The 70730-nt window shown below is 50.3% G+C and overlaps 1 protein-coding gene across 2 annotated transcripts; it reads right to left on the reverse strand.

Moving 5' to 3' along the window:
- Nucleotides 1-19421: 19421 nt before the first annotated feature.
- TBC1D21 (TBC1 domain family member 21) lies at nt 19422-30369 on the reverse strand. Of its 2 annotated transcripts, XM_046010269.1 has the most exons (11): nt 30310-30369; nt 25433-25540; nt 25205-25308; nt 23909-24003; nt 23261-23371; nt 23046-23146; nt 22007-22103; nt 21570-21670; nt 20523-20639; nt 19840-19923; nt 19422-19454 (listed from the first exon to the last, which is right to left on the reverse strand). In XM_046010269.1, the coding sequence occupies exons 1-11, from the start codon at nt 30367-30369 to the stop codon at nt 19422-19424; spliced, it is 1011 nt and encodes a 336-aa protein (XP_045866225.1). The 2 variants fall into 2 exon arrangements, with proteins under 2 accessions (XP_045866225.1, XP_045866226.1); XM_046010270.1 differs by lacking the exon at nt 25433-25540.
- Between the last annotated feature and the right edge of the window lie 40361 nt (nt 30370-70730).

Below are 70730 nucleotides of genomic sequence, written 5' to 3' on the forward strand. Positions count from 1 at the left end.
GGGTGGGCTGCTGCTTCTCCCTGAAGCCACAGGGAATTCTGAGTAAGGCAGACCAGCACAGTCATAGCCCAGGTGGGTGACTGTGGACTCTGGGAGCCCCCTCTGAACCGTCTGAGCAGGGAAAGGGCAACAGGAGACAGACGGCAGGTGGAGAGAGCCGTGTGTGCTGGCTGAGCTCACGCCCACGCGTGCACACACGCTGCTGCCCAGCCCAGGGGGACCTTGGGCAGGGCTTCAGAGGATGCCTTCACGGGTCCTCCAGAGGGAGCCGGCTTTTTGGACAGAGAGTGAGTCGGAGGAACGATGGAAGCCCTGATGATCTACCCAAGAGAGGACAGTCTTGGGAGATTTGCTTCCACATCCCTCTCCTAGAACCCCAGTCCCAGGGGTCCCCAGAAGAGGGAGCAAGAGGATGGGTGTAGCCAGATTCCGCTTGCTCAGGCTATGCCACTGGGGCTTGGCGCTGTCTGAGAAGAAGTGGGGATGTCTGAAGGAGGTGAGCAGGAGCCCGTCTCCATTCTGGTTTTGGAAGCTGGAGTGTTCCCAGAGATGAAGAGGGCAGGGAGTTGCGCCCTGCAGTCGTCACCAAGAGTCCTCCCGCCCAGCAGGAAAGGAGATTTCAGCGGGGCCGAAGGTGGTGAGGAGGGTGGCTGTTAGAAAGCAATTCTAGGGGTGCCTGGGTGGCTCAGTGGGTTAAAGCCTCTGCCTTCGGCTCAGGTCATGATCTCAGGGTCCTGGGATCAAGCTCTGTGTCGGGCTCTCTGCTCAGCAGGGAGACTGCTTCCCTTCCTCTCTCTCTGCCGGCCTCTCTGCCTACTTGTGATCTCTGTCTGTCAAATGAATAAATAAAAAATCATTAAAAAAAAAAGGCGATTCTATACCTCAGCACATGGAGACTCAAAGGAATGTGCTACACTTGAACAAAATCCGTCTTTAAAAGCAAAAGGGGAACAGCCCAGCTTGGGAACGTTTTAGGGTAGGGGAGGTACAGAACCGTGGGATGGGAGCATCTGTGAGTGAGGAGGGAGATAGGCAGCCATGAGCAGGGGACTGAGGGGCTGGAGGAGCATGTCCTTGCCCCTTGCCCTTTTCCTTGCAAGTGACAGAAGCCCCGTTCACCCCAGCTTCTGCAGAAAGTGGAATTTAATGGAAGGTTCCCAGAGCATCTCACAGAATGTAAGTAAGAGTCCAAGAGTTGAGCGGGAGGAGGGGCTGGGCTGTTGGTGGTCATGAACAACATCAAGAACCGGGGGTCTGTGAGCCCCAGGGCCTTTGCACACCCTTCTGTTTTACTTGCCATACTGTCCCCTCATGCAGACTCATCTTCCCACAGGACAGAAAACGCGACCACTGACAGCTTCCAAGGATTCGCCACAAGACAGAACTGCCTCTCAGTGGGCTCAGAGGAGGCCTGGACCATCAACCTGGCCCAGCAAGGGCCACTCTGCAGACAAGCAGTGAAGGACCATCCTGGGGAAAGAGGGTTGGTGTCCATCATGTGGTAGCTACTGGTGTTTCTGGCGGGAATCTGCCGGTCTGACACGGCCTCCTGCAAAGACGAGTTTCCATGGTGGAGGTTCTGATGACCCTGTGCCCTCAGCCCTCAGGACCCAGGGCAAGGGAAATGACCACAGTGACAATAGCTCACATTTATTGTGTGCCTACTATGTGCCAGGCCCTGGGCTGTGCTCTGTGTGAAATTTCACTTAATCCTCACAGAAACTGTATTATCTCCACCCATTTCGGGGATGAAGATGCAGCAGCTTGGAAAGGGTAGGGGCCAAGGTCACAGGGGCAGCGAGGGGCCGTTCTGGCGCCTGGTCTGTATCTATCTGGCTGCCAAGCTCAGCTTCTGCACCGTCAAGTTCTCCTGCCTCCAAGATTGAGCGCCTGGGCCCTGGCACTGGCAGAGAAGGAAGAAGAGTCTTTCTGGTCCGTGCTGTAGTTCTGTCGTGTGGACTTGCAGCCTGGGACACTCCCTGGAGCCTGGCTGTGTCACCGTGAGCTCTCAGAGGGTCATTTTGCACATCTGAATTGATTCTACCATAAGGCCCTGCTGTGGTCGGGGGCGGGGGTGGTGGAGTGGCTTCGTAGCCCATCCTCCGTCCTGGCATCTTTCAGGACAGAAAGGTCCCCGGCTTCTGGTTTTCCTTCCTCCTACTCTAGATGGAGGGGAGTCCTTGTCTCTAAACCCGCCCCCCTCCCCAGGGTTTGCTACTCAGGCTCCAACTTGGTTCCGTGTGGACTGCAGGTAGCGCGATCCCCGGCAGAGGGCGCCAGAGCCTCTTCACAAGCCCAGGGCCGAGAGACGGGAGAGCAGAGAGGCAGGTAAGCAGGATGGGGCCGCATGCTCCGTGCCCATTCCTCAGGCCTCAGCGGGTTTGCGGTCCGTGCACCTGCGCCCCAAGCTGACAGACACATGTACGCATGTGTGTGTGTGTGTGTGTGTGTGTGTGTGTGTGTGTGTGTTTGTGCGTGTCAAACGCAGTTAGTGGGGCAGTTAGTGGGGGTGGGGGTGGGGGGTGGATTCTTCCAGGAACCACATGTGGCAGCCCCTGCTGTGTCAAAGAAGGTCAGAGTCAGGGCATAGGGACAGATACTGATTTTAATCACTGATTGTACAGATCCTAGGAAATCCCCATTTTCTGGGCAGGCATTTCAGTCCCAGTTTCTGTCCTACTGTGGGGCAGGCAAAGAATGACTTTGCATGAAGGGAGGTTACCACCCCTCCAGGTCTCAGCCCCGTAGATCTTGGCTATCAACTCACATCTGTCATCCTGGCTGACCATCCCAATGGCCCCGTGAGCCAGAGCAATATTAGCCTCTCTGTACAGCTGAGGGTGATGAAAGCTCAGAGAGGTTAAGTAACTTGTCTGAGGTCACCCAGCCCAGAAGCGGTAAAGCTAAGATTCAAACCCTAGCCACTCTGATTCCAAAGTACGTGCTGGTTTCATATCTTTGAAACTGGATTTCTCAAACTCATGTTTTCCCCACATGCAGACCTCACCAAAAATGGGCTTGAGGGCAGCCCAGTCAAGTTTCAGGAGCTGTAGCTAGCTCATGGCTGGAATGACTGAGCAGAGGAATGAAAGCTGATGGACAGTTTGCGGCCTGTTTTTAGGAGTCAAGGAATAGAGAACTATAGTTAGCTGTTTGCTGTGGACTAGTCAGCTGAGTGAGGGCCCAGGTGGGGAAGGAGGAGGGAGAAGCAGAGACAGTGAGATAGAAATGAGAGAGACAGAAGGAAAGAGAGAGTGAGAGAGACAGAGACATAGAAAGAGACAGAGAGAGAGAAAGAGAAAGAGGGAAAATGAATGCGAGGCAGCCAGCTGCCTGGCCAACATCTCACCTTCAAGATGGGTCTCTGTTGCTCGCTTTCCAAGGAAGTGTGCTGGCTGGTTGGGGTCTCTTTATGACAGGAAGCCTGACACTATCACCAGGCTTGTGGGACAGAGTACAGGGCTTGTCAAAGAGAATCTTCTAGGCTCGAGTGTCTTCTGCACATACGTGACAATGTTGTATGAGCCATCCCCGCTTGGGGTACTGGGGCTCTGGAGACCAGCACGGGGCACAGCTCAGATCCCAAGAAGAGTGTCTCAGCACTGCAGATGTGTTCTGGAAGCTTTCAGGGGTTAGATGTGTCCCTTTCACTCACCCGACCTAGGTTGCGCCTCCCTGCGCCCCGAGGCATCTCTCTTCTTCCTCACAGGAGGAAATGCTGGATCTCGCTCCAGCCCTCCTTGGACTTGGCTCTCTCCAAAGCAGTCTGCTTCTGGAGAACAGAGAGAGGACCTCTGGCCTTCTCACACAGAGGTCCGTGATTCTGCCCCCGCCTGCCCCTCAAGCAACACTTGGCATGCTTTTTGGGTATTTCTCCCCGGCCCCCGTCTCCACTCTTCTCCCCACGTAATTCTCCCATTTCCCCAACTACCCCCCAATCCCTCAAGGTGGGGAGCTCAAGGCCGCCGGTCCATAGGACTCAGCTTCCCTAGAAGCCAGTGGAGCTATAAATAACGACAAAACTGCCCTAGATATACCTTCCGGGACTCTCTCAGACGCGCAGAGAGGCCCGTAGGCTGGAGCCCAGGAGACCAACAGCCTGGTCCATCCCATCTGTGTCCCTGCTGACCTAGAGCTGGCCACTTCCCTTGCCCGGCCTGGGTAACCCTGACTGACACGTAGAATTCTCAGAGGCGGCCTGTCATTCAGGTCAGTGCTCTTCCCTCCAGACCACCCTGCCTCGAGCGGAGGCATGAGGATCCAGCGCGCCCACCTACTCCCTGTGCTGCCACGTGACCTCCCCCAAAGGCTTTCTGCTCTCTGCCCCTTGAGGGCGGCTCACAGCTGGGGCCTGAGCAAATGCTGGGCTTCAGCACACATGGGAGCCAGAGATTGGTGGGGTGGGGGAAGTGCATGAGAGAAGGCACCTGAAGGAAAAAAAAAGGACCAGTTTGTAGCTGCTGCCAATTTTCCTGGTGTAAATACTTCCCCTATGACCGATCTCAGGCTACCAACGCACTGTCCCTGCATGCAGAACTGGGAGACGGTGTGCAAATGATTGTCCCTGAGCCAGCACAAGCTGACTTGGGTACAGCGCTGGCTAAGGGGAAGAGGGTGGATCTGGGGACCCTGTCCTCAAGGGTGCACCCAATGGGGACCCTTTGTGTGGGAGAACCCCCAAGCAGATCTATAGCTCTACGCATCCCTCCACCGGCTGATTTAGGAAGGGGGAATCAAAAGCCCAAGGGAGCGTGGTGAAGGAATTTCTTTCAAAAACAATTAGATCACTTCGCAGTTTAATTGCCTTAATATTATTTTTTACCTAATTTCAAATCGCTCATCATGTGAATAATTGGGCAATGCATTATTGAATTACAGAGGAATGCAGAACCTAAATGGAAGAGGCAATCGAACATTTGTGTCTTTGAATCAAGTCGTTGATGGACACCTGAGGAGGGGTCCATGCTGTGGCCGCGACCTCCTCTGTGGCTCCTGTCTTTACTGCACTTTGTGCCACTCCCGATCCCTCCCGAGCTCCCCTTGCTGTCACTGGATTCTTCTCTTGCTGCCCTCGGCTGCTTTCAAGGTTCTGTCCTTTCCCTCCATCAAGCTGTCCTCCTATCTCTCTATTCCTGCCTCTGTCTCTGTTTGCCTCGTCTCACTCTCTTCTGTCCGCCTCTGTGTATTGTGTTTGCTTTGTCCGTTCGCTTTCTCTCTCCACGTCTTTCTCTTCTCTCCTGGGCACTTGTTAGCCATCCCTGTTTCTCTTATGTCTCGGTTTTCTTGGAGTCTCTCTTTTCTACGCAGACACACAGATACAGACACAGACACACATGCAAACAGGCAGATACAGATTCACACATGTAGACACAGACACACATGTAGACACACACAGATATGCAGGGACACACACAGACACGCATGCAGACACATGTATAGGAACACAGACAGACCTCCCACAGACACACACACAGACACATGTAGACCCCTCCCCCTGCTGACACAGATAGACACACACAGATACACACACTCCTGGCCCTTGTCTTCCAGTTCCTTCCTGCCCTTCTGCCCATCTCGCCCAGCTGCTCCCCGGTCCCCGGCTCCGGTCCGCATCTATCCAGGTACCGTACAGCTGAAGTGACTCCCCCTCCCGCTGATCCGGCCCTGCCCCTGGAGGGAAGCCCAGAGCAGGGGCCTGTGCTGGGAGCCCACACACAAACACAGGCTTTCATCACACCTGGGAGCCACAGGCTGTGGGGAGCAGGAAGGGACACAGGCAATGCTGGCTCTCCAAAGAAAACGAAATCCTTGGTTTGCAGGCTTTGCCAACTTCCATCGTGTAAATACTTTCCCCGTGGCTGATTGCACACTATGGACACAGTGTCATGGAATGCAGAATTAGGAAGAGATGTACTTTGGTGCTTCCGAGCCCATCCCAGCTGACTTCAGAACACCGCCCGGCAAGGGGAAAGGGCTTCCTTCCTGCCTGCAGGAGCTGGGGGGTCGCCTAACAGGGCATAAAGCAGAAGGGCTAGAGGGCAGGGACGTGCCAGGCGGATGGCAGGAGCCAGAGCGGAGGGGAACAGCGCTGTGGTGGGCGGCGCAGGTGACGGTGAGCAGGTCAGTGCGGCCGGAGTACGGGGAAAGTGAGAGGGGTTGCAGAAGGGGCAGACAAGGGCCAGGGTCACTGAGGGTCTTGAAGACAGAATGGAGGAGCCTCGTCTTTTCTGGTGGCCAAGGAGAAGAGGGACACTAGCTGGTGCCTCAGTTCAGCTTCCCAGGAAACAAGTTTGTTGGTAAGGATTTGGGTGAAGTCCTTTGTTTGGGAGATGATCCCAGGAAGCAGATGAGGGAGTGGGGCAGGGAGATCAGGTGGAGAGGAAAATCCGTGAAGGGCGTGTTACTGTTTCCTCTGTGGAGGGTGAGGGGGGTGCCCCGTCGCGGTGGGGACCCTCTGACTTCCGGAGCATGACTTAGAACTGTCCAGTCAAGGGGGAAGGAGCCACCAGTTCTCATCCCTTGTTGTCGAGGGTTACTTCTGGGGTGTTAGTGCCCGGCATTCCCATCGGACCCATGTAGGGGCCAAGTTCAGTCCGGGGCCAGAGAATGCCCTTATGAAGAGAGACCAAGGGGCTTAGGGCATGTCCCCAGTGTGGGAAGCAGCAGGTCAGTGCCTTCTGACAGACGCCTTGGGGTTAGGTGGCACAGAGACTGCTGGTGACTCTGGGAGGGCCGTCTCAATGCCATAAAGGGACAGAAGCCAGAGAGGACTGACTCCTGGAGAGGATGAGAGACAGTGAGGAGAGGATAGACAATTCCAAAAAGTATGGACAATGGGAGCACTGCTGGAAGGCGCCTGGGGCTGGGGAGAGGGTGAGCTGGGAGCGGGCTGGCAGTTGCTTGGAGTGAGTGAGGGAGAGCAAGCCGGTGAACAGACAGGAGCAGTAGAGGGCACCACACAGCCAGCCGCCAGCCCCAGACCGATGGAAGTGTAGGTGGGTGCTCCCCAGGGAGCAGCAGCCTGTGCCGATTCCCAGGGAACAGCCAGGGCACGGAGCTGACACCTTGTACTTCCATTTTTCTCCTTGGGAGCCATGGATTGGCTCGGCATGACCCAGTTCTGCAAGCATTTCTTTGATTGAGTGGAAGTAGACAAGGCCTCTGCTCTCCAGGGGAGCAGACCCCTGCCAGCCATCAAAGGGGGTGGTGAGGAAATGAGGAAGACCTATCTTCATAGTCTAGGAAGTTGCAGATGGCCATGACCGATGAACACAGCAGGCAGGGGGCATGCGCCAGCGGACACACCAGCAAGCACGGGAGAGGCCCCAGAGGGGGCAGCTGATCCGCCGAGGCTGGGGCAGAGGAGCCTTGAAAGATGACGGACGGACGTGCAGAGGAAGAGGAAAGAGGCAGCAGGCACTCCTGGATTCCAAAGCCTTCCCAGCCTGCTTAAGCCCTCTGGTGGCTGGTTATCACACACCCTCGACCCTGAGATCCATTGGGAGTTCTTCCATAGCCAGACCCTTCCCACCGTCCTCCGATGGAATCAGACTGCCCTTGTTGGGGAGATGGGAGAGGCCAAACAGGGGATAGTTGGAAGGAGGTGAGCATTGTCACCCTGCGCCTCCAGCTTAAGGGAAGAGGGCTGTTCGCCTAAGTTCTGTTCTTTGGTGTCAAAGGCTGAACAGCCCTCCCAAGAGATATCCAGATCCTAATCCCCAGAACCTGTGGGTGTTACCTTATATGGCAAAACTGTGCAGATGTGATCAAGTTAGGAATCCTGAGATCGGAAGACTCTAATGGACTAGTTAGGTGAGTCCCAGTATAGTCTCGAGGGTCTTTGGAAGAGGGAGGCAAGGAGGTCCAAGGAGGACATAGGAGACATGACCCTGGAAGCGGAGGGGGGCCCAGGATGCTGGCGGCCTCCAGAAGCTAGAAAAGGCAAGGAATTTCCCTTAGAGCTCCAGAAGGAACCTGCCCTGCTGACACATTGACTTGAGCCTGGTTGAGACGGATTTTGGACTTCTGGTCTCCAGGACTGTAAGAGAATAAACGTGTGTTTGTGTGTTTGGGTTTAAGCCACGGAAGTTTACGGTGATTCGTTCTAGCACCAGAGGAAGCAGACTTGGCCATTAGATGTGCATGCTCAGGGGTGGAAGGGTGAAGCGAGCGGGGCGGGGGGCAGAGGTAGCCGCTCAGGTGCTGGGGAGTCATAGACAACTCCACGCACAGCTGCCTCAGACGGAAGCATGAGCCGTTGGCACGTGATCCACACTCACTGAATGGGGCTGCTGGAGGCAGGGGATGTGGCCTCGGGGCGGGGGGCCAGTGAGCCCCCGCAGGCCACACTCAGGGGTCTTGAAGGAAGTCTGGGGGCTCTGCTCCATAACCCTCCAGCTGTGGAAGGTTCTTCCTCTGAGCCTTCTTCCTCTGGTCTGCAGACCTGGTAGTTGACCCCTTTCTACTGCCCTCAACTTCTTCACCTACCGAAGGGCTCCACAGAATGTCCGCATCTCTCCTGGAGTCAGGAACTGGGGTTTTACTCCCAGTTTCTACAGCTACCACTGAGAACCTTCCAGGCACGGCTGTCTTTAATCCTGGGAAGAGCACTGGCTCTCATTCCCATTTTACAAATGAGCAAATGGATACTCAGGAGGGTGAAATGAATGTCCAAGTTCAGGGCCAAGATGCTCCCGAGGTCTGCCTGGTGCCTCTTCGCTGCTCTGTGGCCTTGCCTCCCATCACTCAGCACTTTCTAATCAGTAGTGCCACTGTGAGCAGTCCCTTCAAACTCCTTTGACCTCAGTTTTTTTTTTTTTTAAATGCTGTCCTGCCTCCCTCCTAGGGCAGCTTTCTCCAAGGAGACAAGATGTAACAGGCTTTGTAGGACAGCCTGTGACTCTGTGGCTCTGATTCCCTGGGCCCTCCCTCCCGGGGCCTCTCCCTCATCCATTCCCGATAGCTCTGGGCCCTGATCCAGGGGAGGAAGGAAGCAGAGGGGAAAGGTCTCATCTCTCGCTGCGCGTATTTTCAAGTTCAGCTTGTCACCTTTGTTCAGTTTCCCCTAATGCTGGAAGTTACGCAGGACAGCTGTGCAGGCTCACGTGGTTTGTGTGCTGGGCCTCGCAGAGGGGGAGGTGCGGGTTGAAATCCAGCCATGGTGGGCACCGTTTGCTTGGCACAAAGGTGCCATCTGCCAAGAGGCTGCGTTTGCCTGGAGGGGACAGCCTTTTCAAGTTGTCACAAAAGCCCAGTGTTGGTTTGCCGTGGGCGGGAATGGGTGGGCTTTGCAGGGGGCCAGTGTTGCGGCTCCCGATCTACTCTGGAATCCAGAGTAGAGAAGGGAAGGAAGAAGCAAAGCCCCACCCAACTCACTGTGGCAGAACTGGAAGCCACTGCGTTCCCTCTGTGGGAGCCGCTCAGACCCTCCCAGCAATAAGCAGAGGGAGCACTGCGGCTCTGGGGTTGCCCACCTCTGGCCTTTGCCTGCCTCTCTTTGCATGCGTCTGCTCAGGAGGCCCCACCCCAGCGGGGCCCCAGGAGCCACGCACCAAAGGGCACCAGTCCCGGGTGGTAAATTCCCTCCTGAATTCTCCCTTCCGGGTTCTGTCTATAGGAGAGAGGCTCCAGAACTCTTCAGATTGCTGTGCCTCAAAGCCGACTTCAGAAACTTCCTTGGTTGCACCTCATCTAGACTGGTAATTAGTGCCCAACACACACACATACACACACACTCACACACCCCATATACCAAGCCAACAGCTGCTCCCCTCTCTCCCCTCATTTCCTCTTGGCTCCCTGCATCTCCTGTGCCCCAGAACCCACATCCAGACCTTTGCACACACTGTGGCCTTCCCCAAACTCTCTCCTTACGCTTTCCTTTCCACCATCTATTTATTAACCTCCCATACGTGTTGCACAAAACCCCTCCCCTCAGGCAGACCGGAGGGACATCTGGCATCCGCTGGGCGATGGGCCAGGACCATGGGCTCTGGGAATACGGCTTGGTGCCTTGAGTGCCCTTGGAGACTGGATTTGAAGAGCGCTCCTGGTGTGCTCTATGTGGGGCCCTCACCAAATGCGGGGGGGACTGCCCGGGCGGGGTCGGACAGCGCCCTCCGGCTCTGAGCAGGCCCCCAGGAGACTCCCGGTGTCCCCCAAGCTGTGAGAACCAAAAGTAGAGAAATTGAAGCTCATCAGGTTCCTCAGCCACTGCTTGTAAGATGGTCAACACAACTTATTGGGGGATTGGGGACCGGAAGATATCAAGGCTGAGTGACTAGAATGAACTGTCCCCTATGGAAGCCGTTAGCCCTGAGTGGCTACTGGGCACTTGAAATACAGTTCATCCCAATTAAGACATGGTTGCCAAAAATGTAAACTGCACACTGGATCTTGAAGAAGACTTAGTAGGGAAAAAAAAGAATGTAAGAATCTCATTAATAATCTTTATATTGATTACATAGTTGAAACAACACTATTATGGATATGTTGGGTTAAATAATTGTGGCTTTTAAAAATGGGGCTATTAAAATATTAAGAGATGCATTTGTGGCTCACATTGTATTTCTACTGGACACTGCTGGTCTTGGGGGTAGAAAATACAGGAGGGGTCCTTGGATAATTGTTCACACTGTGAAACAGGTAGTGTTTAGAAACTGGATAGAGAAAGCAGAGGCGGCCTCCCAGTCTAGCCCCACGTGGGGCCCTGATGGTAGCTGGGGCCAAGCCCTGGCCCCCGGGTGCTGGTCCTGCCATGGGAAGGCAGGGCTTGGGGCACTGCTCCCTGTGCGGGCATGCCCCAGGTCAGAGTCTTTGCTAGTAGGAACTGCAGCATCCCAGGTGTACCAGAGCGTGACTTGTGTGCATGAAGACCTGGGGACTGGGCAGGAGGCTGAAAGGTCCTCTCCAGGAGGCCCTTATTACCACTCCGACATGACTCCACTCTGTCCCACCACCCTGTGTAAACCCAGGCCATCGGGATAACTGTCATCGCTCATAGTGAATCATGCTGGACCACCAAGTGTGTGTTTTGGGTGGGGGGAATCCCCAGTCAAGAAAAGGGGTATAGGAGAGAGCATGGTGCTCACTGCACCTGTTCCCAGGGCTCTGGAGCTGTCAAGAGATGTTTCCAAGAGGATCCCAGTGGTTCCTCTGTCCCAAGCTCATGGCTGGTTCTTAGCAAATCTGTAGCCAGATTGGAAGGCTCAGGACCTCTGAGAGTCAAGAACAACAGATCCCTTCCTTCTACTCCCCTCCAGTCCCCCAGAGCGCCTCTGGCCCAGAGGACCAAGCTTCGTCCCCTGCAACCCTTCCACCTAGCCAGAGAGCACTCAGATTGCAGAGGGGACACTGGGTGGGCTGCCCCCTTCCTGGAGCAGCCTTGCCGGCAGGGAAGGGTCCTAGTTCGTGGAGGCGGCGCGCCCTCTGCAGGACTAGTGTGCAAGTGCAGGTCCCACAGGAAGGAGGAGGAAGTGGCTTATTGCTGAGGCTCTACCTTAGAGCTGTGGGAAGTCACAGGTCCTGGAGGTCCCCTCTCTCCTGTGGCTACTGCTTTTTGGGTTAAAGATGCACCTTACTCCTGCGGTGTCTTCCCGACAGCTGTGGGTTCTTTGAGTTGATATCTGCTGGACCAAACACACTTAGAGACATCCGTACTGTAATCCATAAGGTAGTATCTTTATTCCTAATTTGTAAGTGAGGAAATAGAAGCTCAGAGAGGCTGATTGTCCAGGTTCACCCGACGACTGCCTGGAATCTGAATTCTAGAGCCCAGGGACTAAGGCAGTTCCTTCTGCGCCTGTGTAGGGTGTGGCCTTTTAGGAGGGATCTAGAGCTGTGAGGTTGCTGTCAGATGGAGAGTTCTGGAAACCTTCACTGAAGGGACCGAGCTGAGGTGAGAGTGACAGAGGAATGTGGAGATCGGGGCTGTGAGGTAGGAGTGACACCAGGCATTTCCGTGGTCTCCTGAGGAGACATTTGTCAGTGTCTCTAGAGCCCCAGTTAGCGTGTGCTCTCTTCCCCGACACTCACCCCTCCTGCCCCTCCTTCCCTGACATCCCTCCTTCCCCACTCATTCCTGCAGGTCACCCTGCCATCAGCCACAGGGGCCTCTGAAAACAAGGTCCCTGCTGTCCTAAAAGGAGAGAACATACTCACCCATCACTTGGTTGTCTGTCTCCCTTCCTCCCATTTCATAAAAGAGAAAACTGAAGCCCAGGGGGCCTGTGATTGCCCCAACCGCAGCTCAGCCCTCGGGCCTGTCACCCTGCCTGAGTGGCAGGGGGTGTGTAGCTGAGTCTTCGTTGAGGAGAGAGAAGTCAGGAGTCCCGTCTCCCCAGCACAGCAGACTCCATATCTTCCCTTCCCCCCTGCCTTTGTCCGGCAGGTTCTTCCACACCCTCCCCTCCTGAGGTTAAGGGTTCTGAGAGCCCGCCTTCACCAGCTCCCCTTCCCCATAGTCACCTTCCCTGTCACTTCAGCACTCATCTCATATTGGCCACTACAATGACCGGCGCCGCTCCCCCCACTCCACCCCTGCCGCTGTCACTTGCACCATGGTCATCATCATGGGCCACTGCCGTTCTCTCTCTCCCTGCACTTGCTGCATCACTGGGCCCCTCCTCCTCAGGGCTTCACCACCCTCCCCTCCTCACTGCCATCCTCTCCCTCATGACCACTGTTAACACTACCCCTGTCATCGCCACTTTACCCACCGTGTTGCACGTGATATGGCCGACGCCATGTCTGTCCCCACCACTGCGACTACCGTCCTCTCCCAGCCCGTTTTCAGCCCTGTCATCACCACCATTACCAGAACCTTCACCCCCTCACCTCCTCCTCTGCCATCTCCTCAGCTATTTACGATTTCCATCCCACGCCTCCCACCGTCACCTCTCCCACTGCATCTTTCACCTCTGCCCTGCCTGTCACCACGTCTCTCCTTCAGAGCTCATGGCTGACCTTGAACCTGGGACCTGGGACCTGGGCAAGAAGCTGGTCTGAGAAGAACATGCCCCTGCTTGACAGACCCCTTCCCCCATTCCTCCCCAGCCTTGCCCCGCCCCCGCTCTGGATTTCTCAGCGAAGACCATCAGCATGCCTGGTGTCAGAACAATCGCTCTCTTGACCCTTCCTCAGGATGCTTCTGACAGGAGACGACTCAGTCCTCCCTGTCAGCCACGCCTGTACCTAAAGAGACAGCTGCTGTCGGGTTGAAGGATCGAGGCCATTAATCCAGGGCTGCCCTTGTTTGCATAATGATTGCATATATTTGCATGTCATTTGCTCCCAGCTTCTGAGTGGGGCACTGTGGGTGTTCAGGTGCCATTTACATAACACTGCAGGTGAGGGTCAGGCCTTGGAGACTTGGGCACTTATTAATTCCCTAAAGAGATTCTTTTATGAGCTGGTGCAGAAAAGAAGTTGGAACGCCTAATTCTAGAGTCATCCAGCTGCAGGGCTCTCTGGTGGGGAGGCAGGGCGGGGGCAGCTGGAGGTGCGGGGGAGGCTGGTGGGGTGGGGGGTTTGGCTGTTCGGCTGCAGAGACCCTGCAGACTTTGGCCCACGGTATCTGTGTAGGACAGTGCCCTGCACAGCCACTCCTGGCCTCTCCAGGCCATAATCCAGTTGCTGTGTGACCTTGGGCAAGTCCCTTCCCATCCTGAGTGGAAGGAGGGCGTTAAACCTCCAGTGCCCCTCCAGCTGGCACCTGCTCTGAGCACCAGGATTCTCAGTCCTGACTGCACACTGGAATCTCCTGGGGAGTTTCTAAAAAATACCCACAGCCTGGCCCTGCCTCCAGAGAAGCAGACTTCATCAGCGGGCCTTGGGCATGGGTTATTTTTAAAAAGCTCCCTGGTGATTCTCATGTGCAACCAACGTTCAAAGCTACCGCTCGTGACTCTATCTTCCTACCCTGCCCCCAGCCTCCTGCGACCCAACTCCGTCATTTCCAGTTGCTAATCCTTCCTCGGACATAGGCTCATTAGCCCCAGGCTCTGGCGAGACAGTGTGGCTCTTAGTGCTTCTGTTCACTCCCAGGGGGTGCGGCCAATAGCCTGCATGTGGCAGGTTAGACCTTGGCATGGAACTTATCCACTCTCCACCTCCGTCTTCCCCCACCTCCCTGCCAGGGACTGGTCCTGAGAGGGGCCTGAAGGGGCTGGGGTGTGGAGGAGGCCACTCCTGTGCAGCTCACCCCCACCCCTCCTCTTCCACACTCACAGGGCGGCCTCATTCTAGCCATCCAGACTTTACTGCTGCCATTCTGTGCCTGGTGGAGAGGAACAATGACCCCTCTTTGGTCTTATGCTCACCCCTGCACCCCACGTCCTTGTACCTCCAGAGCCCCAGCTCAGCCCCTGTCCCGCAGAAGGAGTGGCCAGAGCAGCCTGGACTTGGTTTCCAAAACCAGACGTGGTCACAAGTATGGTTCTGATTTAGCCTTCTCCAAGCTTCTGGGGCAGGATTAGGAAAGTGGAACAGGCCCACTGCACGCTTTTTTTTTTTTAATATTTTATTTATTTATTTATTTGACAGACAGATCATAAGTAGGCAGAGAGACAAGCAGAGAGAGGGGAAGGGAAGCAGGCTCCCCGCTGAGCAGAGAGCCCGATGTGGGGCTCGATCCCAGGACCCTGAGATCGTGACCTGACCCAAAGGCAGAGGCTTTAAACCCCTGAGCCACCCAGGTACCCCCCTGCACGCTCTTCAATAGTCCAGCCCTGGAACATCTCAGCCCCGCTGTGGGTCCTCTGTTGCCAAGGGTAGGGGTGGCCTGTGAGGTGGGGGTCTGCCCTGAGAGGAACAGACAGGACACTCGGGTGTGCACCATGGGGTAGGTGGCGCACGGGAGAGAGGCTGCAAGCAGGCAGGGAGGGGGATGCAGGGAGCTCCCCGCAGAACCCAGACTATGACATTAACAGTGTGGCTTCTGGGGTTCCCCTGTCTGCGCTCCAAGTCCAACTCTGCTATCACTGGCCATGCACCCCTGCACCTCTGGTTCCCCAGCCAGAGAAAGAGGGCAATGGTGGTATCTGTCTTCTGAATGAGGTTCCGGGACAGGCGGCCTATGAAGGGCTTAGCACAGGCTTGGAGCACAGCCCTCGCTCAGCAAGGGCAGCCGTGAGAATGGTGAGGGTCAGGGCCACTGTTCCTGTCCGGGGTCTGACCTCCTGGATCCCTGGCCCCCTCCTCATTGTCACGGTCCTGTCTGTCTGGGGCTTTAGGTTACTGAGGGGTCTGCAGGAAGGTGAAACTGGGAAAGACCTGGGGAGAGGGCTGCAGCTCCAGAGTCTGGGGCCGGGGTTCTCAGAGGCTTCCTGGTGGGGTTCCAAGCTCAGGCCCCAGTGCTGAGGAGCCCTGGACTTGCAGACCCCGGCCTGCTTCCATGCCAAGGGAAGAGGGTCAGAGGGCAGGACAAGCTGCCTACCTTCCCCCAACAGCCCCAGAACCGAGAGGCTGGTCCATGCAGGGAGAGAACTGGCAGGACTTGGTGACAAACTGTAGTGTGTGTGTGCAGGGGGGCGGGAGGATGGGAGAGCAATCAGGGAGAAGGAGAAGCAGCAGCCTCGAGGATCAGTCTGCCACTTTGCCATGTTCCATCCACACTGCTGGCTCTGTGGATGGCCCTTGATGTGAGTGACCACCTTTAGGTAGCTGAAAGAAACTTCACATTCCCTCTCATGTCACTACCTCCTTCTTCCATTTCTTTCCCGGTGTCTGCCTGCCTGCCTGCCTGCCTGCCTTCCTTCCTGGCCTCCAGCCTGGTCAGTGAGGTTGGGTCCCATGCTGTGGAGGCCCTTTCCCCATGCTGGGGCCCTCCTCCTGCAGGTAGGAGGAACCCTTCTCCCTCACCGGACAAAGGTCTGGAGCTATAACCCAGAGCTAGGTTCCCCTGGCCAGCCTGGGTTTCTGAGTCTGACACACAGGATCTCGGGCTCAGAGAACTCAGATCTTTATATGTGCTGCTTCTGCAAAGCCCTTAGTGAGTAGAAAGTCATTATCCTGGCTCTAGGAAGGAAGAGTGGGCTTGGGGTCACTGAAGGTAGCCTGAGAGTGGAGAAAGAACCACCTCCAGGGAAGAGACTTGGAACAAGAATGAAAGGTGGGGATGGTGAGGTCATGGAAGAAACACAGCCAGTCCGAGCTTTCATATCAAGCTCAGGACAGATGCTGGAGAGCTTGGATAGGGCCCAGGGGCTTCAATTTTCTTTTCTATCTCTATGCTCCTGGCCGCTATGACTTCTTTAAAAACATTACGTTTAGGTCTTGCTCACTGGAAGTGTGTTAGGCATTAGTTTTTCCAGAATAAATTTATCACTGTTTTCATCTCCACCATGACTGACTGCCATCACCGTCAGCCCCACCATCAGCATCAACACAGAGATGGCCGCTGGAGACACTCAGTGACTTTTTGCTGATAGAATGAAACTCCACACCGTCGCCACCACCACCGACAGCGACATCTCCACCACTGCCAGAATCGATACTGCATGTCTGCCCCCAGTGCTACCCCGACGTCGCCGGGACACCACAACCTCCACCATTGTTAATGACATCACGCCCCTGCCGCCATCTGTACCATACCACTGGCACCCAGATCATCACTGACAACCACTAGCCTCATTGATGTCCCCATCATCATAACCAAAGCTCATATTGCCACTTCTATCACCAACACTACACCATGGCTAATATCATCATTAGTACCACTGTCATCATCTGATGTCCCCACCATGACCCCTGACACCACCACCACCACCATTACTGACATTACCATCATTACTGACAACAGCAGCACCATCACGGACATCACCACCGTCATTACGGACATTACCATCATGACCCCTGACAACACCAGCACCATCATGACATCACCATCCTTACTGAGAACACCACCACCACCACTCATTATCTTCTCCCGTAGAACCATGTTCTTTTCCTTCAGGGCACGAAAAGGAAATCTGCAATTATACATTCTTAAAGGTGATTATAGGGTCCCCACTCAACTCCACGTGACCCAGAATTGGAGATTGTGTCTCTTTATCACCGCACTCTTGAATTCTCAGTATCTGGACAGTGGGCAGTTCACAGTAAAGACTCAATAAACGTGTATTGGATTAACAAATTATTTAGACCAGCATGGTCTCTACCCTAAACGGAACTTAGGCCTAGGACTTCAAAGCTTCCTATAGTTGTATCTCGGGACTAGACCTTACTAGAAAAACATGATCCTGGGTGACAAAGTGATAAATGAAGTGAGGAGAAGCCTGGGCTCAGCAGCTCAGTGGGAAGATCCTAACCCACAGTCCACTGGCCAGGGGTGCCACCGACGAGCTGAGAGAAGTCTGCTCTTCTGAGATCTCTCCTCCCATCGCTACCATCGCTGGACGTTTATCTGAACTTGGATCAATTCAGTGTCAGACTTAATCCAGTTCAAGCTGAAGACCAACGGAGTTGCCAGACATGATCCCAGGAGGCCAGAGGTTCTTCAGAGGTACCACAGGGGATGATGTGAGGTTTGAGGAAGGGTCTGAGGGGCATCACAGGGACAAGGGCCCTGGGCTCCACACCCAGACTTCAAACACTAGGCTCCTGAGAAAGACTGTAAAACCATGGTTTTAAAAACACGTGATTTTACAAATAGGCTTGAAAACCATTGATCTAGAAAGTGAGTTCTTCAGCATGGTGTAGATGTCTCAGCCAATAATAGGAAGCCAACTGATGCGGCCGGGCCAAAGGAAGCCTTAGGAAAAGCACATCTGTGTTTCTCTGGACACATCTGTGGACACAACTGGCCACAGTTGGTGCACAAAGTTGTCTTTTTTTTTTTTATGATTTTATTTATTTGACAGAGAGAGAGAGATCATAAGTAGGCAGAGAGACAGACAGAGAGAGAGGGGGGAAGCAGGCTCCCTGCTGAGCAGAGAGCCCGATGTGGGGCTTGATCCCAGGACCCTGAGATCATGACCTGAGCCAAAGGCAGAGGCTTAACCTACTGAGTTACCTAGGTGCCCCCAAGTTGTTTTTTACTCTGGTTTTTGGTAAAATGAAAACACAGTTTTGTTCTTAGAGAGCTGTATCCCACACAGGAACCCTTATTAAAATCAACTGTCTTGGGAACATAAACCCAAGCACAGTACGTGAACTTCCTGCCTGGAAACACTGGCTCTTCAGCCGCGCAGGAAAGACTCTGGCGGAGGGACCGGGGCCCCACTCTTCAGCAACACGCGCCTCCAGCACGCATACAGTGGCTGAGGGACTCCGAGGTAGCTGTGGCTGGGGACTGTCACTTGAGGGGAAGGAGACCAGATACTAATTGGGGTTGTAGTGCCTTTTGAGTGACGGTCACTGAGAGTGACAGGATGGGAGCAGAAGGGGGTAGCTGGGGAAGAGTGGGAAGGATGGTTATGCCTCCTCCTAGGGGCCAAGGTCACAGCAAAATCAGTGGATCCTTCAGTCCCTCTGAAAAGGTGTAGCCACTGAGCGTATGTGTGTGTGTGTGTGTGTGTGTCTTTGCACATACACATGCACGCAGATGTGCACACTCGCAGAGCAGATATGGGCACCTGGTCAACCCTGGCCCCTCTGTGGGTTCAACCCCTTCTGGCCAATCCTTTGTCTGCCCTGAGGGCACCCTCGGAGCATGAGCAGGCTGGGCAGGGGGGCAGAGGGTTCCAGGCTGGAGCACTGTCTGGGAAGTGTGGGCGGCACAAGCCTCTGCCCCAGGGAGCGACTAGGCTGCTTGGGCTGGGGAACAGGGGGCGTTCTCTGGAGAAACTGATGAAGGCCGAAGAAAAGAGTTTAGTCTGAGGATGCTGAGATATGAAAGTGTGCTTATGAGGCTTTGAAGCCACGAGGGGAATGGCCTGCGAGCCAGAGATCTGGGCTGTGTTCTTCCACAGACAGCAGGGGGGTCTGTGGATGAACCACTGAATGCAGGATCATGGTGCTGGCCGTAAGGGGAAAATGGCGGTGAATGTGCAAAGCCCTGTGGTCAGGGCCTCTTCTCAAGACCTGGTCCAGGGATGAGACACATTCAGTTTGTCTCATGCAGGAAGCTAGGAGGCTCTCGAAGCTGTTTCCATCCTGACCCATGTGCCTCCAAGTGTGGAACCACAGTAGTACCCTTCATTCGTGGAAGAGTTTCCAACGGGCGCAGTCTCCCTGGTGTGCCTGCCCCCTCACTGGCCTCGCCATCTCCCTGCTCACCCACCGGGACTCTCTCACTGTTGGACATTCCTCTCCACCCTTGCGTGTCCCCAGGAGACACACCGCGCACCACAAACTCTAACTCCGGAGACTGTTTTCCGTGTAGCTGTATTAGCTACCCCCTCACCCTGATGCCCGTTGGACCTCACGGCTGAAGCACCACTTCCGTCCTGTCCATCGAGGGCATCTGTCCATTGCGGGAGTCCTCAGAGAAAGAAGTCCTTCAGTGGCTGAGGAACCTGGAGAAGAGGAGCGTGCCAGCAGGTTGAGGTAGACAGATGTTGGTCTGTTGCTCTCATTCCTCAGTCTGTCCAGCCTGACATCCTACTGAACCCCGGGGGGTCCCAGCACTGTGCCCCACCTGCTGGGATGGACGCAGGGCATGAGGGAGGAGGGTGGTGTGGTCGGGCGGCGCAGCCTCCATGGGGAGGTGGGAGTTGGACAAGCAAACAGCAAGGAGACCACACCGAGCCGCATCCATGGGCTGGTGGCAGAGAACGAGGCAGACACAAATTGTGTCTCTGCAGCCGAATATCCTGCGTTATGCTGGGGCTGGGCTGGGAAAATCAGAGAAGGCTTCTTGGAGGAGGAAGAGGAGGAAGGCAAATAATCCGGGCCACTTACGTCTTTCTGGATGAGCTCAGCATACACCAAGCAGGCAGCAGAGATCAGCACGTCAGCGTCAAGGTCAATGAGGTTGTTGCAGGCCTGTGCCAGGAGAGGAAGCCAGAAGGAAGCAGGTCTCCCTGGACACAGGCGGTTGCCTGCCACTTCCAGGGGACAAGGCCACTGCTCCCTGCAGCAGCCGGGGCTACCTGATCTCTCCCCAACCAGCCTGGCACAATGCCAGAAGTTTCACCTCAGGAATGTGGTATTTGGGGGGAGATGGTAATTGTCGTTTTCATACGGGGCTCTGAGGGGTACCAGGGTTCCCCGAGAGTCTCAGGAGCTTCTAAGGAGAACTTGTTTTATAATTGGGCTGCCTCCCTAGATTTTTTTTTTTTAACCTAGGCTCCTTTTTAGCAATGTCAGAAAACTCTCGGTCTTTTGCTACAGGGGGACCCTAGGGCCCAGGGGGTTTACTGGGAGGCAGTAAACCTAGAAGCTGGAAAGCTTTCAAGGCCTCAGTGTCCTCCTATGCTAAAACAGGGAGCTGCTGTGATGGTTACTGTCCCGCTGCATCTGGCTTGTCATGAGACCAGCACGGTGCTCAGGGCAACCCAGTTCCTGCCAGAGCCTGAGGGCTGGGATGGCATGGGAGGGGTGGGGGTGGGGGAGGGGCTGGCCGGGCCCCAGTGTCCTCTCACCAGGAGAATGCCGTCGCTGGTCAGGCTCTCCTGCAGCACCTGCTCGCGCACCATCTGCAGCATGCTGTAGGCCACCAGCACCTGGAAGTTTCTGCAGGGTTTCCCTGTCAGCAGAACCTGTAGATGGCCCACGAGTCTCAGCCAGGACTTCCCGGCCCTTTGGGTGGTGAGGTGCCCACTGACCACAGACCTACCCGGGGTTGGCCATCCCTGGGCCTCACTGCTGACTCCCTCACTCACTCAGGCAGGTGCTACCTCGGGGGATCCCAGGCATTGTGCTGGCTACTGGGGCACTCAGAGAAATAGCTTCAGGGAATTCATTAGCTAGATGAGGAGAGGATGTGAGAGGGAAGGAGGGAAAGAGAAAGGGAGAGGGAGGGAGGAAGGGGAAAGAGAAGGAGAAGGAGTGGAGCTTTGGCAAAGCAAAGGTTGATCAGTCAACCATCCAGAGGTGTCCCCAGGGGTCTGGGGGTGGCCGTAGACTTGGGCATGGAAACCAGCAGGCCAGGAGGGAGTGGAGGCAGGTGGGAGTTGACTTGTGGGGCGCTGAATGCCAGGCGGAGTGTTGCGCTGGGCAGAGCAGAAGTGGGCAGTGGGTCTGTTCCCAAGGAGGTTCATGGGCCTATGGCCCGAAGGCCTGGGATCAAAGAATTGCTCCTTTGACCTGCACTTGGAGGGCCCTCCTTCTCCAGGAGTGAGAGCTCACAGGGAGCCGCACTCAAACGAAGGGGACGCAGAGGAAGGGGCAGCTGGGGACGTGGAGCAGAGGGAAGCCTGCGGGGGTCAGAGCAGCAGGAAAGCCGGCCAGGCTTCCACCGCACAGGCTGAGAGCCCCTCCTTCTGACACCGCTGCCCTGAAGAAGGTCCTGGTGGGACAGGATGGACAGATGGACAGGCTGATGTTCTCGCCTCCTCCAACAAGGCCCCGTAAACCCCAACGTGCTCAACTCCATCCCAAAGCAGCAACAAAGGGGAAGCAGGGAAACGGGCTTCCCCCCGTTTGTTAAAGGGGTGGGGGCCCAGCCCCTCCGTTCAAGGAGGACTCACCTCCCAGAGCCTCCAAACGTCGTCGAAGGACTTGAAGGCCCGCTGGAAGCAGAGGCAGAACCAGGGGAAGAGGGACTGCACGGCCCCCGCCCCCTTCCCTTCTGTGGAGAGAGAAGCGGGGTGTCAGCCGGGAGGACCGGGTCGGGGGGGGAAACCAGGTGTGGCGCACTAATAGGCCGAACAGCAGGGCTCGTGAACACCCCGGGGAAATCCAAAATGCCTGGCTCTCACGTTGCCAGCTGTTTTCAGAGAATGTTTGGGGTGAATTTTCAACTGTCCGCGTTCCAACCCCACGTCTAGATGAACCTTCCTCCAGGGACCCGGAGAGAGGACCAAAGGCTCCCACCGCCAGGGCAGGACTGGGGGCGGGGTCCTTCTCAGGCCCACCCTGTGGGCGGAGCTATCCGTTTGCAGAAGGTTGGGGGTGGTCTACTCACTTAGGTGCTCCGCAAACACGGGGTCCAAGAAGTTGATCAGAGTGTTGAGCATATCCAGGTTCTTGCCAACTCCAATCTTGATAACACAGCTGTGCTCCTGAGAAAGATGGGTGGGAGCAAGGGCAACCGAATCTTTTTGGCTTGAGGGCCGTCTGGGGTCACCAGCGACTCAGTGCCGGAGGCCCTGTGTATGGCTGGCTCCGGGCTGGGCTCGTGTCTGTATGAGCCTGGCTGTGTGCGCGCACGCGCACACTCAAGTCATGTCTGTGTCTCCGTGATCTGGGTGTGTAGGTGTGCTCTTTTATATATGTGTATGCACCTATGTGTGTGTGTCGGGAGTGGGGATCCAGGGATGTCTCAGGTGTGGATCTCAATGCAGCCAGCCCGGATATGCGGACAGAACTAAGTGGGACAGGGGAAGAGCATCCAGCCCATTGTTTCCGGGAAGGAGAAAGGGATGAGGGTTGATTCTGGACAGCCGCTCCCAGACCATGAGGAAGGGCTTTCCAAGGGAGGGTGTTCTGGAGAGAGCCACTTCAAAAGCTCTCAACCCGATCACTGTGGGGTGCATGTGGGAGTAGCCAGTCCCCTGGCGGGTCTGAACTGTGGGTCATGTGAAAGGAGCAGTGAAAGAGAAGGCCAAAATAGTCCTTGAATACCTGGCCAAGGTTACCGGATCTTATTCTGGAGGCGACGGGGAGCCATGGAGGGTCTGCGGGAGCAGAGCCCTGTTTTGTGGGGGGATGCGAGGAAGAGGCAGCCATCCCTGGGACTGACCAGTTACACTCTTTCAAGGTTTGGTGAGAACTGGACCCAGAGCATCCTTCCAGCCCCCTCCTCAACTCCAATGCCTACAACACACACAGCCCACCCCCCAATAAACTCACTGGGGTGAATGTTGCCTGTCCAGGCTCCTCTGGGACCCAGAGGGCTGTTTCATGGCTGGAGGAAAGAGCCGGGGCTCCCATTGCCTGCCTGACCTCCGGGGGGTGTCTGGGGAGTGGCATTGGTTAGCCCTGAGCTCAGGCCCAGCCCTCACCGTTTTCTGCAGGAAGAACTGGAAAAGCCAGAAGGTCTCATGGTCGTGTTCTGCCATCAGCTGGAAAAGCATCACCATCTCATGGAAGCCCTGCTGGTACTCTGGGCGGGGGAGGGGAGACAGTGAGGACCAGTGAGCCCGGGCTTGGGCTGGGAAGGGGTTCCAGGAAGGAACTGAGAAGGGGGGCTGAGGAGAGGCTCAGCCCCACGGCCCACCTGCCTGGGTATTGCAGACATAACTCAGGAGCAAGATTTTCTCCAGTCTCTTCTTGTCGATAATGACGTTGCCTAGGTGGTCTTTGTCGTAGAGTTTCTGAATGTCATACGCTAGGTTGGGAACAAGAGACACGTCAGTGGCACCTGATGGCCTCAGCAGAGGGGCCATGAATGAGTTTATTCCCCCAAAGGGCAGGACCCAGGGCACCCTGGGGAGGGGATTGTGAAAATGACATCCGCCCACAAGGCTCTGCCCAGCACCATGCCCTGAGCTGCCTGGCTTTGTCCTCACCTCCGAATCTTTGACTAGGCCATACCCTCTGTCAGGAACGCGCCCCCCCCCCTCCCCATCCCTGCTCCACCGGCCCCGTCCATTGAAATCCAGTCATGTTCAAGGCCAAAGAGGAGAGATGAAGACAAAGCAGCAGGAGCACCATGCACTCGAGGGAATATGACGCTAGGCATGTAGGAGCCCCTAGGAGACATGATGGGTGGACTAACCAGGGTTTAGCCAGCAGGATTCCAGAATTCAAGGTCTCTCCCAGGAACGGGGAAACCATCTGCCCCTGCATATGACTGAGGGGAGCAGGCAGGCATGGCCTCAGGCTCTCCTGCCGGACCCAGCCCTGCCCACCCGACTCTGCTCACCGATGGAATTCCGAGTCTCCATAAAGTCCCGGTGCAGATTTTCCAGAAGGGGCTGAATCTTTTTATACATCTCACATAAGGCCTCATAGTTCTTCCTGGACAGACAGAACTGAGGCTGGAGGAGGCAGCCTTCTCCTCTCCAGTCAAGGGCCGTCTGAGCAGCGCTCTCCGCTAGGCTCTCCCCCTACCTGGGAGGCTTCCCTCATCTTGGTCTGCGCCAACCCTAACTGTGCTGTTCTGTGCTCATGTGCCCCCGGAAGGCAGCATGGAGGCCTCAGGTTCAGTCTTGTGGCCCTGGGGGTCTCACAGCTGTTCCTGATTTCTGGCTCCACAATTAAAAACGGGGAGTTTGCAACGAGGGTGAGGCCTTGGGGACATCATGATCCCTCTCTAAGACTCAGTTTCCTCTTCTGTAGAATGGAGGTCATCCTGGCACCTGGGACTTGGAGTCAGAAGGCCTGGATGAGGCAGTGTCTAGTGTCCATCATTAGGACGTGCTTAGGTGTTGTAGGAGGCTGGTGACCCTTCAAAGCCATGTCTACACCTTAACTACTAAATCCTGTGAATGTGAACTTAAAAAAGGGCCTTTGCAGATGTAATCAAGATGAGATTAATCTAGATTATCTCAATGGGCCCCAAATCCAGTGATAAGTGTCCTTCTAAGGACATGCAGAGACACAGAGACAGATAGAGGGGAGAGGAGCAGTCTGTGTGACCACGGAGGCAGAGATGGGAGGAGTCCCCAAAGCCACCAAAAACCTCAGAGGCAGGGAGGACTCTCCCCTAGAGCCTTCAAGGAGTGGGGTGCTGCTGGCACCTCGCTTTTGGGCTTCTGGACTCCGGAATCGAGGGCATAGATTCCCACTGTTGCAAAACCCTATTTGTGGTGCCTGCGACAGCAGCCTTGGGGAGCTAACACGGGCTCTTGTCAGGGCTCTCGAGCTTTCCAGGCCGGCCCTCAGTTCCCCTTCTGCCCTGAATGGTTCTCTGCTGGCCCTCTGTGCATGAGTCTTCAGCTCAACTAGGCTGCTTAGACCCTAGAGGAGGAAGGGACGGGGTGGTGGCGGGGATGAGGAGCTGTTGGGATCAAGCCCCTTCCAGGCCATCTGTGCACGGCTGAGTGGAGCTGAGCTGGAAGGTGCTGGCCCTTCCCATGTTCACGCCCTGGGTCAGGAGCACAGGGGCGGTTTTGTCTCTTAGAATAAGAAATCCATTGGGGGGGAAGAAGATTGCAATTGTTAGGCTGGGATGGGTACTGTCACCTACCCTCCCCCGACAGGGTCTGGAATGTTCTACCTCCTCATACTGTCCACAGTGAGCCGCTCATCCTGGGAGCTCTGCCATGAGTAGTAGCCCGTGAGGAACTTCCAGGCTTCTGTCCTCACGAAGGGGTGCAGGCCCTGGGGTGGGAGTGAGAGGTCAGGAGACCTCCAGCTGCCTGCCAAGAAGGTGTCTCCAAATGCCATGCCTGCCCCTTGCCCACCCGTGCCCCCCAGTGCCAGGGCAAGGCCTTGGGGACCGTACCCGCTCCAGGATGTTCACACAAATGAGGTCTCGTGACTTGGCCAATAGACCGTTCTCATCGAAGAAGCCATCCCATTCCGTCTTGTCAATGGGTGGTTTTCTCTTCGCCTGGCAAGGACAATCACTTCAGCCCTCTGTTAGGAACCTGTGGCTTTTCTTTTTAAGTCTGATTTTTCCCCCCATCCTATCATCTGGAGTTTGCAATATGGATCAAGTTCCCTGCCTCTGACTCACTTCTGGAAATCTATCCTAAAGAAATTACTGCAAAGTTATAGAAAAATGATGAATACACAATAATTTTCATGGCGCATTACTTACCAAAAGGAAAAACCGCACGTGCTCTAACATGCAATAAGGGAAAAGTTAAATAAACTATAATTTATATGCTCAATGGAATATTGTGAGGCATTAAAAAAATGGGGCTTACAGGGAATGAAAACCTGGAAACGTTAAAATGTTAACGGAAAAAAGCAGAATACAAAATTATACATTCAGTATATAGCCTCTATCCTCTCTATGTGCTATACTCCCTGTAGACCTCTTACGTATTATGAAAACTATGCCTTATATACTCTAATGGAACGTGCATTAATCACTAGGGCAATTCTGTTATGGAAAAAAAATGAAAAAACAAAAACAAAAACAAAAACAAACAAAATCAGCCACTGACCAAAAGCGAGAGTGGTTATCTTGGAGAAATAGGGCCCTATATCATCTTTCCTTTTTCTTGTATTTTCAAACTTTTCTGTAATAATGTCTACGACTTTGATAGTGGAAAGATATAAAATAAGCGCTAAACACTCCCATGAGCTAACTTTTGCCTTTCCTGGAAGAGTCAAAGAGTTCATCATGAGAAATGGTTTCTGGTTTTCATAAGAGAGGGGTGTGTGTGTGTGTGTGTGTGTGTGTGTGTGTGTGTGTGTGTGATGGGGAGAGGTGAGGACACTGCTTGGGAAGTAATTAAAAATGCTCATAAGACAGTAACCAGGAGGTAAGAGCTTCTGCCAGAATGGGGGAAGCTTCCTAGAGGAAGCCTTTATTGGAGAGAAGCGTATCTTGAAATGCCATTATTGCAGGCACGAGGACGGGCTGATGGACAGAGCCTGGCAGGTGACTTGCCCTGTGTGATGGGCACACTCCCAACTCCCCAGGGATATACAGGGATATACACCCGAACGTGCCCATGTGTGACTCAAATTGAATTTGCATAGGAGTCCCCTGAGAATCTTCCTAAAAAGCAGATTCTGACTCTGAGGGTCTGGGGTGGGGTCTGACTCTGAGGGTCGAGATGACGCATTTCTAACAAGCTCCCAGGAGACTGCTGCTGCTGCTGCTGCTAGCCTGAGGACCGTAAGAGAGGAAGCTGTTAGAAGTCGCTTTAGCCCTGGAAATTAAAAAAAAAATCAGAACCCACGGGCCCAGATTGGCGATCATTTCCACTAACGCCACATTTGATAGGCATGGATTGAGCACCTTAGTAATGCCTCCAGGATCTATCTTCTGAACCAAAATAGGACACAGGGGCCCAAGAAGATATGAAAAAACAAAACAAAAACAAAACAAACAAAAAAACCCAACTCCACCCTCATTGTTGGCCTAACCTTGGGGAGCAGACTCTGTCCTGCTGTCATGCCCCAGTCGCATAGACACTGTTGTCTGAGCAGAGCCCCGCTTCTGACCCTCAGCCTGCCATCATGTTCTTCCAACCTATATTCAGACTGTGACACTCAGCATGAACCGCGGCAGGAAGCAAGAGAGAGTAGGCAACGTTGGGTTGCGTCCTGGGGTCCTTAATCATGAAAGGGAACCTTGGCAGTGCATTCCATAGAATTCTTAGTCAATTTATCAATTTCTACAGTAAAAGCAGCTGTGATTTTGTTGGGGACTGTGCTGAATTTATAGGTCAGTTTGGGGAGAATTGACCATAATACTGAGCTTTCTGACCCATGAACATGGTATATTTCTCCAGCTGTTTAGGTCTTCTTTAATTTCTCTCAGCATTGTTTTGTAGGTATGTAGCTTTTTCATGTATTTTGTCAGATTTATCCTAAATATTTTGGGTTGGGGGAATGTTATTGTAAAAGGTGGTATTTTTAAACTTTCAACTTCCAATTGTTCATTGCTAGTATATAGAAATACAATTTTTTTAAAAAAATTTATTTTTTTATTAACATATAATGTATTATTAGACCCAGGGGTGCAGGTCTGTGAATCGCCAGGTTTACACACTTCATAGCACTCACCATAGCACATACCTTCCCCAATGTCCATAACCCCACCACCCCCCAGCAACCCTCAGTTTGTTTTGTGAGATTAAGAGTCTCTTATGGTTTGTCTCCCTCCCAATCCCATCTTGTTTCATTTTACAATGGGTTTTTATATAGTGATCTTGTATCCTGCCACGTTGTTAACCTCACTTATTAGTCTTAGTAGCTTTTGCGGATTCCACGGGGATTTATTATAGAGGCCAACAATGAGCAAACTGCAACCCATGGGCCAAATCTGGCTTGCAACCTGTTGTTTTTTTTTTGAACAAAGTTTTATTGGCACACAGCCGTGCCCATTCATTCATGTATTGTCTATGGCTGCTTTCACGCTAAAATAGCAGAATGAAGAGGCCCCTGGCTGGCTCAGTCTGTTGCGCACCTGCCCTTAGCTCAAGTCATAATCCTGGAGTCCTGGGATCAAGCCCCACATTGGGCTCCCTGCTCAGGGAAGGAGCCTGCTTCTCCCTCTTCCTCTGCCCCTCCCTCTGCTTGTGCTTTCTCTCTCTCTCTCTCAAATAAATAAATACATAAAAATCTTTAAAAAGCAGAGTTAAGTGGTTGCAACAGAGACATATGGCACAAAAAGACTAACATATTCTGTATTTCTCTATTTAGGTCTTTTTAAATTTATCTCAGCATTATTTTGTAGGTATGTAGGCTGTTCATATATTTTGTCAGATTTATCCCTAAATATTTTTGGTTAGGGGCATGTTATTGTAAAAATTTATTTATTTATTTATTTATTTATTTATTTATTTATTTATTTATGAGCTGGCTAGACCTCCCATTGCAGAGGTAAATAAACATGGTGAGAGCAGGTATCTTTGCTCTGTTCCCAGTCTTAGAGGAAAAGCATTCAGACTTTCATGACTCAGCATAATATTCACAGCAGGCTTTTTGTAGCTGCCCGCTATCAGGTTGAGAAAGCTCTGTTCCCCTGCTAGTTTGCAGGGAATTTTTATCAGGAATGGCTGTTGGATTTTTTCAAACAATACCCTGCATCTGTTGAAATGATCGCACAGTTTTTGTTTCTTAGTTTGTTAATATGGTAAATTACGTTGCATGCTTCTGAATGTTAAATCAGCCTTGCATTGCTTGGACAAACCCCACTGGTGATATGTTATCCTTTTTATACATTATTGGAGACTATATGCTTATTTTTATTTCGGATCTTTGCATCAGTGTTCACATGAGATATCGTTCTACAATCTTCTCTTCTTGTAATGTCTTTGATTTGGTATCAGGGTCATACTGGCTTCATAGGAGGAGCAGGGATGGGTTCCCACTTTAAAATTTTCAAGCATAGTTTGTATTGAATAGGTAGCATTGCTTTCTTCAATATTTAATATAGCTCACCAGTGAAGACTCCGAGGCCTAGTGTTTTTCGTGAGAAAATTTTTTAACTACAAACATTTTTTTTTATTAGATTGAGGGATGGGGGCACCTGGGTGGCTCAGTGGGTTAAAGCCTCTGCCTTCGGCTCAGGGTCCTGGGATCGAGCGCGCATCGCATCCGCATCCGGCTCTCTGCTCAGCGGGAAGCCTGCTTCCTCCCTTTCTCTCTCTGCCTGCCTCTCTGCCTACTTGTGATCTCTGTCTGTCAAATAAATAATAAATAAATAAATAAATAAATAAAAATCTTTAACCAAAAAAAGTAGATTGAGGGATGGAGTCAGAAGAAAAAAATTTTTACTTAAAAAATTAGAGATTTATAGGAACAGGGCATTTTCCTTCTAATTCGCTTTTAAAAATAAAAGCAGGTAATACAGGAAGCAACAAGGAATTCACAAAAGCATAAAGCACAAAAATGATAGAAACCCAAACAAATCAATTATGAAAATAAATGTATTATATTCTCTGATTTACAAAGCATTGATGATGTACCAGGCACTGTCCTAGGCACTTCGTACTTATTTAATCTTTGCAGCCACCTACGAGGTAGGTGTGGTTATTTATTTTTTTAAGATTGTATTTATTTATTTGAGAGACAACGAACACAAGCAGGAGGAGCAGGAGAGGGAGAAGCGGACTCCCCACCAAGCAGGGATCCTGACGTGGGGCTTAATCCCAGGACCCTGAGATTGTGACCTGATCAGAAAGCAGATGCCACAAATGAGCCATGCAGGTGCAGGCTTTCTTATGTATTAATCATTAGGATTAATGAAACTTGAGATTGGTTATGGTCATTATAATTAGTTTTTATGATTTTGAAAAATACACCGTGTGGAGAACTTTTATGACTGAGGCTGACTTTTAATGAAAAGATAGATCTTGTTGAGTGGGCTTGAAACCACCTGCTAACAAAGGCATTACTGCCACCTGGTGGCCGCATACCAAAATTGTTGGCAAAACACCAAGGAGAATTTATCAGCATCTCCGTGATTGAAATTGCAAATCTACAAGTCATTAAAGTTAGACCGTGACATATGGGGAGAGGTAACTGGCTTAGAAAGAAGGGTGAAAGGGAGGAAGGGGACCTGTGTTTTTCAGTTCAAGGTACAACTTACCCTGCTCAACCTTGTAGGCCAGATCAGGGTTCTAGCCCTTCCCATCCCACTGAGGAAAGCCCCATGCAAACCAGAAGTTGGGGAAGGATGGACTGAGCACATACCAGGATGAAGGAGGCTGACCACCTGGCAGAGAGGCTGTTTTCGGGAGAAAGGGTGGTCATGGGCCCTGCTGGACGTCTTCAAAGCAGCTTCTGACCAGAGCTCACTTGGAGCCCTAAATGATGCTTAATTAGCAGGGGAAAGTGATCTTCCTTTTAGGGAATGAATTTTATTCCCGGGAGGAACTTAGCCTCTCCCTGTCCTCCTACAGCTGAGCAGAGCCAGGCAGCGTGTATCACAATACCCCTGGAACCCTCATCACAATGACCTTGGAACATGGGAGTGCTCAGCCTCAGAGGTAACACACATGCGGGAACAAACTAAAGCTACTGGTCAGCCAGAAAAACCACAGGACATCCTGTGTACATGTCCTGTACACAGGACACAGGATGTACAGTGGAGGTTGGGGATAAGAACACACAGATCAGGGTGCTGGGCAGGTCGGAGGAGGTTTCCTAGGAAAGGTGGGGCAGGAAGCCTTCCTCCCTGTCTCTGGGTATCCCTCCTCTGGCTTGCTCCCCTTGTTATCCCACAGATCACTGCCCAAACCCAGATAACACCTAGAATCTGAGCTTCAGGTCTCTCGGGTATCGATTCCCAGGATGTGGAATCAGTTGTCTGGGTTGGGGGCCTGGAGGCCTGTATTTTGAAAAACTTCCCAGGTGATTCAGTGTCAGTATGTGTATGATTGCTAGCTTCTGGGGTTAGATACCCGTCTTCTTTTTCCTTATATCCAGAGCACTTAAGACAGTGCCCGCATGACTAAATGAATGACTTAATTGAATGGAAGAATAAGCGAAACTCTCTTAGATCTCATCTCACTGTCCTCTCTGAAGGAATTACAGAGATTTCTATATGAGCCTTGTCTCCCTTCCTATCCTGGGTTCCTCAGGCCGGGGCCAATGCCTGATTTCTTTGTGCTTTCCTCCCAGTACCAATCCCTGCAGCCTGGTACTTGGCAGGTTCTCAGTATTTGCTGAATGAATCTGAGATGTTGGCTCCTCTTGGCTCTGGCCTCACTGGTTCTCCACCTTAAGCATTGCTTGCATCTCTACCCAGGTCCTGGCTGTGAAAGCCATCTGGCTTGAAAGCATCCATAGTCATTAAGAGATGCTAGTAATTAGATCAATGAATTTGGAATCAGGAGCTTGGAGGTGGAATTTGGACTCTGACCTTAAATTTGGATGTTCCCCCCTTTGGAGCCTTGGGTCCCCCAGCCATGAAAGCAGAATACAGTCCACCTCCAGTTCTCACATCCTTATTAACATAATGAATCAGCATCCACACAGAACTCTTTAGTGGACACAATTCATTGTCTCATTTACTGTTACTGTTCTGCTAGCTTGCGGCACTGTGGGGGTCCTTTTAAATCAAAACACCTTATCCTCTTCCTCCCTCCCTGACTCCTTGCCAGCCTAGGAAAGCATTCTTGCACAGTCCCCTTAATCTGCCGCCCCTAGGCCTTCTTGGAGCGGGAGGTGGGTGGCTTTGAGCAGGAAGGGGTGGAATGAGGATGGGGCAGCCTCCCACAACAGGGTGCCTCCATTCTGAGGTCTGCGAGAAGCTTTGAGAAGCTTCCAGAGCAAATGTCCAGAGCAGGAGGCATGGCATGGGGCATTACTCACCATTTGGGATTATCTATGCCTCTGTTCCTCCACATTAAAGATGTCGACAACTGAGAATTAACTGCAATTTTTCCCTAAGAAGCTCAGGGATCAGGCAGGGAGTTGGAAAAACTGTGTGCTAAATCTGACGTGGCTTCTAAAATGAACACGATAGCTATAGATCGTCTACTGAACTTCCTTTCACCTCTGGCTCCTTGTCTGTAAATTGTAGATAATAACCGGGGCCCAAATTAGCTGGTATGGTTTGGTCATGTTACAAAAGCGTCAGAGCACATGGAGGCTTAATATTCAAATGGAATTGCAGGACACTGAAGCAAGAATCATTGTTGATCCCCTTTACTCCTTCTGCTGAAACTTACAAGGGATTTACATGTGTCAGTCTCCTGTCTTCAGGGCTGAATGGTCCTTACCACGTCCATTTATTTACGTAATTCCCCAAATTCTTTACATCCCCCCCATCATTTTTCTTTTATGCATTTCCCCCTCCTTGACAGCAGCCCAGTTTTACTGCTTGAAGTTTCTGTGCCTGGGGGTTCTTCAGGGGACAAGAATCCCAGCTTTTCGAGTATTATTCTTGGTAGAGGAGTATGGGCAAAGCTTGGAGAGATCTAGAAATTGCATTAAGTCCTGGGAGGGAACAAGGCTCCCAGCCCATCTTCTCTTGGGAGAATCTGGGTTGTCCTTTGGCTGAAGGGGGTGGTTGTAAGGCAGGAAGGTGGCGGGAAGGTGTGGAAGGTGTTTGGCGAAGACTCTCTCCTCCTCAAAAGTGCAGGGCCCACGCAGTGAGAAAGCTCATGGGCTTTGGTGCCAGAAAAACCCAGGTTCAAATCCTGATCATGCCGCCTGACCAACCAAGTGACCTTGGTCTCACCTACTGGGAAAGGCATGGAGGCTTTCCACCTCTGGCTTGGCCACTCGGGAGTGGGCACTGGGCCTGGGACACTTCCTTATCAAGAGTCCTCACAGCCTGGGCTGGATTTATCACCTCCTGTGGGAATGTCTGTCCCTCTTCCAGATTCAATGTGTGCTCCTTTGTTCTGCTTAAGTATGTGGGTTAAGTGGCACCTGGTCAATCTCTTCCCAGTGGGGAGGGAGCGGGGTCCTTTGTCTGCAGCAGGAGAGGTGTGTGTGCAGATCATAGCCCTGTGTTGGCTGGAAGACCAGACCCACTGGCCACAGGGGACTATCGCCCACTGCTGAAGTGGATCCCAATCTGTCTCTTGGCGTGAGCATCTCCTTGTTTCCTCCAGGGCCTGCGTGAGTAGTGTCTTTGCTGGGGATGCCGACACCTGCAAACCGCGGAGTGGATTGGCATCTCGCGATGCTTGTTCCTGGTGGCGGGCATTGTTGGGCAACTCGCTCTCGTCCATGCAGGGGACCTCCTCCCTAAATGTGGTTTTGCTCTTACCCTTACAGAGGGGGGTCACGGGAAGGGAGAGAGGTGATACCACCTCACGGAACTGAAGGGTAAGTGAAGCCGTGTGCGTAAAGAGGCTGGCCTGGGCCTGGAGCACGGGACCATGCAGTCCATGATATTTATTACTAACCTCAGCATCTCTATTTTTGCTAGGGATGCCCGGATGTGTCCATAAAAGTCACTATGAACTAGACTCAAGTCCAGGGACTGCCTGCTTCTGTGAGGCTTCTCAAAACTTCTGTGTGATAGTTCAAAGATCCTGTGAGCTGGTCAGTTTCTGCCTCTCTGCTTTTCTCCAAGAACCTAAGGACCAGGATTACTACCCATGTGGACTGCGGCAATTATTAGAAATTAAGTACCCTCGAGCTCCTTATGTCAACGCGACATACCACCACTCTGTGCCATGTGATGGGACTGTGTCCCCGTAACAGCGATCTGCCAGCCCCTTCAAAGGACATCTCCCCATGACCGTCCACGTCCCAGCCATGCTAGTTCTTGGTGTAAATCACACGCATTTTATCTCATCGCAAAGTGCCAATGATCTTTTATGCTCAGGCTGCATTTTTCTCTTTGCCCCTCATTGTGAGGAACCGGGATAAGTTTAGCTTCCCCACAGCAGGTTTCCTGCCCTCGCCCCCATGGAGTGCGGTATTTCTGACTAAGCCGAAGACAGCTGCACGTCATCTGTCACTAATGCGAGGGAAGCAGGGAGCGGGGAGCTGGGGCTGCAGGTGGCTGTCCTCCAAGCACCGTGGTAGCTGGAAGCCCCCAGAGAAGTAGCCAGCCATGCTGAAGTCCGCTGAGCCAATCAGAGTGCCAAGGGGTCATTCGCTGCATGTTGGGTCATTATCAAGGTCTTGGGGAGACCCCACTTCCCTCCAGTCAGTTGAAGATGATACCTCTATGACCTCCCATTCAGCTGTCATATGCACCAGAAATAACCAACAGGAGCAACGCGGGGCTGAGAATCCTCCAGAATCAGCAAAAGAGAGCCATTCTGCCCTGGGCAGCTGGGCTTGAGTCCCCGTGAACCCCCTGCTGCTCTGAAGGGGCCTGGCCTATAGGGGGTCCTCATCATGGATCTCCCTGACCCCTGACTTCTAGCCCTTAGCTCTGACTCTCCCTGGCGATGGCTGTCATGTCTGCTGATCATTTGGCCCCCAGAAGTCCCCTGTTGTCCTCAGACATCCAGACCACAGGGCCTTTGCTATCTACCTCAGGGGAAGTGCTTTACAACCATCAGTGCTCTTCTGGACCAACCTGTGAGGACAGCAGAAGCCCAGAGAGGTTAAGTTACTTGCCGGGGATCACCCAGCGAGTAAGTGGGGAGTCAAGAACCTCCCACCTCCACCCAGCTTTGCCACCAGCCGAACTCTGTCACACTGGCAGGAGGGGGCATCTTGCAGGAGTGAACCCCTTGCTGGCAGGGGCACTGTGAGCCCACAGCCCACTGGGGAGGGGGGAGTCTGCCATCACTCCTTCTTCAGATTCTGAACTTGGTATTCCGGTATCTCGTCCAGATGCAGAGCGGGTGCTGAGGATAGGGGGAGGGAGGCAGAAGTGCTACCATGTAGCTTTTAAAGGCCAATGGAAAGAGTGAAATGGGGAGGAAAAAGGACAAGAAATTCCAGCAAACTCCAGGGACTGCTAATGGAGAGAAATAATGTGGCTAATTACATCTCTGAAGGCTATCTGTTCCAAAATGAATTTTTAATGAAAAAATAATGCATTCTCTCTGCTGCTTGCATCAGGGAGGGAAGGGACTGAGCAGAGCCTCCCAGGGCAGGCCACAGCAGCTGTGCGCACCGGCGCCTCTCACCACTTCACCAGTCTCTTCCTGGCATCCTCGTCCCTGGGATGCCTATGAAGCAGCCTCCCCCCAAAGCTGCAGAACCAGCTGGGGGCCCCTCCTGTGCCCTGGGACCCGTAACTAACATCCTCACTGCCTCAAAGCTCTGGGTTTTTCTCCAGCAGCTCCCCAGGAGGCCTTCCCTGGTGTGTGGGGAGTGGTATTCCTCTGCCTCTCCCTCTCTTCTCTCCCCACCAGCAAGTCATGGATCTTAAATCCAGAGGTGTAAAGCTCCTTTTGTGGAATGAAATGCTTGTCTCGAACATTCCAAACACATCTGTTTGGTAAGTGTGTGTTTTGCAGGAAATGAGCCCACTCTCCCCCTCCCAGGGATAATCTATCGAGGAAAATGTGGAGAGAGAAGCATGAGTTTCAGAGTTCAGCAGATCTGGGTTCAGATCCTAGTCTTGCAACGTACTTGTGGTGTGACCCAGGGCAAGTGATGTAATTTTGCAGACTCAATCTCCTTACCTGTAAAATGGGGTAACACTATCTATTATTGTGAAGTTTAAATAATGTCTATAAAGTGCTCAGCACAGCGGCTGGCACAGCCCGAGCCATTGTTTGTGTTCCTATTATTTGCCCCAGAGCGCACCCAAGCTAACCCTGAATCTCCACCCACCCAGGAAACTCCAGAACTACACACTACACCCCTCAAATTCAGGAGTACACCAGCCCCCCTGAAATGCAGGACCTCATGCTTCCAAATCCACTCTTCAACGTATTCACGGAAACACAATCAGCCCTACAAAATGCGCATATGAACACACATGAATCATACAGCATTGCACACTCACACTTACATGCTTCCCAACACATAGCCCTAAGCCCATCCCGAGGACCTGACTTCTACAAGTGTATGGACACAAACACACGCACGCCCGCGGGGGCAATGCTGAGCAGGGTGCCAGGGACAGCACCGTGGGGCCACATCAACATTGGCGGGGTTCACAGTCATTCCCTTCCCACAGACTCAGGATGCGTCTCTGCTGGCAAAGCATTTCTTTCCACTAATGGGATTGCACAGAAAAACACTGGGCCAAGAACGTGGAGCCAGTCAGTGTTGGGGGGCAGTTTTCCGAAAGGATCTGAGGAAGACCGTTCTATAACCTGAACCCACATTGATCCTGACCCTGGCCATAAACTGGTCTTGATCCCAGAATTTTAAATCGAATCCTAAAAAACATTTACAGCAATTCTACTTCACAGAGCAATTAAGTTCCAGAGAGGGGTAGTAACTTGCTCAAGGTCACACAGCAAATCAAAGACTGACCTACAACTAGAATCCATTCTCCTGCCTCCTGGCCTAGCGTCCTTAGATCTCAGTGAAAGGTGATGTTTTAAAGCCAGGCTTTGAAGAAAAGAGGGAAAATGCCCAGGTGAAGGGGCCCCTAGTGAAAGTTTAATGAAAAAAATAGCTGATGCTCTTACTTTCCGGGGGCGTAGGCGTCTTTTGCCCTCTCCTCCCTCTGTGGCTGGGCCAGGGGAAGGCCTGCTTGAGGGGCGGGTTCCGCTCCTCACCCTCTCCCCCACCCCCGTGGACAGGGCAGCCCCGGGTGGGGGCGCAGGTCTGGGTTGGGCATCCCTCCCTCTGTTCGGGTCTTGTGGAGTAGCAGCAGCAGCAGCGGCAGCAGCGGCAGGAGCACGTGATGTCCCTGCGCAGAGAGGCTGAGATAAGAAGGGGGATTGATCTTTCTGCTGCTTCAAAGAGAATTCAACCCTCCCTGGGTTTGATCATGGCAGTTGATCAAAGGCTCTGCAGAAAATGTTTTATGTGCCCCGCCCTGCCCCCACTCTGGGCGGGGGAGGCAGGAATCCCACTCTGCATCATGCTGAAACCTTCCTCCAAAGCCTCACTGCAAACCAGAGAGAGCCCCCTTTCGTCCCAGCTAGGGTCCCACAGCAACTCCCAGGAGCTGATGTTCAAACTCCCTGCCAGCCTTTTCTCCAGGCTCAGCCCAAGGCCAGGTCCGTGGGGACTGATACTCTCCTCATTGCACAGATGAGAAATCGAGGCACTGAGACGTTAAGTAACTTGTCCACAGCCATGAGCCAGTGGCTTGGGAAACTCCCATTCTTATGGCATTATGTCCTCAGAAAATTCCCCGTCTGATGGCTAAAGTAGGTTTCTGCCTCTGGAGCTGCCCCTTCACCCAGCACGTGTAGATCCCAGAAAGACTGAAAATATTCTCTGTGAGACAGGGAGGCTGGGCCTTGCTTCTCAAATGTCTCATTTCAGACATCTGGAAAAATCCAAATTCTTTCATTTCGCTTTGCCTCTTTGGTGGGACAGAATGCAGATATTTTCCTGCCCATCCACCCCCCCCCCAACACTACCCAGCTCCATTCATCTGTAATGGAAGTGTTCTGCCTTATGTATGAAACTCCTTAAATGTTGATTTATTAAATACAGCACAAATTCTAAATTCCTTAACGTGGCATTCAAGGCTGTAAGAAACATTGAGGGGCCACATGGGCTAGTGGTTAAGAGTGTGGGCTCCTGGGGCGCCTGGGTGGCTCAGTTGGTTAAGCAACTGCCTTTGGCTCAGGTCATGGTCCCAGAGTCCTGGGATTGAGTCCCACATCGGGCTCCCAGCTCCATGGGGAGTCTGCTTCTCCCTCTGACCTCCCTTCTCATGCTCTCTCTCACTCTGTCTCTCTCTCTCTCTCTCTCTCTCAAAATAAATAAATAAAAATCTTTAAAAAAAAAAGAGTGTGGGCTCCTGGACCAGACTTCCCAAGCTAGCACCCCAACTCTTCCACCTCCTAGATTTTGGCCCATGGATTGTTTAGAAGCGTGTTGCTTAATTTCCAGTAATTAGAGAGTTTTCCAGATATCTTTCTGTTATTCATTTCTGGTTTAATTCCATTAAAGTCAGATAGCACATTTTGTATGTCTTCAATTTTTAATGACTTACTGAGGTTTGTTGTATGACCCAGGATATGATCTATAGGGGATGATCCACGAGCAACTTGAAAAGGAGGTACTTTTTGCTATTGTTGGTGGAGTGTTCTTTATATGTCAATGAGTTCAAGTTGGCTGATAGTGTTGCTCATATCTTCCAAATCCTTGCTGATTTTCTCTCTATTTTCTATCAGTTACTGAGCAATGAGTCTTAAAGTCTCCAAAAAAAAAAAAGTATGATTAGATTTGTCTATATCTCCTTTTAGTTCTATTGTGTTTTTTTTTACCTTGTGTATTTTGAAGGTCTGTTATTTGATGCATACACATTTTGGATAGCTACATCTTCCAAATAAATTGATATTTTTAACATTCTGGAGTATTCCTCTTTATCCCTAAGTTTTCTTCTTCAAGATTTTGCTTTGCCTGATCATAAGATAGCGATTTCAGCTTTTAAAAAAATTTTATTTATTTATTTGACAACAGAGATCACAAGTAGACAGAGAGGCAGGCAGAGAGAGAGGGAGAAGCAAACTCCCTGCTGAGCAGAGAGCCCAATGCGGGGCTTGATCCCAGGACCCTGAGATCATGACCTGAGCCAAAGGCAGAGGCTTAACCCACTGAGCCACCCAGGTGCACCATTTCAAGCCTTTTTTTAAAAAAAATAATTATGTTCCATGATATATTTCTTTCATCCTTTTACTTTTAACCTATCTATGTCATTATACTTAAAGTAAGTTTCTTATAGACAGCACAAAGTTAGGTCTTACTTTTTATAAATCGAATCTGACAATCTCTGTCCTTTAATTGGTACATTCAAACAATTTAGTGTGATATGTTTATGGAGAAGGTTGGATTTAGATGTACTGTTTTATTGCTTGGTTTTTGGCTTATCCCCTCTGTTTTGCATTCATTGGTTCCCCCTTTTCTGCCTTTTGAATTATTTGAATATTGTTTTAGTGTTCTATTTTTATTTTTCTGTTGCCTCCTTGATTATCTTTTTGTATATGTTTTTTAAGTGGTGGTCTTAGGGATTGTGGTACACACACCTAATTCGTCATCATGACCTACTTAGAGTTAATATCTTACCACTTCAAGTGAAGTATATGACCCTTCTAGCCGTGCAGACTGCCCTTCTCCCCATACATTGCAGCTGCTGTACACAGGATGTCCATATACACTGAAAACTCCATCAGACAATGTCACTGTATTTGCTTTCAGTAGTTATACCCATTTTATTTATTTATTTTATTTTATTTTTTAAAAGATTTATTTATTTATGACAAAGAGAGATAGAGAGGGAACATAAGCAGGGGGGACACCAGGCAGAGGGAGAAGCAGGCTTCCTGCTGAGCAGGGAGCCCCATGTGAGACTCAATTGCAGGAGCCTGGGATCACCATCCAAGCCAAAGGCAGACACTTAACACCTGAGCCACCCAGGTGCTCAGTCATACCCATTTTAAAGTACTTAAGAGGGGGAACAGTCTATCATATTTACCCAACTATTCTCAGTTTTATTTCTCTTCTCTATTCCTAAAATCCCAACTTTTTTTCTGGTATCACTTCCCTTTTTCTTAAAGAATTCCTTCTAATGTTTCTTTTAGAGCAAGCATGCTATCAATGAATTCCCTTAGTTTTCCTTTCTCTGGAAATATCTTTTTTGGTGGGGCATGGTGCTTAGAAATGGTATTTTCACTGGGTATAGAATTTTGGGTTGACAGTTCTTTCTTTTCAGTACTTTAGAGATATTGTTCCACTGTCTCCTGGTCTCCATGGTTTCTGTTGAGAAATCCGTAGTCACCTTAATTGTTGTTCCTCTGTAGGAAATGTATTACTTTCCTCTGGCTTATACAAATTTTTTTTTCTTTATCCTTGACTTTCATTAATTTGATTAAGATATGTTTGGGTCAGGTTTTCTTTGAATTTATCCTTTTGGGGGGGTTTACTAAGCATCTTGAATCTATAAATTCATGTCTTTTCACCAAATTTGGGAGGTTTTCAGCCATGATTTCTTTCTCCCCCCCCCCCACCCCCCCCCCACCCTGCACCAAACTTTTTCTCCTCTCTGCCTGGGACTCCAATGACATGAATGTTAGACTTTTTAATATTGTCCCATAAGTCCCTCAAACTCTATTCATTATTTTTCCAATCCTTTTTTAACCTCTGCTGTTTAGATTAGATAATTTCTATGAGTCTGTTTTCAAGTTCACTAATTCTTTCTTCTGTCATCTTCATTTTGCTATTGAGTACACAAAGTGAGTTTTTAATATTTCAGTTGTTGAATTTTTATATTATAAAATGTAATTATGTAAAATAAGTTGTAAGATTTCCCTTTTGTTCTTTTTGATAGTTTTCATTTTGTTCCTGACAGTTTCAATCTTTCTATTCATTTTACAACCATCCCTCATTACCTCATGGACTATAATTATAATAGCTGTTTTAAAGCCTGTGCATGATAATGCCAAGATCTAGTCATCTGGAGGCCAGTATCTATGTTTTCCTTTGAGAGTAGTTGAAATTTTCCTGGTTTTTCATTTGTAATTTGGGGCATTTTGTAATCAACCTTATTTGTTTCAGACCACAAGTCCTTCCCTGCCTTTTGCATTGAGTCAGTTCTACACATTCACAGCTCAAGGGTGGGTGACTTCATACACAGATTTAAAGGAGTCTGTTCTCCAGCTCTCCATGACTGTCCTCACACTCTTGGCTCCTATCTCCTAGTCTGTGGGCTAGAACCTGGGGTTTTAGCCTTTCCATATTGTCACACATTTCCTTTAGCCACAGTGGGATAAAAAAGAGAAAAAAAATCAACAGAACTCCTCCACATTTTCCATAGGGGACCCCTTTCTCAATTTCTCCAGCCAGAGAGAATGATTTGCACTCAGAATTTTAGGTCCTGCACCACCAACAGTGCAAGACTATGGCTTCATGACTGGGGTTTCTTCGTGGTGCACCCTAGAGAGGAAAAGAGAAATGATTGAGATTATTTCTCTGCCCCACTCTCTATCTTGCAGGTCCCTGTCCCCAGTCTTCTGGCCAGAAAGAGAGGGGTTCTCTTCAAGCTTTTTCTGTCAGGCTTTCTAGAGTCCAAGCTGGGAGGTATGGGAAGGAATAAACCCAGGAATCACATAGCCATATTGGTTGATCGTCAGTGTTTATTGCTTTCTCCAATCTACCTGCTTTTATTTATTTTCCAGGGTTCTTGCTTTCAGTCAGTGGGAGGGAGAGAGTAAAGTGTGGTTAGTCCATCTTAGCAGTAACCAGATGCCTGTAGACAAGTAACTTTAATGGATAATTTGACTAATTTTGTTAGCAGTATCCCAATATTTCAAATAATTTTGAAGTCAGTATATTTATAAATTTAATTTATTAGATTTACAACAGTTTTTCAAGGACGTGATGCAAAGGTTGGGCTTGTTAAATTAGACATTTAAGTTACTTAAGAAAATTAAATATATGAAATGTTCAAATGTAGTTGAAATTGTTTAAACAAACTTAATTAAATTGTAAAAGGAACTGGCTGTTTAAGAGAGTTTAATGTTTCAACTTGAGTTAATCAAACTTTAATTGAAGAAAAATGAAGGCCTTGTTCTTATTTTATTACATTTATAAATAGAACAATAAGATTGGTAAGTGGAACTTAACCCTTAAAGAAAAGCTCTGTTTTTAAAAGTGTATCTTTAATAAATTGAATATTAATTTTTAAAAAGTAACTAAAATGGTATTTTTGTGTGTTCCCCATCCTCCCCCACATGCACACCCAAAACACTTCATTGACAGGGGCTCCCCTGCTCCAGAGACAGCCGTGTCACTCCCAGGCAATTCCCACTGTTGGAAAGATGTCTGTCTTTCTACCTGAAATCCCTGGGTAGTGTAGACAATACAAACTGTTGAAGACAGACTGGTGAGTTACTTTTATTTCTCTGAGACTCAGTTTCCTTATCGCAAAATGAGAATGAAAAAATGACCTACCTCAAGGGTTTGTTTTGGAGATAAAACAAGATGATGAAGGTAAAGTGCATGTGTACCTGCTTCTGTGTGTGAAGTACTTCCCATAGAAAGTTCCAGAAGTCATAGTAGAAGCAGTAGCAGTAATAGTAACAAATGCTGCTGCTGTTGGTGGTGTTATTCTCAAAACAATTTCCCAGGGGTGCCAGGCCTGGCACAATGGGAGGCCATGAGAAAGCCAAACTGAAGTGGGGGACTGGGAGTAGGACCGTCACCCCTGTCCCCTGTGCATGACTGCTCCTTCCCTGGCCCAGCCATTTCTGATGATGCAGACAGTTTTTTGGTGGTGCCAGGGCGTCGCTGAAAGATGCAGAGCTTTGGCCTCAGAAAAGCCTGTGTTCAGACTCCAACATTGCCTTTCCTCCTGGGTGGTTTGAAAAAGCTGCGCAGACTCCCCAACCCTCTGTTCCTTCACCCCTCCATGTCATGGAGCTGAGGATCACTAACTCATAGGGTGGATTTAGGTCTTAAATGGGTTCTTGTTCAGTGTCCAGCATGACACCTTGCATGTGGCAGGGGTTAGCTCATATCTCCACCATGCACATTTTACTCCAAAGTGAATTCTTTGGCTGCAGGCAATCCAGTTGTCTACACTGACCCAGGGTATCTGGTTAACTTGTCTACATTAACTCCACTGAGGAACAGGAGGTCCATCTTCTAGTCCTGGGCCTTGACACTTAGGTCAAACCCTTCTCCTCCCTGGGACTCAGTTTTCTCATCTCTAGATTGGGTATGACAGTCCCCATTCTGCCCCCACTGGGTCTATACGTCTCAGATGGCCTGTGGGTATAGAAGGCTTAGTTCTGAGGGATAATTTGTCCTGACAGATTCAGATCATCTATGGACAGAACAAGATTCTTGACTTCTTCTTAGCCTGACCGGAAGTCGGATGCCTTGTGCTCTAAGGGATGATAAGTGGCCTTCATTCCAGGCAAGCTGGAGGGTGGAAACAGGCAGTCATTTGCAAGCTTGAGCCCTGGGCCCCTTCCTTCGGAGCAGAAGTTGCTGTGGCCAGATGAGAAGGGGAACTCCTGGGGGGCATCAGTGCTACTGTGGCTCTGCTCAGACTCCCCGCAGCCACCACTGGCTTCCTTGCTGCTGTATTTCTATGCATGGGGTCTCTGCTCCTTAGATCTGGGATAGACAGTGAGAACCTCCCCTGGAGTTTGGTTCTCCTGTCTCTGGGCATTGTGACTTGAGTTGGCCAGGCCAGTGTTCCTTGCAGCAGCATCTGGATCCTTTAAGTTCCCATCAAGCTCTCCCCTTCCTTCAGGAAACCCTTCCAAATCCTCTTCCTTCCCAGAAGGTCTAAGCCAGCTCCTGCTCATACTCTGCCCTGCCCTGGACTCTTGCTGTTCTCTGAGTGGCCCTGTCACTTAGTAATATCCCAGGTGGACAGCTTCCGAAGGAAAGGCCCAGAACACCACCTTCCCTAGCTCGCTGATGGCCCTGTCCTGGGCTGGCTGGAGGACCTCTGATGCCTGCATGTGGACACATGACCGGGAGCACAGGGGCAGGGACAGAGACCAGGTCCTGGCTGTGCTCCTCAGAACACAGGTGGCAGAGAGGCTGCAAGGGAGAGGCATGCCCCACAATGAGGCCCAAGGCACGTGGGGACCAGTCTTTGGTCCCAGTGATGCCAATGTCTAATGTGTGTAGAGGACCTCCTAGATTCAGAAGGGTTCTCCCATCCCTGCAGCCACTGGGCAGAATGGGCTTGATTACTTCTTGCCTGCAGAAGAGACATCCAGGCATTCAGAGGTTCCGAAAGAGGAGGTGGAATTCCCAAAGACACGGAGGCATTGAGGACAAACACCCCAACTAGAAGCTCTAGTTCCAGCTTCCAGCTTCTTAATCTCTGTGTCTTTCATGAAGGTGGGGAGTGAGATGGTGCAGGAATAGAGCAGTGAGTGAACGCCCACCCACAGCCTCTCCATGCTTGCTTCAAGCCTTCTCTGTGGGAGAAAGTGACAGACAAGGAAGGAGGCAGGGCAGACAAGCGAAGCCGGAGACTCCATCGGGTTGGCCTGTCATCCCGATGTCATCCCTGGGCTGGATGGTACCTGGAAACCCTGGGGAGCTGGGCGGATGTGAGTGTAGACTTTCTACCCTGCAAGCCCAGCCCCAGCCACAGACTCTCTGTGAATTTCGATCTCATGTTCTTTCCTGGTGTCCCAGGGAGACCATGATCTGAGCATCTCAGGAGCTTCCCCAGCTCCAAGAAAGAGCCTAGAAGTAAGGTTGGAGCAAACAGTGACATTGGCTGAGCCTATAATCTAGCTCCAAGGTTCCTGCCTCCCTTCCTACACTGGATTCCAGAAAGCTTTGCTCTCTAGGCATGGATTGGGCTGGCTCTCTGGCTTCTGAAATCTCTCATCCTTGTTTTTGGTAAGCTGGAGTGTAAAGGTCTTCCCCTCTCTGGATAATTTTGCACTGGACCATTTTCCTCCTGTCTCTTCTCACCTGACTCTAACCAGGGAAATACAGGCAATCACCATTCCTTCCTACTGGCCCAGAAGAAACCTCTGGGAGAGGAGCCTGGACCAGATGTGTGTGTGTGTGTGTGTGTGTGTGTGTGTATCTCTCTCTGTGTGTGTATGTGTGTGTGTTTGGCAGAGAGAGACAGAGAGAGGGAGAAGAATTGAAAGAGAGAGAATTTCCTACAGACAGACCTTCCCTATCAGGCAGGCAGGGACCAGCCTTGCCCAGCAGATCTTTTAGGAGACAGGTCTCCCAACATCAGGGCCTCATCAGTCCCACTGGCAGGTTCAGAAAGTGGAGGAAGCCTCAGTCAAAGGAAGCCAGGCCAGCTCATTAGCCATGACCATCCAGAGGCTCAGCCAGAGTCGTCAGCAGGCAGGAAGCTCAAGGCCAGCGAGGAGTGGGAGGAACCAGGCCAGAGCAGGCAGCCAGAGGCCTGGACACAGAGGTAAACATCACTGGGGCTCAGCATTGGCAGCAAGCAGGGTGCTGAGTCAGCACAATTCCTTATTATGCAGATGGGGAAACTGAGGCTCAGAGGGGGACAGGGTCCTGCCAAATGTTGCAAAGCAAGACAGGGGATTGGAAATAGGTGTTTGGATTTCAATTTAGGTTTTTGGTTGTTGTTTTATTAAACACAAAGTATCTGGTCGCATTGTTCCAAAATTAATAGCTAGAAAATGTATTCATCTCTACGCCTTGCCCACTCCCCAGATGTTTCTGGGGAGTGGGCCATGTGCTGAGGCTCTGAGAGATCTAGGATTGCATGGCTCTGCTCCCTCAGTGGCCAGGAAGGGCCTACTTACTGTTCAGAAGATATCTCAGTAAAGCTGTAGGCAGAACACTGTGGGATACAAGGAGGGAGGAACAGACAAATGGAGGATTTTCCTTACTTTTACCTTACCTCATTCCCAGAGGTTTATGGGGGCTATGTGTCTGTGAGCCCCCAATGGTTTCCAGGGTATGGACCTGACTTTGAAGGGTGAACAGGATCCAAAGAGGGCAAGGTGGGGACCAGCATTCCAGAAGGAGGGGGCAGGTTTTGCACAGATCCGGGACAGGTGCGAAGCCTAGCAAAGCCCCAGGGGGCTGGAATGGAGGTGCGGTGGGTGACCGCAGACGGGAGGTGGACTCTGTTAAGACTCCTTATTTGCCTGCCAGCCCACCAAGGGCACTGTTGTGGATAAGCCTACTCCTCCAGAGGCTGATCTCTTTGGCCCTAGTCACTGTGTTGTCACAATGATGCTGTGAACCAGCTTCTCAGAACTTGACTGAGTTCTTGAAGTCTTCAAGTCTTGTGACTTGAAATAATTAAGCATTGAATTAAGCACTGAGTATACTATTCTATGGGTCAGCAATTTAGGCTGGGCTCTGCTGGGAGGTTCTTCAGGTCTCAATGGGGCTTGCTTACAGCCCTGGAGGTGGACTGGCTATGGGCTGACCTAGGTTGGCTTGGGCTGGGCGCACTAAGATGACTTGACTTTCCTCCAAATGTCTTTTATTCTCCTGCAGTCCAGCTGGGGCCTGTTCTCACAGGGATGATGGAGCACAAGAAGGCAGGCTCCAGTGTGAAACCCCATTTTATTTTTTAAAAGATTTTATTTTTAAGTAACCTCAATGCCCAGCGTGGACTCGAACTTACAACCCCCAGATCAAGAGTACAACACTCCACTAACAGAGCCAACCAGGCGCCTGGGACAGCCCATTTTAAGCCCTCTGCTTGGAACCTGTCCGCTAGCATCCCATTGGCCAAGTCATGTCATGTGACTGGGTCCAGCGCTGAGGGCCCCGCCAGGTGGGAAAAGGCAATACGAACCGTAAAGGGCGTAGACCCATGGATGGGACCCCCTGCAGTCATTTCGCCTGGGCTTGGCCGGAGCACCCGCACCCACCACCCTGGAGAGGCCAGGCACACGAACTTCCAGGACCAGATCCCACCTCCTCAGAGGAGCCCTCCTGGTTGGCCTGGTCCTCAGACTAGCTCAACCGTGGGGGCTCAGGTGACTACGTGCGTGTTTGTCGCTGTGTGCGTGTGTGCAGAACGGGGTGTATGGCGTAAGCATCTGTTCGCGTACATCTGTGTGTGTATACGGGACTGCGCGTTGGTGTGCCTGCATGGTGCATATAACTGAATGTGTGCATGCACGTGTGGGTGCGTGTGTGTGTGTGTGTTGCTGCCACAGCCAGATGGTGGGAGGTGGTGAGGGGCTGCCTGTTTTTCCCTTGTCTCCCTTGTGCTGGGCTGTGGAGTGCGGGAGGGGAGTCAGACCAGTCCCTGCGCTTCCAGGAGACATGGTTTTCTGCGGAAGATGCTCCTCCCAGCGGTGAGGGCCAGCGTGGCAAAGACCAGGACACAAGAGCCCAGGGCATGTAGAGAGAGCCCGGGGCAGCACCTGGGCCTGCCAGCCAGGAAAGTCTTTCTGAAGGAGGTGAAGCTTGAGTGGTGTCTAGAAGCTGAGTAGAGGTGTGGGAGCAGAGCAGAGCACTTAGGGAGGGGTGGGAGGCTGTCCCCTGCAGAGGCGCTAGGGTGGCCCAGGCCTAGTGGTGAGAACAGGGGAACGTGTTTGAGGGATGGCGGTGGCTGCGTGTGCTTGGGTCCCGGGGGCCTGTTGGGGACAGTGGGGACAAGCCTGGAGAGGCAGGCAGGGGTGTGTCCCCACAGCTGGGGATGAGGGATACAGGGAAGCCGAGTAGGAGAGGAGGCTCTGGAGTGGCTAGGGCAGAGCAGAAGCCGGAAGATGGTGTGTGACGGTGCAGGGAGGAGATGAGGAAGGCCTGGATCAGGCGGAGGGAGTGGAACTAGGAGAAGGGATTTAGGATCCACAGGACTTAATGACCTGTGAAATGTAGCCCCTAGGGTGAAGATGTTCTAGACCCAGGGTTCAGGGGCTGCTAGAGCTGAAGGCCTGGGGATCCCCTGAAGTCTAAGGGGGCGAGAGGTCTGGCCCTGGGAGACTGTCTTCTGGTTCAAAGCCAGCAAGACAGGGGTTAGGCCAGCTCGGGGCGCCAGAGGTTCATGTTCTGGACTCCTGGACTGGACTTGGGCTGGGGATAGGCTTTGGGGCCCTGACTCTGCACAGCACCTGCCTGAGGCTACCCCCACCACCCCCATGCCAGGGCAACACAGCTCTTCCCTTGCAGGCAGCCTGGCCCAGCCTGTGCACCCCTGTCTCCTCCTTCATCTGGCACATCCTGACAATGACAGGACCGCTAGCAGAGAGCAGAGGGATCTGAATGAGCCACCGAGGAAAGGAGGCATCAAAGTGCTCTCCTAGAGCTGAGCTCTCTCCCCAGCTCCAAAGGCTGCTTCAGACACCTCCCCCCTCACTTCATAGGCTTGAGGGACCGAGTGATCATCAGGGAGGCCCCACGTTGCCTGTCCCTCCCCCAGGGGTCTTCCAAGATGGAGGTCTCTGTCCCACCTGTCACCTGGGAACCTTTGCTGCCCTCTCCCCTGAGCCTCTGGCTGACATCCCTTATTCCCCCCAAAAGGTGTTCTCTTGACCCCGGGCTCTCTTTCAGAACTTGTCACCAGCTGTGCCCACCGTGGGCCAGAGCAAGGGCTTCTCTGCTCTGCCAAGGGTGCAGGTCCTCGTCAAGTTTGAGTCCAGTTCGGTGGGCCAGTGGCCAAGACTCACTTTCCTAAAGAGTTGTGTCTGCCTCTCGTGCAGCTGCTAAAGTCAGGGAGGCCCCTGGATCTAGACTTAAGCATTCCCTGGGAGAAGAACTGAGCTCTGTAGGTCTTTTCTCTCCATCTTTGATTTACAGACATGAGCTGGGTTTCAGAACAAGCCCTGGCTATATAATCAGGAAACCCAGATTCCTATAACTTGACATTGGGAAACCTTGTGAACTTCAACTCTAGAATTGGGTCCAAAGCCTCAAAAGACTAGTCTATGAATCGAATAAGATAATGCATCTGAAAATGTTTAATAGTGCTTAGCACAGGGGCACCTGGTGGCTCAGTGGGTTAAAGCCTCTGCCTTCGGCTCCGGTCATGATCTCAGGGTCCTGGGATCGAGCCCCACATCGGGCTCTCTGCTCAGTGGGGAGCCTGATTCCCTTCGTCTCTCTCTGCCTGCCTCTCTGCCTACTTGTGAGCTCTGTCAAAGGAATAAATAAAAAAAAAATCTTTAAAAAAATAGTGCCTAGCACAATAGTAGGTGCCAATTTAAAAAAATTTTAATTTAAAAATGGAATAATGGACATAACAAGTTACCATTGCCCCTATTCCTAGTACACAGGGAAGCCTCAGAAGGGAAGATGCCTCAGAGGGGAAGGGCCTCAGAGAGTTCACAGGTGGGTTCTATTAAATATCGCTCTTCCACACCCTGTACCGAAGAACACAGGCCAAGTTAAATTCGACCAGCAGGGGCCAGGGTGGGAAAGCTCAGTGCCAAGGACACAGGACAGGTGGCCAGGGCTGCAGGAGCTGGAGCAGGAGATGGTGATGTGAGCAGGTGATTAGGAAGGAGGAAAGTGAGCAGGACCCAGTAGGTGTAAGGTTTGGAAGGCTGAAAGGCTGGATGGGTCGGCATCACCATAACCCCAGCAGGATGCTGGCCGTGCGCCCTCCAGGGAAGCCTTTTCTCTGGTAGAAGAGGGGTCTATGAGTACTGAATCTCTTGATGGACCAAACAGTCCTACCCTGCAGGACCTGGCCCAGATCTCCCTGGGCCCAGGATGGAGGAACAGCATAGCCAGGGGCCTCTTGGGCCCCTTGGGCATCCTGGAGCCCTTGCTGCCACAGACCCATCCAGGAAATTCCAGTCCTTTTACTTCTGGAGTTGGGAGCCTGGGGGAAGAGGGAAAATTCCCTAACCTCTAATGGCAGGCTGAGAATGTAGAAACCTGAGGGGAAACTGAGGACATAGAAAATGCATATGGACCCCGGGGTGGGGAGGGCAGGAGTGTGTGACTCCTTTCCTTCGGCTGCTGAAGCCACCCCTGGAGTTGCTGGGGAGGGGGAGCAGCGCTGGTCCAGATGCAGGGAGGGGTGGGGAGAACCACTGAAAAGCATACCAGACCCCGGGCTCCTGAGGGCAGGGCCCTGCACATCACTTCCTTCCCAGAGCCCAGCCCAGTGGCAATGAGTGTTGATCACATTGGTTGATAGGAGAGATCTAGAATGAGATACAGTCACAGAGATGGGGTGATAGAGAAACAGAGAAGCCAAGAGATGAAAGGACATGCATACTCAGGGAGAAAACCCTAGAGATAATGGACAGAAAGAAGGGAGAGAGAGGAGAAAAATAAAACAGAGCAGAGACAGAGAAGGGGAGAGAGAAGATAGTGTCTTCACCAAATCCCAAAATAGCAGCTGCTGGTGCCGGCAGCCTGCCCTGAGATGGCCCCTTAATTGGGGCTGAATTCAGCATTCTCTGAGCCCAGCGCGGGTGTCACAGGACGGTGTGTGCTGGGCCAAGGTTGTCAGAAAAGACCCAGCTGGAGCTGGAATGTGTGCTGAGTGTGTGGCTTCCTGCCCTGGGCTCCCCATACCCCCTCCATCTCCCACAGTGCAACACCCCCGCCCCGCCCATGGATGCTGCTTGGAGGGGAGCCAGCAGCTCCAGGGGAGGTCAGGGCCTCTCCTGCTCCCCTGGGGGGTGGGGAAGGGAACGGGGCTGAAGGAGCGGGGAGACGGTGGAGAGGAGTGGATGATCATTGCTTCTGAGGAAGAGACAGTGTTTGGACAGTTGGATATTTAGTGGTGTTATTTTAGGGCCGAGTTACAGTTTCACAAAACTCTCTTAACGGGCTGATTTGTCTGCCCACGTCTTCTCTTCCAGATGCCAGCACCCAGTTGTTTGGCCCAAGGAGCCATAATTTAAGGTACCACTTCCTCCTCAATCCATTCCCCTATTTTTTTTTGGAAGAAGGGCAGGTCCTGTGTCTTTAGGGAACATAGCCTCTGCTCCAGCCAATTATCAAAGGAGGTCTGGTTGGGCTCCAGTTCCTGTTAGGATAAAATGAAAACACCTGCTATTCGTCACGCCATGAGGAATTTTCGTTAGATGTCAAGAATTTTCCAATAGCATGAGAACCAAGACTAGCATACAGGGAGAGCTCAGGACCCTACCTCCCTGCTTCATCTCATGGGAGATTCAAACTTTTTCTACAGACTAATACCTATCACATCTGTGCTTTGTGATGCTTGATACCGGGTTAATTTAAAAACAGGAATTGACAATTCCTTGGAAAGGGTCCCCAGACCCAAAAGAAGACGGGATTAATATTTACATGCCAGCCACTGTGCTGAACGGTTTCCCTTATGTCATGTCACTCAATCCTCATAACAGGTCTGTGGCGTTTTTATTATCATTTCTGCTTCTAGATATGGAAACAGTATCTGGAGGAAATTAGATAATTGGCCCAAGTTACTTAGCTGGTTAGTGGAAGAGTGGGGCCCCAGCCCTGATCTACTTGCCTTCAAAGCCCATTTTATTAAGCCAGGTGAGCCAAGGAGATCAGGGAAGGCCTGCTTCTAGAAGCAAGGCTGAGAACTGCCATAGAGAGTGGACTGAGTACTCTTCTAGGAGACTTGGGGGAAATTGATATGAGGGTAGATTTACTCTTGACTGGCCCTCCTCCATGGAGTCAGATGGTGGGGAGAAATGTCAGCAGGAAGCCTAATCCCAAGGCGCCAAGAGTTTAGTGCTATCGTAGGTTGGGTTCACCTGGAAGCAGACTCTGACGTGATTAGTATGCAGGAAACGTATTAGGGAGTGGTCTCAGGACCGATGCTTGTTGGGAGAGTAGTGGGAGAACGTGGGCTTGAGGACAGTCTCAGTGAAGACCTCCGCTGATTCCACAGGAGCTGGGAAGCTGAGATGATCCTTCAGAGCTGTCTTGAGTTGGGGTGAGGAAGCTGGACCATTACTCTCTGTCATTGACCAATCACTGTGTGGTCACCACCCTGGGGAGTGGGCGTGACCTTGGAGAAGGACACTTTCTTCGGTAGAGGCAACTCCCACAGAGAGCGGACAGATGAGAGCTATCAAACAAACACCTCCCAGCAGCTGGGAGAATAACTCGCAGGGGCCATTTGGGTGGTACAGTGCAGCATCCCTGACAGGGTTTCCCAGTGATAACAGTAAGAGAGGTGGCTGGAGAAGGCCAACTTAGTTAGACAGAAACACCAGACATAATATAGACCAGGGATGAGGATTACCTAGGGGCCAGGGCCTTACAGATTATGAGAGAAAGGGAATGAAGCTACACTGAGGAGTTCTGGAAAACAACCTATAGTTTGCCTCTGTCTCCTGCACCAACAACGACAGACAGAAAATGTACCCAGGAAATCAAAGTTGAGGACAGAGTCACCCCCTGGCTAACATGTCCTCCAGAAAGACCCTGAGTGCCTAACCCTTTGCGGAGCTACAGTGCGTGGGAGGAAAAAAGAGAACGGAAGGACAAGTTGGTCCTTTCCCAAGGCATTCACATTCTGGCTGGGGGTACAGCTTCATATGTGGGAGCAGGCAGAGAGTAGCACACGGTGTGCTCCCAGGCTGTCTTGGATGGTTCTGCCAGCTCTTAGGGTAGATTAATTCAGAGAAGAAAGCCAGCAAGGTGGGAAAGTCAAAGAGAGATCCTCAGAACAGAAGAGACTTAGGATGAGCCTTGAATAATGGAGAGGAGTCAAACAGGGATCTGCACTCCTGAAATGTCCTCTTGTTTCTCTTCTCTGCGACCGTGGGGGAAGGGAGTCATTACTCATCCAAGATTAGTTTGCCTCCAGATTAAGAGGTTACCCAGAGTAGCACCCAGTCTTTACTTTTGCCTTTAGAAACCCTGTCACTCCTGGTGGCTGGATCTGTCCATGGTTCTGACTTTCAGAGCACTTGTCCAAGCCTCACCTTGGGAGGACCAAGTCTGCAGAATGTTTCTCCTGCAAGAAAGTGGCAAGATGATCCTCTTTATGTAGGGTTTGTGTACGGGGGCTGCAGCCAATGCCAGGAGGTCTGTCCCGCAACACCCAGGCCCCAACTTACCTTCACTGAGTAGAGCAGGACAGGATTAAATAGATTCCGCGCCTCACCCCAGCAAATTTCCCGGTTGTGAACAGTGCACCGGGGCTGCCACAGCTTAGTGTTTACAAGCAGAGCATAATGTGGGCAGTTTAAAGGTGTGCCCTCAAGGGAACTCATTTTTGGTGATGGGACCATTCTGTGTCTTGATTAGAGTGGTGATAATACAGATTATACATGTGATAAACTTACAGAACCATACATATACACATACAAAAGTGAGTGCATGCAAAACTGGGAAAAGTTGAGGAAGCTCTGTAGTCCAGTTAATTGTATTGTGCTGACGTTAAGGTCCTAGTTTTTTTTTTAAGATTTTATTTATTTATTTGACAGAGAGAGACACAGGGAGAGAGGGGACACAAGCAGGGGGAGTGAGAAAGGGAGAAGCAGGCTTCCCACTGAGCAGGAAGTTAATGCAGGCCTCAATCCCAGGATCCTGAGATCATGACCCAAGCTGAAGGCAGATGCTTAGCGACTGAACCACCCAGGAACCCCAGGGTTCTAGTTTCAAAATTGCTATGGTTATCCCCACATTCCCTCATACCACTGGGGGAAGCTGGGTGATGAGTACTTGGGACCTCTTTGTATTATTTTTTCAACTTCTTGGAATCCATAATTATTTCAAAATTTTAAACTTAAAAAAAAATCCATTCTATCTAGTGGCAGACCCTGCTTAAGGTCCTCTTCTCAGCCTCTTCTTCACATCATCTATATCCTTTAGGGGCCCAGTTCAAGTTTCTCTTCCCCAGAATCTTCCTGAGTACACATGCCCACTTCTTGGTTTCTACAGCATTTATGTTGTGGACACATGGCCAGACCTCTGTCCTGTGTGGTTTTGTGTATCTTTTTTGCTTCCCCAATGATACTGAGAGTTCTCTGACAGTGGGGATTGTATCTTCTGGTGCTTCTGTCTCTTTCTCAGAACTTAAGCATACACAACCAGTGCTCAACTATTGCTTGATGCCAGACTGATAAATATTTGGTTCCCTCTGGACCCAGGTTTTTTCAAGCCTTGAATTGGCTCCTACCTTCCTGAGTGCCCATGAAGTCCAGCTCTGTGGTAGCCTGTCTCTACAGCTATATGAGGAAGTGGGAGAACATTGGACTTGGAACATGAGAGCCACTTCACCATGAACCACATACAGAATATCCACATCATCACAGAACTTAACGTGTCTTGTATCTAATCTTCACAACCACCCTGCAAAGAGGGAGCTGCACCCCATTTTGTGCATTAGAACAGACCCACAGTATTAAGGGGTAAGTAACAGAATTGCAAACCTAGTTCTGTTTGCCAGCTTTGCCACATATAAATCAGGTGAACTTGGGCTGATTGTTTAACCACTTTCACCTTCAATTTCCTCATCTGTAAAAGGGGAAGAATAATACCTTCATCACGGGAATTTTGTGAGAGGTAATGAAATAACTTATGGCATTTGCTATTCTGTGGCTTCCTCAAAGGCAGGGCCAGGAATGGCTGTTTGTTGAAGTAATTGATGAATGAATTAATGATTGAAAGAATAAACAAATGCTCGCAAAGTGCCCTCTCAGTTCTGAGCACAGGGTGGAACTCTATAAATGTTAGTTCCTCTCTGCTTTCCTCTTCATTCCAGCCCAGGCTTTCCTGGCATGAATTGTCATCCAAACAATGCCAGGACAGTGGAAAAGCTGCCAGTCCCTTCTGGTTCCAAAGAAAGGAAATGCACCCCTTGCAATTTGAGGAGTTTGGGCATGGAAGGAGGCGTGGGAATCCTTCTGTCCCTGAATTCATTCTCAGGCAAATTCATTCTCAGGCCTATGGCTGGGCAAGGCCAGTGGAAGACTGGTGTGAACCAGCAGCCTGGGTTGGGGCCACTCAGGGACCCTTTTCCAGGGTGTCTATAAAGTGGAGTCTAAGGGCTGGGCCCACAGTCCCGGTGTTCTCCTGCAGAGTAACCTTGAACGAAGGTGTCAGGAGATCCACGGAGGGTTGCGGGACACCCACCTTTGGAGAAAAGGCATAGGGCTTTACAGCCCCTAGATGCCCACACTGAATGCAGAATCCTGGAATCCAAGCTTGCCAGGGGTATGAAGAACCCTGACTGCCATTAATGCAGCTTCAGAAGGCTGATTCCTCTCCAGGTAAGGGGACTGGTCCAAGTCTTGAATCCCCACCCGACCCCGGGTACAGGAGACTTACTACTTCCCTGGCATGATTATTCACTGCTTGCCCTGGTGGGAAGGGCAAGAACAGGCCATTCCTGCGTTTCTGGGACCCAAGTTTGCTTGAGTGAAGCTGAAAGAGCAGTGGGGTGGTAACTTCATAACTGAAGGTTTCATGGTCAGTTGTTTTCACTGTGATGTCTGGGATAGAACCTTGCATTTTGGAGAGTTCAGGTTGATAGGTAAAACCCTTGGGGAGGGGTAAATCAACCACAGAATTCATACTATGGTGTAAATGATTGACAAGCTAAGTTCCTCCGTGTCTGAACAATTCCTGGCCTGCTGGTTCCAAATACGGACCTCTGAGAGGTCATTCCATGCAGTTCTTGTCTCTAGAGCTGTTTGATCAGGTGGATAGGCAGCACAGCCCTAAGGCTCCCTGTCCCCTAGGCTCCAACCTCCCACCCCCTTTCTGGCCCCAGAAATCTACTTTAGGATAGGATTTTCGGTTTAATCTATCTCTCCCTGGTTTGACAAATTACCCCCTCATTCTGGCCTAGAAGGGATGGGAAATTTGACCAGTCATGCAGGCTCCACCCTCTTTGCTTATGCCTAATTTGGGGGCTGAAAAGAATGCCTAACACTTCTAAGGCCCTTCCCATAAATCCTCCTCTGTGGTTGAACATGTATGGATTAATAGTCTCATTTTAAAGATAAGGAAACTAAGCCTCTGCAGGTGATGGTAGAGGGACTTGTCAAAGTTCACACAGGGAGACAGTTGGCAGGACTGAGTGTAACTCCCAGGGCTCCTAATTTCTGTTCCTGCCCCTGCCCACCCTCCGCAGTCTGCCAGCAAACACCAGCTGCAGAGGCTTCCTCAGTTCCCTCTACTGCCTCCAGTTCTTCCAGCTTGGACACAGGTGTCTGTTTTCAGGAAGAAACTTTGTCCTCAGGAAGCTCGTGTTAGGGTGGGCTGACATGAGTGTGATGCAGGAAGCAAGGAAAGGCCTCAGGCAGGGCTGAGGAGCTGGGAGCCTGGAGACGAGGGAGAGCAGAGGGAGCCCTTGGCAAGGCAGGCAGCCCACCGTGGGATCGGCACAGCAGTGAGGTGATGGGCTCATTGCGGATGGGGCCTGTGAGAGCCAGTGAGAGTTCCATGTCAGTCTGCCCCTCTGGCAGACATTTTGCTCTTTCCATTCTACAAGCCCCCACTCAGCAGAGTCCTCCAGACACCCAGTGCCCCTAGTCAAGCTTGGTGCTTCTATCACCAGAGGCCAAATGCTCTCCCCAGGTCCACCAGCTGCCCCCACATCCACGTCTAAAGACAGGTCTCCAGAGGGAGCCTGGGTCCCATCCTCACTTCTGCCCTCCTCCCCAGCACCACAGCCCAGACCCTGCCTGAGCACTGGAGCACATTCTAACAGCAGCAGCCTTCTGAAGACTCCCAGAGTCCCCATGGGCCTTGATAAGACATGACAAGCTAGACTATAGGAACGGGGCTAGTTTGTGTCTGCCACACTCTACGCTTGCTCCTAGGGTCAACATTTTTTCTAAAATTTTTATGGGATGAAGGCTCAGGCTGGTCCTAAAATGAAGTCCAATCTCTGGACAGAGTCAGGGCTTAGTGACAGGAGTTAGGGGTCAGAAGGTATCCCAAACAGTGACAGAAGCCTGGTCTCTTTGGTTTGGGAAAGCAGGGAAGGCCATATGAACCTATCCACTTGACTTTACAGTGAGTACTTCTCTTTCTCCTTTGGGACCTAGTCCCCAGCCAGAGACAGTGGTAGGTAGAGGAGACAAATATTCACCTTCAAGGGGCTCCAGGCTCAGGGGACAAGGTCAACCTCTCACAGGGAACACTTCCCAAGCACTTCCGTTTCCTGTGGGTGCTGTAACAACTTACCACGAATTCGGTGGCTTAAAACAACACACATATATTTTCTTACACCTTTGGAAGTCAGAAGTCTCATAGGGCTAAAATGAAAGTGTTGGCAGGGCTGCATTCCCTCCTGGAGGCTTTAGGGGAGAATCTGTTTCCTTGCCTTCTCCAGGGGTGAAGCCTGCACTCCTGGGCTTATGGCCCCTCTTCCTCTTTCAAAGCTTGCAATGCTGGTCATATGTTCCTCATGTATTAGTCTGATATTGACTCAGCTGACTCCCACTCCACTTTTAAGGACCATTGTGATTACATTGTGACAGCCTGGATATCCAGGATCATCTCTCTATTTTAAGATCAGCTGATTAGCAACCTTAATTCCATCTGCAAATTTAATTCCCCTTTTCTATATTAACATAATATATTCCCATATTCCGGTGATTAAGACATGGACATCTTGGGGAAGTGTCAGGGGGCAGGGGGATAGCTGATGGGATTATTCTGCCCCAACACACCAATTTAAAGAGAGCATCTCCTGGTGGGAGCTGGAGACCTGGGTTCTCATTCTGCTTGCCCACCAACTCGTGTGTGGCCGTGGGCGGGTTCTTTCCCTCTTGGGCCTCAGCATCCCCTTCTACATTCAAGGAGGATGAGCTAGATGATGGCTGTACTAATTCTGTAAAGCTGGGCTCTGAAACATAGACACCTGCCAATACTTTAGTGGCTTTAAGAAAGACAGCAGGTAAAACTATCCAAGATGTGCATCTCAGCTGTACGGAGGCTCTGCTCCATGTGGTCATTTAGGGACTGAGATTCTTCCTCTGTCCCGCCTTGGTCCTTTGCTCTTCAAAGTGTGTTTCTCAAACTAACAGGCATCAGCATCACTTTGGAGCTCTTTAAACATGCCAACTCTTGGGCGCCTGGGTGGCTCGGTCAGTTAAGCATCCGACTCTTGATTTCGCTCAGGTCACGATCTCAGGGTTGGGAGATTGAGTCCCACATCTGGCTCCATGCTGAGGGTGGAGCCTGCTTAGGATTTTTTCTTTGCTTCTCCTCCACTGCTTGCACACATGTGCCCTCTCTCTTAGTAAATAAATAAATATTCGATTAAAAGATGCAAACTCTTTGTTCCCATGCCCAGAGTTAGGGAATCAGAAACTCCTGCTGGTGGGGGGGGGTGTTGGGCAGCAATCCATGATCTAATGATACCCATAGGTAATTCTGATGCACACTGAAGTGTAAGAACCACTGTTCCAGGGCATTGTACTTATCTGCTTGGGTGCAACTGGGTCCCAGGCATGTCTGAGTTTGAACTCATGGGAAGGGAGCATGGGGGAGCACCCCCTATGGTTCTGTGGGCTGGGCTTAAAGAAACACATACCACATCCACTATTAGTGAGAATTTGGTCCTGTGACTACACTTCATTGCAAGGGAGGGGGTGGGAAAGGTCGCCCTAGCTGAATAACCATGTGACTAATTATAATTCTAGCTCTTTGGAAGAGGAAGAGGATGGATATTGATATATAACTAGGAATCCCATTATAATTGTTTCACTGTCTTCTATTTCATAGGAATGATAATTTCTTGCCTGTGTCCTGAATCACAAGTCTCATCTGATAAGCTGAATGCACCCCAGAGTGCTGTCCTCATCTACGTCAACCCAACTCTCGCCTTAATGACCACAGTTTCCTGGGCATCCTGATGGCTACCATGATATCAAAGTCATTCTCCAACCTGGAATGAGAATGAGCCAAGGGGAGAGCATAGGGAATGGCTTTACAAAGTTGTGCCTTAGCTAAGTCTGAGTAGGTAAAGATTGGGGCGGAGAGACTATATTTAGGATATCAGACATAGTCGCTTTGATCTGCCCCATAAATCTCTGGAGGTTTTCAAGGTATCTTAGGGACAGCAGGCTGGGGAGCACACGTTGCTTCCCCTCCCCCTCCATCTATATCATCAGCGATATTAGTTGAATATTAGTTGATTCACCATGTTCCACTCCCTGAGTTGTATGCTTAATGCCCCCAACTGCTGGATTCAGGAAATATCCAAAGCTTTAGGTGAGAAAAATGGGGAAACAGCTGTCCATACTCCCCTCCCTCCCTGCAGATTTTTCTAGGAGCTTCTTAGGGTTAGGGGAGAGGTCTCCTCCTTCATCCGGGGCATGGCATCCCCTGGGGTCCAGACACCAAGTGGGTGTGTGTTTTTATTCTCTCTCCTTAGTCACCTTGAGCCCCTCCATTCGGATTTTCTGATAGTGTCACGAGTGTTCTGAGCTTTCTCACACGGCCCGAGTTGGCTGAGCTTCCTGCAAAAACGCTGTCCTGGGCCAGGCTTGGTGCCGGGCCTCGACTTGGGCAGAGGAATGGTGAAGAACGTGCCTCTTGCATTTTCTGTGGCTGTTGGGGAAGATGCTGCCTGTGTGCAGCTCAATGTACCTTAAGTAATGGCTCCCGTGATAAATTCCGCTTAGAATTTAATGCCAGAGACATGTTTATGTCTCCTGAAAAACTGGCCTTTTATTCTGGCAGGGAGAACACTATATCCTTTTGGTTCCACTTTGGTCTGAGCTGCCAGGAACCTCAGAGCTAAATTTAATGATTAATTGCAACATCTCAATATTTTCGGTGTAAGACATAGTTCTTGCTTCCTTATGTGTTCACCGGAGTTTCTCAGAGAGACTTCTGTACTACTCTGCGCTGCCTCCAGCATCAGCTGGCTTGCAGTCTAATATCAGCCCCACGGGACCTGAGTCCTGACAGGTGCAGTGGGGGCTGGGAGGGAGGTCTCGTGCAGCCCAAGTCAGTTCTTAGAGGAACTGAAGATGGAGACCCACTGCTATGAATCCAATATATTTTAAAAGATTTTATTTATTTATTTGAGAGAGAGAATATGTGAGCAGGGGCGGAATGCCCACCCTTTGCCAGACTCAAGGGAGGGGTAGAGGGAGAAGGAGAAGCAGACTCTTTGCTGAGCAGGGAGCCCAATGCGAGGCTCGATCCCAGAACCTTGTGATCGGGACCTGAACTGAAGGCAGACGCCTAACTGACTGAAACAGCCAGACGCCCCTGGATCCTAGTGATCTTTACCTTAAACACCCTCTACTGAAGATATGCTGTCTCAGAAACCACCTCAAAAATGGGCTTGGCTATAGGGGGATTTTGAATAATAAAGTCTGCAGAGGAGTCCTCTGCAGCTGTGAAATGAATGAGGAAACTTCCTCAGAAGTAAAAAGCTATTTCATCAGGTGAAGAAGGAAAGGAACAGAATAGAGTACTAACTTTTGTGAACAACAGGAGGAAATGTGAATGCATATTTGGTGTTGCTTATATAGACGTAAGGAGCTCTGGAAGGCTTTGTAAGAAATTAGTAACAGTCGCAGGGAAGAGGTGGTGGCAACTGGGGTCTTAGATGGGAATGAAAGGAAACCTTCACATATAGAAAACTCTCACTTATAGCTCCAACATTTTGTTTTTGTTTTTGCTTTTGAATCATGTGAAGATATTTAGATTCAAAATAATTAAAAATATATGTATGTCTGCTTGGAAGGCACTGCCCTGTCACTGCCTGTTTCATGAAGACAGGCATTTGGAGCCCGAATTTCCTCTGTGAATGCTTTCCTCATACAACCCCATCCCAGGTCAGCCTCCCCTGAAAGGGCTGCTGGGGCTCATGGCTTTGGACTGAACTACAGCCTTAGAAGAGTGGGCTGAGGGGAGGAGAGTGAAAATTCTTCTCCATATCTAAGAACATTTGATGGTCTGTGCCCAGGTTCTGGAATGTTCTGCCATCATGGTTGCCGGTCAAGGGCATCTCCCACTGAGACAGGCTCTGATACCGTTAAGTGTCATAAGACCAATCAGAGTCAGACATTGAGGCTTCGAATTCCAGCCTTACCTTGGGTGTGGATCGACACTTGGGACTCTCACTGATCTGGCAAAACATGGGTTGAAAGAAGTAGGTTGTAGGAAGTAGGATGGCAAAGTTCAAGACACACATAAATCAGATGAGAAAGGGAGAGGACAGAGAGGGAGAATGCATGAGCAGAGGACTGGCAGTGAGTCCCCAGCACCGTGTCCCCGAAAGAAAGGCCCCTTTGGGATCCCCCGTGTGAAGGATTGCTGAGAGTTTTCTTCATGGCCCTAGGCTTGGTCCTTGGCTCCAAATTCTCTCTGGGACACTGGAATGCCCACCCTTTACCAGGCTCTGCCTTAAATAAGCTGAGGCCTCTGGGACTGTGCTCACCTTGTTTTGGAGTGGGGAGAAGCATAGAGCTCATCCAGTCTGGCCCCTTCATTTTACGGAGAAGGTCAAAGTCCCCAGCATGGAAAGTGACTTCTTCGAGGCTGCACACCTGGGACCTAAAATTGTCATCAGGGATGAGGGACTGGGGCTCCCCCCGAAAGTTCACATCCCCAGGGGATCCAGCCAGCAACTCAGGAAAGGGGCCTTTCTTTTCCTCATCGAGACAGTTTATACTCTGGGGGCGGGGGGTTGTCTTTATTCCCAGGGGCTGCCCCAAAGTGAGAGGCTGACCTATGGGATAGGGGAGATAAAGGGGAAAACAGTCTGAGGAAAGACTGCAGGTGGACAGACACACTTGTCTGGGGCCATTAGGATGGGAAGTCAGGGAGATAGAGATGTTTCAGGAAGACTGTCCCTAAAAGGGAAGAAGAATAGCATAAATGATGACTTAAGGCCCCAGTAAATCCTGACCTGATATGTCAGCATTCTCGCTGCCGGTGTAAATGCCAGGCCTGTGACGGAGGGATAGATGGTGTGCTTGGAATGATGGAGCGCTCCCGCGTCTCTCCAATCTCTTCCATGATGCCGGCCCTGTTTCATGCTCAGTATCAATAACAAGGATGTGTCCCGGAATGAAAGATGGTCCAGGGATGGCAGAATCAACCTGTCTCCATTACATCTTCTCTGACAGCGGAAGGTTCGCTTTGGAGCCAGGCTCCTGGTGGACAGAGAGAGCTCAGGGTGCAGGCCTCCTCTCCCACTCTACTGAGCGCACCCAAGAGGCACTCCCTTCTTCTTATCTTCCAAGCCATTCCTTCTTGGCCTGTAAAGGTCAAGTTCAGGGTCTGCCTCATCTAAGAAGCCTGCACAGACTACTCTGGCCTGTAACAAATGCTTCCTTCCCCTAACCTCCTGTACACTTGAATGTGAACCACCTAGCACCTTGAGTCAATGCCTGAATATTTCACTTACATCTGATTGTTTCCTATGTTTTAATTCCCAATAAAATCATACACTTTCTTAATGTCGCAGTGGGTCCTGGGCCCATCCATGCCTAGCACAGAGTAAATGCACAGTAAATGGGAACTCAGTGACGATCTTGAGTTGGAGTATGAGTCTCTTCTCTCCCACCAATCTAGAAGCTCATCAGGCATAAAGAAGTCACCTTCTCTACCTGCCCCGTTGCCTGACACAAAGTACCAGCACAGGCCGTAGGGAGAATGGAGGCCAATAATGCTGGCCAGTTCAGTCCCTCCAAGGGAAGGTGGGCTCTACCATCAGCGGTTAACAGAGCAAGCCTGCCCCAGATGCTGGCACTGAGCCCCTCATTCTTGCGTGAATCTCCCCCACAGGTCCCAGGGATCCCGCCTTCCATGAAAGCTCAAGACAGGCTCTCCCCATAGGGTCCCCGGACTTCTCCCAATCAAGGCATCTAGAGATCTGAGGACCAGGTGGCCTGCTGCTTACTCTGTGGGCTCAAGGAGTGGCCACCATGCACACTCTGCTCCTTGTTTGACCATGTCAGGTTCAAGCATTGTGACATGAACCTCTGTGGAGGCTAGCTGGCTCCTGCTCTCCCAGCTCTGGCCTGCAGGAAGCCCTGAGTCCCCTTCCCTTTGTCCTCTTCCCAAATGCCATCCACCATCCCCTGCATAGATTTCTCATGTGATAATGGAGCCATTCTTCTTCCTATAGATCTTGGAGAGGTCAGTGTGTCCAAGGCCTTCCAGAAGGCATACATATGTCCTTAGGCCAAGGAGATGATGTCACACATAGGCCATCTTTAAGCACCCTCATCTCCAGGAAGTTCATCTTTGTACCTGACCCAAATCTCTTTCAGTGCAGCCGAAGCCAGTTCGCTCACTGTCCTCCATAGAGCTTGGCTCCTCTCCTCGAGCTCATTCCCTCACTTCCTCTTTGCCGGGTGTGTGCAGCCAGGATGGGGTCATCCCGTGACCTCGCTTGAAATCTCAGAGCCTGGGGAATGGCTTTTATCATCCCCGCCGGTGGTTCCATCTGTCTTAATTACATTTTCGATTTTGTGGCTTACCGTCACTTCGTATTTCCTTCCGTGGCTGAGTGTGCCCACAAGGACCTGGGTGGAGGGGAGTGGGGGGTGGACCCTGCCTTCCCAGTCGCTCAGCATTTCCCAGCTCCGTCACTCAGGACTGGCAAATTGCTGGCACCTGCCCCGGGGCTCGCCGCAGAGCAGGCTGAATAAAATCGCCACCCTCACCCTCCACCCCAACTAAAGAGCCTTGGCTGTGGCCCAAGGCTCTGATCCAGGACGTCCCCGCTGCCAACTCCTCCAGCCAGCTGCCTGCCCGCCCGCCTGCCGCCTGCCTGTGGGTTTCAGGGTGACCTGGGGCTTGTCTCCAAAACACTGCAGGAAACTCAGAGTCCCCCCGGCTGCCCGGGGCTGGGCACCTGCTCAACTGGCCTCTTGCCTGCCTCCATCTCTTTCTGAGCTTGCTGTGAGAATCGAGGCAGCTCATTTGACTACCGTGCCCATACACCCTTGTTCCCTGGAGGGGATACAGTCTATGCCACAAGTTTGGAGGAAGGGTAAATAGAGGACCCAGAAGTAAAATGGTTTTAAAGGCTAAGTATGATATAATGAGGAAATGACACATATTTTGATGACCTTTCATTATGGTTTAGTATCCAGGGAACTAACGAAATTGAGCTCACGCACAGGGGTTTAGTTAGCTCAACACTCTTTCTTTCCCCCATCAGAAACTGAGTCCAGACTCTAGTCCCAGACTGAGCCCTACCACTGGTCTAAGGCTGTGTGGTCCTTGTCGTAGACTAATTTGTGACCCTGGTCCCAGGCTGAGCCCAACCCTGGTCACAGGGTGGCCCCTGTCACAGTCTAATTTCTCATCCCAGTCCATCCTTCACCTTGAATTGTCCTGGTCTGGTCCCTAAATAGGCCTTGACCCTGGCCAATGCAGCCTGTGCCCACACCCCAAGAAGGGAAAGAGAGAATGGCTGCTTGGCTCACCCCCAGTACTCGGCGCCCGAGTTCATGTTCATGTGACTGTCTTTGTGCCTCAGGTTGCAGGCTTTCTGGGGGAGGAGCTGCAGTGGCACAGGGCAGGCGAGAACCAGATGCCACCTCATGACCTTGAGGCTGTGTCTTGAGGGTGTCCATCCCTGTCCTTGTCTTCAGAGTCTTAGAGACACAGGTCCCTCCATTTGGAAGAAGGTCTCGCCCCTTTCCCTTCACACTGCCCGTGGCCTTGTTCCTGGTGTTCAACCCTGCCCCAGGGTGAAAGGTCTCCTGGCAGGGGTTGGCATCCCTCTTCTCTCCTCTTGCCCTTGAGCTTGGAGGGCGTCTCCTGGTTGGTGCTGCCGTGGGGAAGGGAGAGAAAAGTGGCCTCCCTTGGAAAGACTTTCTTTTCCTCTCCATCTCCAGCTCTGCCTCTTCCAAGAAGTCTTCCCCAACACCCCCTCCCTCTCTCCAGCTTCCCTCAGACTCAGTGGCCTGCATTGGGCACCAGCTGCCACAGCCCCAAGTTCTACTTTGTGTGTGGATGGAATAGGTCTCCCCACACTCCTGACAGCCGGGCTGACTCGACACCCCAGGAACATCAATACTACCCATTCTGGGAGTGATACCAGTAAGGCCTCACTTGACACTCGATGGGGCTGGTTCAGGACATGGGCTCTGCCACTGGCACAGTGACCGAAAGAGGAGTTTCTTTCTGGCCCACGCCCAGGTCCCATCTCTTACAGCCTTTGTGAGGCCTCTGGGGTGGGGTGGGGGGCAGATTATCTGTGGTGGAGACACCCTTCTCCTCACTGGCAGGAAGGGTGAGGTGACATCCAGGGTGCTGTCCCCAGTCCTGCTGTGCTTCTCACAGAGCCTGGAAGCCTTGGCACTGCATTGCTCGGACCTGATGACTTTGGAAGCCCCTTGTCCTTTATGAAGTTCCATTTGGCTTGGAACTCTGGGGGAGTTTCTGTTTCCTGTACTGCGCCCCGACAGAGCTTCAGATGGTGTCCACCATATCGTACTGGCCAGGTCACATCCAGGGAAACTGGGAAGTGTCGGTTTTGTCCTAAGAGGCCATGCCCCAGCTTCCTACCAAAGGAAGAGGGAGAGATCAGGCAGGAAGTCAGGTTAGCACTCTGACTCACTGCTACGATAAGCCCGAATGAGCCGGAACAGGCCTCATGAGTTCTGCTACCCCCGTGCTGTTAACTTTAAAGCATCCCAAACCTTGGGCACCTGGGTGGCTCAGTGGATTAAGCCTCTGCCTTCGGCTCAGGTCATGATCTCAGGGTCCTGAGACTGAGTCCTGAATCGGGCTCTCTGCTTGGCGGGAGCCTGCTTCCTCCTCTCTCTCTGCCTGCCTCTCTGCCTACTTGTGATCTCTGTCTGTCAAATAAATAAATAAAATCTTTTTTTTAAAAAAAAAGCATCCCAAACCCACATAGAGCTGCTACAGACTTCAGAGCCCTACCCAGCCCCAGTCTATTGATAGAACCAGTTTCTCTGCCCCTGATGTTTGGACCAAGGTGTGGAGATGCAGTGAATGAACCAAGGTCTGGGACCATGGCTCTGGGCTACTGTGTTAGCTGGGTCTCCTGCTGGGCCTGCCTTTCTGCCCTGCACTAATGATTTCATTCATTTAACAAGCCCTACACCTTCCCTGGGCTCCCACCATTCCAACACTTACCTCCAACTCATTACTGGCCACATTGGGTTGTGCCGGTCTCTCTATGGCTCTGCCTCTTCCTTCTTCACTGGGATTGCGAGACCTGGCAAGTAAAAATACAGGGCACCCAGTTAAATTTGAACTTCAGATGAACGATGAATAATGGTTTTAGGACAAGGATGTCCCATGCAATATTGGGGCCACAGTTACACACAAAGTGATCCTTTGCTTATCTGAAATTCAAACTCAGTTGAGGGTCCTGTATTTTATCTGCAACCCTATCCCCGCCCCTCTCACCCCCTGACCTGCCCACGATACTCAAGTCTATGTTTGCCGAGTGAAGGCTTAAAGGGCAAGAGAATGTGAGCCTCGTCCATAAACTGGAGAAGCTTGCCTACTCACTTTTCAGTATTGCTGCTAAAATGAACCAGTAAAAGTGCTTCAGAAATGAGAAAGCTGTGTCCAAATGTGTTTTGATATTATCGTCTTCATTGCCATTGCCGTCATCCAAATGGCCCCAAATATGTGGAAGCTAGATTTCACGAGCATTTGTGTATGTCAGTAATTCTTTTCTATTGCTCAGATCAATCTGGATGTAACACATTAGGGCAAACAACATTATATTATAATCACGTTATTACTATTATTATTGTCACTATTGATATTGTTACAGAATGCTACTTTATGGATCACTGTGATTATTTTTCCTGTAGAGAATTTCATGTTCCTGTTAGTGACTTCATTACAAATACTGATACCCAAAACCTTTCCCAAGGCTCTGAATGGCGGGTGCCTGAAATCCCTGCCTCTCCCTCAGTAACCACGCCATCAATGGATACCAAAGTGAGTGCTCTGGCATCGAATCCTTTTGGGGAAAACAAATAGAAGGTTATCTTCTGAGTCCAAATCTAGGTGAGTGGTTCAGAGTGTGAGCCTTGGAGTGGAAGCATTGTCATCATCTGGTAGATTGCTGGAAATGCACATTCTCGAGCCCCACTCCACACTCCTGAATCAGAAAGTTTGAACATGGGGCCCAGATCTTATGGGCAATTAAATGCACCCTAAATATGAGAATCATGGATCTAGGTGGATGTGAGAGGACTGGGAGCGCTCAGGGCCCTTCCATCCCTGTACTATAATTCTACCTTAATTCTAATCCCCACACTATAATTCCACCGTAATTCTAATCGCCATACTATAATTGTATCATCGTTCTAATCCCTGTACTGTAATGGTACCACAATTCTAATCTCTGTGCTATAATTTCACCATAATTTTAATCCTTATACTGAAACTGTACCGTAATTCTGATTCCCATACTACAATTCTACCATAATTCTTTTTTTTTCTCCCTGGGGGGATATACCCTGGCCTCTCTCTTCTCTCTTTCTCCAATTTCCTTCCCGCACCAGGATATTTCATCTTTAAAATCTTATTTATTTTAATTACAATACAATTAACATACAGTGTTATATTAGTTGCAGGTGTACAATATAGTGATTCAACAACTCCTTATATTACTCAGTGCTCATTGTGATAAATGTACTCTTACTCCCCCTCACCTATTTCATGCCGCTGGTAGCCATCCTGTTTATTCTCTGTAGTGAAGAGTCTGTTTTTGGCATTGTCTCTTTTTTTTGTTTATTTTGTTTCTTAAATTCCACATATGAGTGAAATCACATGGTATTTGTCTTTCTCTGGATGATTTATTTCACTTAGCATGATACCCTCTAGATCCAACCACGTTGTTGCAAATAGCAAGATTTCATTCTTTTCGTGGCTGAGTAACATTCCATCATATACATGCTACATCTTCTCTATTCATTCATCTATCAGTGGACACTTGGGGTGCTTCCATAATTCATCTATTGTAAACAATGCTACCACAAACATGGGGGCATGTATCTTTTCAAATTAGTGTTTTCATATTCTTTGGGTAAATACCCAGTCGTGTGATTACTGGATCAAATGGTAATTCTATTTTTAATTTTTGAATGGAAGAGTAGTTCCATACTGTTTTCCATAGTGGCTGCACCAGCTTGCCTTCCCACCAACAGCTCACGAAGCTTGCATTTTCTCCACATTCTTGTCATCACTTGTTGTTTCTTGTGTTTTTTATTTTAGTCATTCTGACAGATGTGAGGTGGTATCTCATTGTGGATTTGATTTGCAGTTCCCTGATGATGAATGATGTTGAGCATCTTCTCATGTGTCTGTTGGCCATTTGGATGTCTTCTTTGGAGAAATGTCTGTTCATATCTTCTTCCCATTTTTGAATTAGATTATTTGTGTATTTGCTGTTGAGTTGTGTAAGTTATTTATATTTTGGATACTAATTCTTAATCGTGTATGTCACTTGCAAATATCTTCTCCCATTCAGTAGGTTGCCTTTTACTTTTGTTGATTGTTTCCTTTGCTGTGTAGATTTTTTACTTTGATGTGGTCCCCGAAGTTTATTTTTGCCTTTGTTTCCCTTGCTGCAGGAGACATATCTTTAAAATGTCACTATGGCTGATGTCAGAGACTTTATTGCCTGTGTTCTCCTTTAGGATTTTCATGGTTTCAGGTCTCACACTTAGGTCTTTAACCCAATTTGAGTTCATTTTTGCATATGATGTGAGAAAGTGGGTCCAGTCTCATTCTTCTGCATGTAGCTGTCCAGTTTTCCCAGCACCACTTATTGAAGAAACCGTCTTTTTCCCATTGCATATTTTTGTCTCTTTAGTTGAAGATTAATTGACCATATAATTGTGGGTTTATTTCTGGGCTCTCTATCCTGTTCTATTAATCTATGTCTATTTTTGTCCAGATATCATACTGTTTTGATTATTACAGCTTTGTAGTATAGCTTGATATCTGGGATTATGGTACCTCTGGCTTTGTTCTTCTTTTTCAAGATTGTTTTGGCTATTTGGGGTCTTGTGTGGTTCTAGTCAAATGAGGAATATTTGTTCTAGTTCTGTGAGAAATGCTGTTGGGATTTTGATAGGGATCACATTTAATCTGTAGCTTGCTTTGGGTAGCATGAACATTTTAACAATATTTGTTCTTCCAATCCATAAACATGGAATATCTTTCCATTTGTTTGTGTCATATTTAGTTTCTTTCATCAGGGTTTTATAGTTGTCAAAGTATAGTTCTTTCACTTCCTTGGTTAAGTTTATCCCTAGGTATTTTATTATTTTTGGTGTAATCATATATAGGATTGCGTTCTTAATTTCTCTTTCTGCTACTTAATTATTAGTGTGTAGAAATGCAACAGATTTCTGTTAGTGTAGAAATGTAACTTAATTATACTTAATACTTACTTATTAGTGTGCAGAAATGAAACAGATTGTGTTCTGCAACCTTATTGAGTTCATTTATCAGTTCTAGTAATTTTTTGGCGGAGTCCTTAAGGTTTTCTATGTAGAGTATCATGTCCTCTGCACATAGTGAAAGTTTTACTTCTTCTTTACCGATATGCTTGTGTTTTTTTTTTTTTTTATTCATGAAAAATGTTATTGTTGTAAATATTATTACGAGTCACCGATGATTGTCCTCCAGAGCCCAGTGCACATAGCTATGGCTCCCTTCATCTGAGGCTGGGAAGATCGGCGGCATAATTTCCACAAATAAGAGCTCTGCATGTCCTGAGGGCTGAATGAGGCAGAGTCAGTCACCAGCCCCGAGATAATATTAAAAGAGGGCGAGGAAACAGCCCCTGAGGACAGTCCACTCTCGCACCTCGTGTCCCTTCTGGCCCAAACCCCACAGCATCCGCACCTGAGCCTCTCAGAAGCTAAAGAGGGACAAATGGCTGTCTCCACGCCCCACAGGTGTGGGAGAGCCTGTGTGATATGGTTGTGTTTTATTTCTTTTTCTTGTCTAATTGCTATGGCTAGGACTTACAGTACCATATTAAATAAAAATGGTAAGAGTGGACATTCTCCTCTTGTTCCTGATCTTAAGTGAAAGCTCTTAGTTTTTCATCATTCAATATGATGTCAGCTATGGTATTTTCATAGCTGGACTTTATTATGTTGAGTTATGCTCCTTCTAATCCTACTTCGTTGAGGGTTTTTATCAAGAATGGATGTTGTACTTTGTTCAATGCTTTTTCTGCATCTATCAAAATGATCATATGATTTTTATCATTCCTCTCACTGATGTGATGTGTCATGTTGGTCAATTTAAGAATGTTGAACCATCCTTGCATCCCAGGAGTAAATCCCACTTGACTGTGGCAAATGATTTTTTAAATGTATTGTTGGATTCAGTTTGCTGATTTTTAAAAAAGATTTTATTTATTTATTTGACAGACAGAGATCACAAGTAGGCAGAGAGGCAGACGGTGGGGTGGGGGTGGGGGGAAGCAGGCTTCCTGCTGAGCAGCAAGCCCAATGTGGGGCTTGATCCCAGGACCCTGAGATCATGACCTGAGCTGAAGGCAGAGGCTTAACCCACTGAGACACCCAGGCACCCCAGTTTGCTGAAACTTTGTTGCAGATTTTTGCATCTATGTTCATCAAAATTATTGGCCTATAGTTCCCTTTTTTGTGGTGTCTTTATCTGGTTTTGGTATCAGGGTAATTCTGACTTCATAAAATGAATTTGGAAGATTTCCTTCCTCTTCTATATTTTGGATAGTTTGAGGAGAATAGCTATTAACTCTTCTTTACACACTTGGTACAATTCACCTGTGAAGCTATGTGGTCCTGGACTTTTGTTTGTTGGGAGCTTTTTATTATTATTATTATTGATTCCATTTCATTGCTGATACTAGTCTGTTCAAATTGTCTATTTCTTCCTAATTCAGTTTTGGGAGGTTTTATGTTTCTAGGGATTTATCCATTTCTTCTAGGCTGTCCAATTTGTTGGCCTGTAATTTTTCATAATATTCTCTTATACTCCTTTGTATTTGTGTGGTGTTGGTTGTAGTTCTACCATATTTTGCATCCCCACACTATATAATTCTATCATAATTCTAATCCCAGTACTGTAATTCTATTATATTTCTAATTCCTATACTGTGATTCTACCATAATTCCAATCCCATACTATAATTCTAATTATTATAATTCTACAATAATTCTAATGTCTCTACTATAATTCTACCATAATTCTAATGCTCATATTGTAATTCTACAATAATTCTAATTTCCATAGAGTATAATTCTACTATAATTCCAATCCCTATACTATAA

This window comes from Meles meles, chromosome 6 (genome assembly GCF_922984935.1).
Source record: "Meles meles chromosome 6, mMelMel3.1 paternal haplotype, whole genome shotgun sequence".
Classification (NCBI taxonomy): domain Eukaryota; kingdom Metazoa; phylum Chordata; class Mammalia; order Carnivora; family Mustelidae; genus Meles; species Meles meles.

What these genes read in the sequence shown, in the direction of transcription:
- TBC1D21 (XM_046010269.1), bottom strand. Translation starts at nt 30,369, where the DNA reads ATGACCACCCTTTCTCCCGAAAACAGCCTCTCTGCCAGGTGGTCAGCC. An exon ending in TGTCTGCAATACCCAGGCAG is followed by an intron (nt 23,147 to 23,260) that starts GTGGGCCGTGGG and finishes TCCCCCGCCCAG; the next exon opens with AGTACCAGCAGGGCTTCCAT. An exon ending in AGTTCTTCCTGCAGAAAACG is followed by an intron (nt 22,104 to 23,045) that starts GTGAGGGCTGGG and finishes CATCTTTCTCAG; the next exon opens with GAGCACAGCTGTGTTATCAA.